Source organism: Gnatocerus cornutus, chromosome 7 (assembly GCF_029298725.1).
Source record: "Gnatocerus cornutus isolate USDA-ARS CGAHR chromosome 7, icGnaCorn1.1, whole genome shotgun sequence".
NCBI classification, from domain to species: Eukaryota; Metazoa; Arthropoda; class Insecta; order Coleoptera; family Tenebrionidae; genus Gnatocerus; species Gnatocerus cornutus.
The window spans coordinates 14,601,221-14,662,168 of NC_142239.1; the positions used below are offsets into that span (position 1 = coordinate 14,601,221).

Genomic DNA, 60,948 nt, shown 5'->3' on the forward strand with positions numbered 1-60,948 from the left:
ATTTTAATGCTTCTTCATAAACAATTCTCAATTAGAACAGTTATTTTCGTATCACTTTTTCTACCATTCAGTTATGTAAATGCAGTTAGTGACAATTCATTAGTGCAAATATTTCCACATCAATGTGCAAATTATGTACAAAACCCATTTCTCATAACTGTAAATGACTGAAAGCTGCCAAAGCAAATTATTAGACCGCAAAATCTGTAATTATATTCATGACACTGACGAAAACTAATGTCCTGTCATTAGATGAACAAAGTTCCTTGTCTTTATAATTACTTATTGTTAAATCATTATCATCATCGTTGCTTGAAACTTATATAAAAAGAGTCCAAGTAATTTGCATCGTGCGGGATTGAACCCAGGTCAAGTTTCGCACCGGTTCATTAAAAACTTGAATTAGTTTTATCGGAAAATTGTCACACCGTAGTACGCTTTAGTTCCCGGAATAATTTCTAATGGTTTTAATGAGAACTTGTATTAACAATTTGATTGAAAAAAAAAATCGATAACGGCGAATCTCCCTGGAGACGGTGCCCGCGGAGCTTTCTAAGCGCTCCCAAAAACAAAACGTCCAACAAAAGCCGACATTAAAACCGGAGTCGTTTGCATTCAGATCGCTTTAAAGTGGATTTCGTAACATAAAATTGAATGCCGTTCCTGGAAGCGATTTAATTCCGTTTGGCATTTGAAATCTTCCAAGAAAACAAATTACATGTCATTTCATACTCGTACGTAGAGTTTATGTATATGCACAGCCTCAAGAACGTCATTTCTTATTTTAATGCGTTTTAAATAGCCAGAGTCTCCTTTAAAAGACGAGGTCAACGAATACGGTCCTGCATCAATCACGTGGCACTTTTGTACCCATTCCACTATATGAGAAAAAATTTGACCGCCACCCGTGGAGCCGTCGATACGATTCGTGGAACCATTTCGATCTGATTAATTTCGACATTGTTTGAGAATTCATACAATCGTTACTTGCGAAAATATTCTAAACAGGCGATGATTAAATCGGTTTAAATTTAGTCGGAAAAAAGGCTTCTTGGAATTTGTATCAATCGACTTAAATGATTTATGGAAACAAAATGTTTGGGTGCCTTGAACTTGAAACAGTGTGATTACAAAATGGGTATCGTAGGTCATGAAGATAGGCCCCAGAACGACGAAGGCGACATCTACCCGGAAGCACCTGACGTTCCTGTAGAACTCTTCGCCGGAAAAACTCGGAAAAGCGTTTAGGTCTTTTGGTAATTTCCAATGTTAAAACACCCCTCTGTGATTCCACCAAAAGATATAATAAAAATTCGTCAAAGAAAAAGTGGACTTTTCCTTTTGTTTTCCACCCCTGCAATAAATATCGATCGCAATCAGCTGATATTGTCCGCAGAGATTACAGCGACGTATCTTAACTTAAGTTTCCATGGAAAATGTGATAAAAACATTGTTCCATTAACAATGAAGAGTGGTAAGAAGGCCCATGGACTGCTCCAGTCGGGCCATGGCTTGCATATAATCGCTTATAAAGGTAATTTCACTTCTTCATTGTTATCTTTGCAGTGCTAACAAGCCGTTTTTAGCTTCTCTATAAGTTTTTGAAATGGACACACCATTAAGTAGAGGCTGCTCCTACAGCCCCCGGGAGTCTTTTGAATATACAGCTTTGCAATTTGCAGCTCGCCGGGGTTCCATGGAACAAGTCCGGTCCGTTCATTCAACAATTCCATTTCTTGTTTTCTTCATTTTCATTTTTTAGGTACTTGATCGAAAGCGGTACTGATTTAGATACAGGACCGGACCCAGCCTTGCATTTAGCCTTGCGGAAACAAAATACAGCAATAGCTCATGTTCTTCTCCATGCTGGTGCTGACTTTGAAATCAAAGATTCGGTAAGAATTCGGATTGAGCGACAATCAGAAATCTGATGACGCAGGTTTAATGACGTCTTTACGTTTGATTATTAAAATTCTTATCAATCGGTAAACTTTGGCATTGACGTTTCATTGTTAATCATAAAATTATGCGATTTTTATAACTATGAAATGGTCGAAATTTTTGGTTCGATCTTTAAATGAAAATTTTTAACAATTAATAAACGAAAGTCTTTCGATTTTGATTTTCTTGGCGTTGAAACTACCAAAGTTACGAAATTTTTGTCAAAAATGGTTTAAAATTTTGGTTCGTTTCCAAATAAAAAATTTCTAAAACTGCATTTTTTTTGTCTTAAAATTTTGAAATTTGATAGGGTAAAAATTATGTTGACAAATTTTATTGTTTTAGCGTTTAAATTGACAAAGTTACATAATTTTATAGAAAATTGTGGCATTTTTTTTATTTTTTCTTAGAATGAAAATTTTTAAAATGGCTCTTTTTTGCTCTAATATTTTGGCATTGGGCACAGTTAATAAACGTGTAAACCGTAATAACTACCCCAATTTTGATGGTATTGGAGTTAAAACTACCAAAGTTACGAATTTTTATAGAAAATGGTGGAAAATTATGGTTCATTCTCAAAATAAAAAATTCTAAAATTCGTCTTTTTTTGCTAAAAATTTTGAAATTTGGCGTAGTTGATGGGCGTGGAGTAAATAATAACATAAACAAATTTCACTGTTGTAGCGTTTAAATTGGCAAAGTTACGCAATATTATGGAAATTGGTGTCATTTTTTTTATTGTTCATAAGAGTGAAAATTTCTAAAATTGCTCTTTTTTGCTCTAATATTTGGGCATTTGGCACAGTTAATAAACGTGTGAAGAGTAATAACTTCTCCAATCTTGATCGTCGTGGCGTTGAAACTACCAAAGTTACGGATTTTTATAAAAAATTTCTAAAACTGCTCTTTTTTGTTCTAAAAATTTGAAATTTCGTAGAGTTGATAAGTGTATTGTAAGTAATAACATCGACAAATTTCATTCTATTAGCGTTTAAATTGCTAAAGTTACGCAATTTTATGAAAAATGGTGTCATTTTTTTATTACTCATAAAGATGAAAATTTTTAAAATGTCTTTTTTGTGCTCAAAAATTTTGGCATTTAGCACAATTAATAAACGTGTAAAAAGTAATAACTAGGTACTCCAAGTTTGATCGTCTTATCGTTAAAACTTTCAGAGTTACGGATTTTTATAGAAGACGGTAGAAAATTCTAGTTCGTCCTGAAAATAATTTTTTCTAAAATCTAAAAAAATTTTTTTCTCGAAAATTTTTAAACGTTGACAACCGTGGCGTAAATAATAACATAAACAAATTTCAATATTGAAACGTTTAAATTGTCAAAATTACGCAGTTTTACGGAAAATGATGTTTTTTTTTATTATTCATTAGAGTGAAAACTGCTTTTTCGTGCTCTAATGTTTTGGCTTTTGGCACAGTTAATTGACGTGTGAAGAGTAGAAAATTCTCCAATTTTCATCGTCTTGGCGTCAAAACTACCAAAGTTACGTATTTTTATAGAAAATGATAGAAAATTCTGGCTCGTTCTCAGATTGAGAATTTCTAAAATTGCTCATTTTTGTTCTAAAAATTTGAAATTTCGTAGAGTTGATAAGTGCATCGTAAGTACTAAAAAACATCGAGAAATTTCATTCTTTAATTAGCGTTTAAATTGCTAAAGTTACGCAATGTTATAGAAAATGGTGAAAAATTTAGATGCGTCCTCAAAATGAACATTTCTAAAATTGCTCTTTTTGGTTATAAAATTGTAATTTTTTCCAGCATGGAGATTATCCTATACACATAGCTTGTACTTTAGGGCTTTTGGATGTCGTTCACGCTTTATGTGCCCTAGGGTGCAGTGTCGAAGTCCTAACAGTAAAAGGACTCTCTCCTCTTCATTTAGCCGCAAAAAACGGACACATTCATGTCGTCAGGTAGACCCAAAGCTTTTTTTTTCAAAGTTACTACTTTTTTTCCCAGGTGTTTATGCGCTGCTGGTTGCAATATCGACATCCGCAATTCTGATAACATCCGCGCTGACATAACTGCTTTAAAATATGGTCATAACAACATAGCCGAATTGTTAGACAGGTTGCGAGTTACCGGACAAAGAGACACTCTTGCTCGGCAGTTAGTACCAACTTCTAAACCAGCTCTGAGACTGTCTTTGAGGCTTTTGGGACATTGCGGAGTTGGCAAAACGTCGTTAACTAAGTCTTTAAGTGCTGGCTTGTTTAGCTCTTTGTTCCGACGATCCAGTTCTCTCCAGAGTAACAAATGTGAGTCTTGTGATTTTTGGCTTGAGATGAAAGAGGTTTTACAGCGAGACCATCCTCTCCTATCAACACCCAAATTGAGATGGATGTTACCTCAAGACAGAACTCTTTAAGCTTTGAGAGCAGCGCAAATTACCAGTCGACCAATGGAATTCACGTACAAAACGTATCGAACTGAAGTCTCTTCCTTCCTCTTTCTTCATTATTTTCTTTGTAGTTGGACATATCAAGCGTCGGCGAAACGACAGTATGGGAATTCTCAGGACAAGAAAACTACTTTTCTCTTTACCACCACTTTTTGTGGCCTTCTCCCCATTCTCTGACTTTAGTTTTGTTCAGTTTGGAAGATTCGCCGTCCATCCAAGTCCAACAAGTTTGTTTCTGGCTCAATTTTCTCTTGGCGCGGCAACCTGCAGACTTACCTTCTTGTAAGCTCGCGCGGACTTTTCACACAACTTCAAATGTTGTTTTTAGCTGAGTATGGTCAGATTCTTTTGGTGGCAACCCACGTGGACTTGACTCGCGCCGTTAAGACTCAAAACGGCGAATGGATTTGTCCGGATGCTCAAAAAACCCTCGAAACTGTGAGAAAAATGCTACCCCATGTACCTAACTTGATGTCAAGTGTGATTATAATGGATACCAATGTACCTGCTTCTTATGCTTTTAAACAGCTCAAAACCACCATGGCGGAATTGAAGCAAGATTGTCTCCAGGTACTTTAGCAGAGTTGTTTTCTTAGTTTTAGTGTTTTCAGTAACGATTTTTCGCAGGAATGTTTAACTGTTAAAAAAGGATCTTACTATTTAGTAACGAGACGAACTTTTAAGGTACTTCGTGTTCGTTTCAATGTCCACAGAGTTGTAGCCGGCACTGTTAGAATTAGCTTGCTTCTTCCGTTTCTTCAAACCCGCGATAATCTTTTAATATTTTATAGCAAACTGTGGGAAGTTGGACCGGACTTTTGGAGGCAACTCTGTCTTGGTTCTCGTTGCTGCAAAGAGACTACGAGCAATTTCCCGTACTGTCGCGTTCCACGTTTTCCGAGCTTCTAAGGAATCAAGTGAATGTTTTGGCTTCTGATCTGCACATCAGCGAGTTGCTGCAACAACTGCATTACATGGGAGAGGTTTTTTGTATTCAGGACTTGGTTGTGATATCTGTGTCTTGGCTAGGCATGCAGCTTTTAGGAGAGCTTTTTTCCGTGGACTTTTTTGTCCACGCTAGAGTTACTGGGGTGTATACCACTGATGATTTTCAAGCCAGTTTTAACCAGTGTGACGCTCTTGGGGCCTTAGATTTACTCGAAGCTTTGGATGTTTGTGTTCAGGTGAGGGAGTTTTACCACCAGTTCCATCACAACTCTTTTTCTTGTAGTGTGACATTGATGGTGAGATTGAGTACGAGTTTCCTATTTACAACCACACAGAGACTTTAGAGGGGTTGTGGGACTCTGCAGATCCCAGATATGCGACCAAAGAAGCACAATACGGCGGTGTAAGACTGTATACACCCCCAGGGACGTACCACCAATTCAAATCGCTCTTTTCGCACATCCAAGTGGAGCTGCGCCGAGCAACTCTTGCAAATTACAGTAATAATGATAGTGATACTGATCTCTATCAGTGGCACTTAGGCTCAAAGTTGTGCAATTCCGAGCTAGAGAGTCTTATAACTCTCGAAGAAGACGAAGTGGCTTTACAGTATATCGAAATTAAAACAAGGGGACCAAACAATTCGTCGCAATACTGTTTTTACTTCTTGGAACAGATCATGCAAACTGTTAACCAAGCGCTGGTTCGAGTTTGTCCAGGTTTGTTGGTGGAGAAACACGTTTTGAGTCCGTTTGATCTGAAGAGTCACTCAAGAGAACCGTTTTGTTATCAACCTGACATCATCACCACTGCAATGTTAGAATCAGAGTCTACTCTTGATATAGCGTTGTACAACTCGAATTTAGACTCCCAGGAGACGCTAGTTCAAATCATTATGTTCAGTAAGTCGTTTTTTATCATGATTAATAACTAGACGTTCCGTTGAAGATGACGTGGAGCTGGCGAGTAACATCTATTGGGGTTGTGCTCTGAAGATCCAAGACTTGTCGCCTCCAAGCAAACTCAAACTGTGTGGTCTTTTGGATCCTCCAGAACCTCATGGAAGAGACTGGTGTTTGTTAGCTCTGCGCTTGGGGTTGTGTCAGGATAAGATCGCAGCTCTTGACTCTCAACATTCCAGCCACACCATGCGCTTGTTAACAACAGCTGATTGTTCAATAGGTAAAAGTAGTACACCTTCTAGATGTAGATGGTCATGGTACTCTTTCACAGGTGCTCTTATAACCAGTTTGCATGAACTAGATCGACTCGATGCTGCAGAAGTCGTCCTGCGTTCTGCACCCATATTTAAAATTATAGAGCATGTCAGTGTTTAGACATTAGACACTTTTTAGAACGCTCAAGTCCCAGTTCTTTGATACTTCAATTTTAAAAGAGTCCAATCAAACATTTTCTATTAGTTAGATGCTTCTACCGTCCTTTTTCTAACCACGTTATCCTTTCTTAGTTGGAACAACGAAATTATTTACCGGTACTACTTAAACGTCCCTGGAGGAAACAATCATTTTACCAGTACGATAAAGTGGTACTTTGCGGCCGCAATCAACTTTGTCTTACCCGGGGATATTTAACTAGTTCAGCTATTACAGGGTTTATTTCAGTATTAAGGAGGAAATTGTGATATTTATGCTCAGTTGTGAAAATATTTTAAATAAATGTCAAAGTTATCTGTTTTTTTTTCTTTACACCTCATTGTCCACAACGCGGAAGTGGTTTTGTCGGTACAAATACTCTTGAGAAGTCGTGTACACATCAAACATCTCTCTACTTTTTGTAAGAGTTTCGTCTTTCGGTACCCACTTCTTGGCGGGTTGGACGAAGTTCATCTGCTTTCTGGAAATTCGTACCAGTGCGTACAACAATGCGTAAATTAGAATGAAAGACAGTCCAAACCAAAGAGCACAGTTTTGTAGTTTGTAAATCCACGCCTCTTTCGTCTTTCTGTGGTAAAACTCGTAAACGTTGTTGATGAAGACGAGGCTCAAAAGCATCGGACTCAGGACGTACAAAACGTTTAACAAGAACGACGGTTTTATCCCCAACATGAAGAAGAGGTCGTTTCTGAATCTTCGTATTCCATAGAGGAAAACAACTCCGACCAAGTTGAGCATGTTAAGAACAACCAAACTGAACTCATTGGTCATTTTTTCAACAACTTTGAGCACTTTGTAACCAGTTCTTGTGGAATAAAATATCCCAAAACTGAACATAAAGACACAAAGAGAGAAAATGTAGAAGTTGTGTCGCTTTCTTTCTCCTGGTACAGTGTCGTAGATCACCTCAGCATTGATAGTCATCATCACGACCAAACTCCGAAGTCCTGCAAAATTTATTAACTTAGTTCAAACAACTTCTTGTTTACCTAAGAAGTAAGAACTTGATAACCACATCGTTGTCCAAAAACGCGAACTTTCGTCAAGGAAAAACGCAGCTTCGGGTAAGGCCAGTTCTTGTTCGAAACTGAAGAGGTCTTGCATGAACATCTTGCTTTGAAAGCACAAAGACATGAGAAAGTTCTGTAAGACGATAGTGTACAGAAGGGTGAAGAAGACGCTGGTTAAACTTATTCCAATAGCTCTGATATGTAAGCTGCTTCGGAACGAGAAATGAGTGCCGAATGTTGTAAACACACCGAAACCTAATCCTGAGGTGCTTAAAGACATTTCCAGAAGTTTTGTCCACGTTTTTGAGTCTTTCAACGGTGTTTTATCAAAATGGGTGAAGAGATGATGTAAAAGTAAAGAGGCGTGTGGTTTTACGAGTGGATGGAAAAATAAAATTAGTATTTGTAGAGACGGTACTATTGCTAGAAGCATTAAGATCTTTTCGGTGGTTTTGGGCCCTCCGTAGTTTGAACAGAAAACTAAGACCATCGTAATGAGGGCGTAGACTAGTAGTTCTTGTTGAGGAATCCCTGAAATTTTTATTATTAAATTTAGTTGGATAAAAGCAGGTACCTCCAGAGTCGCTCATATTTAAGATTCTGTTGAGATAGAACTGTTCCACACTCGACTGCCACGTCATTTCTTCGCATTTTTCTACTGAAAATTTCTCGTTGCATTGAAATCTCCGTGTGAAGTTGTCGTGCAACGTGAAGCAGTTAATTTTATTCCAAGTTTTATTGCACGATTTCCACACTGGTTCCTCCGAGAACGTAAAAAGAGCAAAACAAAGAGAACAGTTGCAGAGAAACGTGTAGTACGTCTGGTACACCAAGAAAATAAGAAAACTGCAGTAACCGACACCTCGCAAAGCAGGACACAAATCCCAAACTCTAATTGTTGCTTTGTTTGAGTATTGCCCTAGAGCTAGTTCCATGAAGATGTAAGGTGTACAGACAAGAAGCGTAACCAGAAGCACGACTGGAATCAGAAGAGGAACTCCGATTTGGGTTCTTAGTAACCAAGGGCTTGCTCGAGGGATGGTAAGTCCAATAGAGTAGCTTAACATTGCGAGGTTTAGGTTTAGATTGGAGCTCCATGTCGAGCTGGATGGAATTAGCGGCATTGATTTGGGGCGAAAAGTCAGAGAATGTCATGTCATGACAGGTTTAATTTTACTATGACAAAATTAATGAACCGTGGAAACGTATTGTTACTTTACAGCACTAGTGTGGTAATGTGTTTCGGTAAAAGGCATTTTATACATTTCTTTATCGGCAACCAGTAATACAATATCGATTTTATGCCAACCGAACTCGTGATCTCGAGTTGGTGCAACGCTCGATGAAATACCGTATCCGTTAAAGTAGTGTTCCCCTAGCAACAAATTTAACGTGACGCTATGGTTATAAGGCTCTCGTAATCTTGTAAATTAAGTTGTATTGTTCAAAATGGCAAATAATGGCTTTAAAAAAGCAACACGAATGCGTTTTACAGTAATGGACGACCTAGTTTTACTCAAATTAGTGGTTGGGAAAAACCCTTTTGATAATCTGGAGCAGTGGAACGTGGTGTTGGAGAATCTGAATGCTTCCACGGGTAGAAAATTTTCTTCACGAACGATGAAAGATCATTTGGAACACTTATTAAAGTTGTTTATTCATGATCGGTCTAAAATACGAAAGTAAGTAAAGTGATTTTAAATTAGCGATTTTAATACTTTGGTGATGATAGATCAGGAACTCAGGAACAATATTTTGAAAAAGAACGACTGCTACAGGAGGCAGTTAATCTGAAGAAAAAGTCGCAAAATAAAAAAATTGAAGAAACTTCTATACAAAAACCAGCGCCAGTTGTGCCAAGTCCGGTTCTTAAAGAAGAAGATTCTGATACCATCTCAATCTATGATAATAAATACGACATCGAATTTAAAAGCGTAGATGAAGAACTATCAGATGAGGAGGTATCTTTAACAATACCGACGCCTCCTTCAGTTATCGACGAGCCCATCGCAACTTCTTCGTTATCAGCGGCTCCGGAAAAAACTCTTGGTCCGATTCGGACACGAAAAACGCGGATGGGTTTAAAAAACAGTTGTTTAAATTATTTGCGAGAAAAAGGGAAAGAAAAATTGAGAATGAGGGAACGAGAGCTGGAGTTAGAAGAAAGAAAAATTGAATTGGAGGAACGAAAACTTCGATTGGCGGAAGAGAAATTTAAATTGGAGAAAGAGGAACGTGAGAAGAGGTTGCATATGGAAATGCAAGAAAGGGAGAATAACGCGCTTTTACTTAAACAACAGTTGAATATGGTAGATTGTTTGTTTAAGAAATTTAATTCCTGAAAATAATGTGCAGTTTTATTTGCGCTAATTGGAAAAAACTACAAGATTTTTGATTCTAGGCTTTAAATTTAGTTTTGTGCCAGTTCCTCGTTATTTCTCGGATTTTCTGAGATCATTTAAAAAAGAAAAAAGAAAAATCTCGAATTGAATTTCAATGCTGCTAAGCTAAGACATACTCTCACATGTATAGTTGGTTACATACTTTTAGTTTGTACTTTTTTTTATTCAAGATTTAATCTTAATTATATTTTTTGGTACAAATTGTTAAACGTTCCATTAATTTTTGACGAAGCTAAAAACAGCTCAGCTCTACTGTTTCACACAGTTTTTTTTATATTTTTTTGCATGCGCAGACATTTGACAGATTTGACATTTGGGAATTTGACGTTGCGATCGCATTGTGTCAAAATCCGTGACTCGTCGTTTGTGTTGTGAGCTGCAAGTTTAAAAATCTTCCGAAGATGCCGATTGAAAACCTGGAAGACCAAGGCCTGGAGAAGAATCCCGACTTAGAGCTCGCCCATTTCAAATTTCTGTTGACTCTGCCCGAATACAGAAATGACCGGTTTGTCCATCAAAAAATCACCGATGCCATCAAGAAAGACGGTAAACAATAACGAAAATAACTGAATTGGCTTTTTTGAGAGAGAAAAACAGTAAATTCGTAACAATTGAACAAAAACGCTGTGTAATAACTTTGACCTTAACCTCACTTTTTGTCTCAGATATGGCCCCTTGGTACGAGCTCATTATCAAAGACGCCGGATGGAAAAAAGACGCCAACTTCCTCAAGCAGTTACAGACTAAAAACGCCGAAGAAATAAAGAAGCTCGATGCTGCTATAGAAGACGCTGAGAAAAATCTAGGAGAAATGGAAGTTCGTGAAGCTTACTTAAAAAAAGCGGAGTATTATAGTCGGATCGGGGACAAAGAAAACGCAGTCTCGACCTTCAGACAAACGTACGATAAAACCGTGTCTTTGGGTCATCGCCTTGATATAATTTTTCATTTAATTCGCATTGGTCTGTTTTTCATGGATCATGATCTAATTACTAGGAATATAGACAAGGCGAAAAGGTAGTGTGGTCATGCTGTATCAACTCGTATTAATGAGAATGAATTTACAGTTTAATTGAAGAAGGGGGCGATTGGGACAGGCGCAATCGCTTGAAAGTTTATCAGGGGGCTTACTGTATGGCGGTGCGCGATTTTAAGACCGCTGCCACCTTGTTTTTGGACACTGTTAGCACATTCACTTCTTATGAATTGATGGATTATAAGGCCTTTGTTAGGTACACTGTCTACACGTCTATTATTAGTTTGCCCAGGAACCAACTCAGGGATAAGGTAAAAATTTTAATCTCTTACTTTATATTCTATTGAGGTTTTTTCCAGGTTGTAAAAGGCTCAGAAATTTTGGAAGTTCTCCATTCTGAGGCGTTCGTGAAAGACTACTTGTTTTCCCTCTACAACTGCCAATATTCAGAATTCTTCAATAATTTGGGTAAGATTCTGATATTACTATTGTATTATCCGTGAGACTTATAACATTTTTTTTTAGCTGAAGTTGAGACGATTCTCCGTAAAGACTACTTCCTGAACCCCCATTATCGATACTACATTCGCGAAATGAAAATTCTCGCTTATACCCAACTCCTGGAATCGTACAGATCTCTAACTCTTCAATACATGGCAGAAGCTTTTGGTGTAACCATTGAATTTATTGATTCGTGAGTTTAAATCTTGGGGAAGATTCACAATGCAATTATATTTTTTTAGGGAATTGTCTACTTTTATAGCTGCTGGAAGATTACACTGCAAAATTGATCGTGTTGGCGGAATTGTGGAAACAAATCGTCCAGATTTGAAAAATGCACAATTTAATTCGGTTGTGAAGCAAGGAGATTTATTGCTGACACGTGTTCAAAAACTCTCTAGAGTTATAAACATATAAGTTTTTTTTTTGTAATAGAATAAAGTAATTAATATTATAAACTACTAAAAGTTAATCTAAGTATGTATTTAGTTTTGTTTAAATAAAATGTTTGATTTTTTAACTTTATTGCTTGTCTTTTTTTGTCTATTCCAATGTTTGCGATTTGCTGAAACTTCAATCGCTTCTTATTTAGTTATTTGTGGACGAATAAGAAATTTGAGTATTTTTTTAAATTCAACGTTAAAAACTGCGTAAAATGAGCAAAATCAGTTTTGTCCACAAATCGTTGGATTTATTTTTGAAACGCAAGACTCGACCTTCTGGAAACAAAAGCAACAGCTTCAACTGATAATTTTTTTGTCAGATCAAGAAAAAGGTGTTACGTAGTTAGGCAATTTATTTATCTCTCTATTGAGTTTTGGATGCGTGGAAAAAATTGTGTATTTATAATAATAACCTTTCAATTAATTAGTTGAAGCGTAAACAAGTTGGGCGGAGTCACACCACCGACAAACAATTAGTTTTTTTGGAACAAAAAGAGTTGGATAATCGGTAATCTAATCTGTATTCTGCTAGTTTGAATATAAGTTTTCAGTTAGTGAAATCCAAGCCATTTTTTACAGAAGACGATGTTTTACAGATGATCTTCGCTAAAAGGTCAAGAAAATCGATTGTTTGTAACAAATTCAAGATGTAGTAACTAGTTATAATATTTTTTCTTATCTGAACTTTTTCAAACCTCTGTTTCTGTCCAAGATACTATTTTTTTGCAGTAGAATCCGAAGTTGTAGACCAAAGTTCCACTAAAACTCCTTACAGCACCAGCAACATTTTACGTCGTTCACTAACTTTAAAGAGGATCGGCTTTCTTTCAGAATTACATGAAGTTGAAACTGACAGTCTTAAAGCGTCTAGACATTTTTATATTTACTTCTTGTGTTAAAACGATTAGCAGCTTTACTTCTTCTCCAACTTTGAAGTTTTTGGATGTATTAAAACTTGAAAATATCTGTCAATTATGTTACTTTATTTCATGAGTAAATACATCTGGTACAAATATCGTTGCAATATCATCAATCTTAATTAGGTCTGACAGTTAAAAACGGGCTAGTAAATTTTAGGATACATTAACACTAATGTAATATTGTTCCCTCTATCATGCAATTAATGAAAACAGTTCAAAAACTCCAGCAAATTTTTTTACAAAACGCCAGAGTTTCTAAATTTACAACTAAATTCTAACTAAATATGTACAATAATAATTGAGCAATTGTTCTCAAGCGGAACTAGGAAAGTAAAGTTTTATAGATACTAAACAGCTAGCGATAAATTAGATGCAATAAGAACTGTTTAGGCCGTTTTTAGCTCGGTTTTAGAGATTAATATTAAGTTACAAGAAATTCATGTTTTTGGTCGAAACGTGACAAGAGTGGTAATCCGTTCTGTTGGCAGTATTCGCAACATCAGGTACATCATCAATGAATTTCTTGTAGTCATATTTAGCTTTGATGCAAGTTAAATTGGATGGAAAAAGCTTCTTGAAATTCCGGTCCCGCAGTTTCGGGACGACTTTCCCGTTTAACTCGCATCTTGTACATTGATATTTTATCATACTTTTTACATTTGTCTTTGTTAAACTCTCTTTTATATCATTTAGTGTCTTTATACGAAATCAGTCTTAATACAAGCTTATTTACAGGATATCGTGTTATTACTTAACATTAAGTGCTCGTTTCATAAAAATTACAAGATTTTTAAGAGCAACACTAACCACAGTTTACAGCACACTAACTTGTAACTTGTAAGTGTTATGAAATGGGCTTTAGTCACACCTCAAATAAAACAAGAAAGATGATTAGGCCTTTTCTCAGAAGCGCAAACACGCCAAGTTTTTACAATTTTTGATATATTACAGAAATGCCGAAAAGTTACAAATTGCTGTCGTTTTTCATCAATCCTAGACACTCTCCCGGCTCCTCTTGACTTTAAATCAGTTATCGGATTGCTATTAATGTCGGAAAAGTGATAAAAAGCGCCTAGGAGAACCAAACTCGGTAGCATTCCAGCTATTTTCGGATTTAACAAAAGTTGAGCGTGCCCCGTTTTCCACAACGCAAGTTTCACATTTCAGGAAAATTGACACCTATGTACACGTTTCGCACCTTTACGTCTCCATAAAATTGTAGTGACGCTGCTGAAAACTTGTAATAAAATATTTTATTGATGGAAATGTGAGCTTCGATACTTGGGGAAAAAGGGGCGATGTGGAAATTTGCGTATTTTTAAGGAGGGCTGTCGAGTAGAGGCACAGCACAGAAAGGCAGGCTGATATGATGGGTCCTACGTTTTGTAGACTTCTACGACATCTAAGATTTTTGCGAAGATTAAGCTGTGTATTGTGTAGATCAAGCAAACTATATCTACACTCAGTACAAAATCGAAGGCTGCTTGATCTAAGCAAAACGAGTGTACATACTAAAACATTTATCTCCCAATTTTGCTAGCTATTAATTGACGATTGCAGTATAGTGTACTTTGAGTACGTACCTTCCAATTTAGACCTTTCGTAAACATTTAATTTTTACATAGTTACAGTCGGGGTTAGGGTTCGATTTCGAAAATAATACAGAGCGTTCAAGTATAATAATCATAGTTACAAATCCGTTTTGGCAATTGCAGTCTTGAAATTTGAAACCATTACTACAACACGGTAGTTTAATTGGAAGCAGTTCAATTATAAAATCAGGCAAGCACTAGAGTAGCAAAATAAGATGAACGCGCATTTTTACAATCTGTACAATTTTGAGTGAATTACACTCACTTTTTCAAAAAAGACGTAGAAAAAGCTGGTTTTTGTCCACTTGGCAAAAAAGGAGTACAAAAAAATTTTGCTAGACAAATGGGAATTTTCAGCAACACGTTTGAAAAATGTGCATAAAATTAGGAATAATCATTATGATGAAGTTGGGTCGTAAAGTTTGCAGAACGATGCAATTTGACACGTCTGTTTTTATAAAGAGATAATAAAAGTTGGTTATCGTCGAGATCTACATAAATTTTTCCATAAATTCTGATTTATTATGTTTCAGAATATAATGTAGATTTTAGGTGATTTGTTTTATTGTTCATGGCGATTCAGTGGTATCAATTATGAGTAAATGGCGAAAAATATAAAATAAAATTTAGAAAAATAACTCAATATTAGGTCAAAATAAAAAACGAAATATTTTGTATTTTCGCTAAGTTTAGGAATACCAGAGGTATTACCCCCTTTAACATTCTAATTAACTCTGCCAAATCTAAAACTTTAGAACTTTAGAACTAGAAACAAATTTTGCTTTTTAGGACGAACAAAAAATTGCCTATATTCTGGATAAAATTTTGTATTTTCTTTAATTTTACGAATACAAGAATGAAATTTAGAGGCATTACTATCTTTAGCACGTTTATTAACTCTGTCAAATCTTAAAATTTTAGAACCAAAAACAGATTTTTAAGTTTTTTTTTTATTTTAGAGCGAACTACAAATTGCCCATGCTTTGGATCAAATTTAGTATTTTCGCCATTTTTAAGAATACATGAATAAAATTACTACTTTTAACACGCTTATTAACTCTGCTTAATTAAGAAAATTTAGAATCTGAAACATATTTGTTGTAAATTTTTTATTGTGGGCCGGACTAAAAATTTCTCATATTCCAGTTAAAAATTTTGTATTTTTCTTAATTTTAGGAATTCAAGAATGAAATTTGGAGGCATTACTACTTTTGACATGCTTATTAACTCTGCCAATTCTCAAAATTTTAGAATCAGAAACAGCTTTTTTAGAAATTTTTTATTGTAGGACGAACTAAAAACTGTTCATTTTTCTGACCAAATTTCGTATTTTCGTTAATTTAAAAAATACAAGAATTATATTTGGAGGCAGTACTATTTTTGACACGCTTATTAACTCTGCTAAATCTCAAAATCTTAGAACCACAAAGAGATTTTTAGAATTTTTTTATTTTAGCACGAACAAAATATTTTCAATTTTTTTATTAAACTCGGTATTTCCGTTAGTTTTAAGAATAAAACATGGAATATGGAAAAATTACTACTTCTAACACGCTTATTGACTCTGCCAAATACCAAGTTTTAGTTTAAATTAGACTTAAAATAACATTTAAAAACCCGGCGCATCCACCATTTTCGCCCACAATTTATTACCGTTTTGTTTCGAAACCTTTAGAACCCTCCATGAACTTATTAATTAATCCTAAATCATTCCCCGAAATTTGTACGAAATGATAAATGGACCAACCAATTTACTGCATTTCAAGCTTGATCGCATGCGACAACTTATAAAAAAGAATAATTTTTTTAATCAAAGAATTTCATCATCCGTTCTAATGAGAATTTATCGTACGCGGTGATTAATGAAATGCTAAAGTTTTTCTAAAATGCAAATTAGGCACGCGCTTTATTGTACGAATTGTTTATGTATTTGAGGACAATAAAGAGTTTGCCCAGAGCAATGGAAATATTAATTACAATTTCCGATCATTTCATTACTGTACGGTTCACGCGTTATAAACAATGAGTTTAGTAAATTACGTTGGAACCAGACGGAGGAAAAAAGATAATATTTCATACATTTTTTGCTCGTATTTTCTCTTAATTTTTATTCCAGGCGAACTTTTCACTTTTCATTAAAATAAAATCCATTTGTTGGGTTGTTGAGCTTTTGTTAATTGTGGTGGGTTTGACCTACAAAGCCTCAGCTTTCTCAACTGACGGAGATAAATAATAAACTGATTTCAAAGAAATTACATTTCTTAGTGTTGTAATTACCGCTTCTGTTTTTTTAAGGACACAGTCATTTACGTGCTTTTTGCTGGAGGCGTTCAAAAATGGCATCATTAGAGAGGTGCGAAGTTTTTGTACTCTCATTATTTGTTGAGGGAACGCATCCATTTAATTGAAGTTTCTCAGTTTAAATAAATAAATAAGTGTGGACAAAAACCAGTACAATTGTGTTATTATCTTCGTTATATAATTTTGACAGCGTGGTGTGTTTTATGTAAAATTATTCGTTTTCTGACCCTTGGCCTCAGAGTTGTAGAATAATCGTAAAGGTCTCAGTATTAAAAGAAACAGGCCTAAGTCTAAAAGGCACCTTTTTACTTAACACGGGGTGAAAGATTTAGAAGAACATCACTAGACTTGGGACCCCTAATTGACAAATTGACATAGGAATAGATAATTTTACATAAAACACCCTCCAGCAGATGGGAGTATCAAAGTATGCGATCCTCCACCACGTGCTCGTCACGTCTAGTTCTTTCAGCTCATCACCATTACCCAATTATTGTGCGTCAAAGCATTCTCGTCCTCGGCGATTTGGCACACGAAACCGTTTTCCATTTTGTATACTTCACTTCTGTCGTTTTCCTTTTTATCGCAAAGAATGTGGTGTCAGAGATTGATCGAATCTCCATCGGATGGCTCGACCAGAGGCCAATCGCTTTCGGGACTCGAGGGTCTGGAAGTCGTCGACGATGACACGCTGACTATGCTGATGGGGATGTCTGGACTCAGGGGAGGCTTCGGTGTTGGTCAGGCCACGGTCACGACGTGGCCTTCTGGGTCGGGGGACCAGCAGTTGTCCGACAACCAGCAGCCGATCACCACTGTCACTAGACCGATTAACAGGGCCAGCATTATGTAGACTTCCGCGTTGCCTGCGAGGAAGCGATAAATTACAACTTTGGATGATAAATCCGCGGGAAACTGTAGCTAATAATAAGAACAAGGAAACTTCGAGACGGATGTATGCACTTCCAACTGCGAAGTTTTTCTTGTAAGAGCAGAATATTTTATTTAAATTAAAACGAGAGCCAATTTTGTTGCTTTGGGCTGTTTTTATTGAAGGAAAATTCGCCTAAATTGCATTAATGCCGTGCTTTGAGCCGAATTAAATTGAAAACCTCTCGAATTAACGTAATTTTCCCATGGATTCGAATCGATTCAAAAGACGCGACTTTCCTGGTGGGACTTACTAAATAATAAAAATAAGCGCGCCAAAACACAGTCTCAGTTATTTATAAAAGAGAAACTGAAGAAATGGAAAAGCTCCAACTAATGGGGTCGCCACAATGGAGATGTTTTTACAATCATTTGATTACACAAAGCGTAACGAATACAAAGACATCTTGAGGAATTTATGTGGAAAATGGTCCCTAATGATATCATAAATTTGCGGCGATGCTTTAGAATTTACTCTTTGAATGCGTCATTAGCAGTCGAAAAATCCGATCAATCAACCCACCTAGTTGTTTCCTGATCCCGTTGCCCATCCTGCTCCTCCAGAGACTGTTGATAAGAGTTGGATCTGCACGTCTCCACTCCCGCCACCCTGATAGTGTTCTTCGGATGCCCCCCACGCCGCCCCCTCCTCCTGGGAACACCATTCCCGGACTGGGAGTGCTTTGGGAGCCTGCTTGGGGTTGCACGTGGGCACTCCCTTGCGGGGATGGCAGTCCGGTTGCTGAAAACACATAAAAATTATGTCGATAATATCGTGGTTAGTTGGAACACAGGAGCAGTTTTTTTTGAAATTTTTAATTTTAAGATGAGCTTGATTTCTTAATTTCCATTTTTTTACATAAATTCATTATGTATTTGCCAATTTTAGGAATTCAAAAATGAAATTTGGAGACATTATTACACTTGACGCGTTTATTAATTTTGCCAAATTTCAAAATTTTAGAACTAGAAACAGTTTTTTTTACAATTTTTTAGTTTTAGGATGAACAAAAAAATTTTAATTTTTTATATTAAATTCCGTATTTTTGCTAATTTGAGGAATTGAATAATGAAATTTGGAAGCATTAAGACCGTTGACACGCTTATTAACCCCAATTTTCAAAATTTTAGAACTGGATTTTTGTTTTTAGAATGAACTAAAAATTTTTTATAATAGAGCTCTCGTATATTCGTTAATGTTATGAATATAAAAATGAAATTTAGAGAAATAACTACTTTTAATACGCTTATTAACTCTGTCAAGTTTCAAAGTTTTAGAACTAGAAACAATTTTTTTAGAAATTTTTAATTTTAGAATGAACAACAAATTTCCTATATTTTAGCTCAAATTTCGTATTTTTGTTAATTTTATAAATATTAAAATAAACTTGGAAGAATTACTACCTTTAATATGCTTATTAACTCTCCTAAGTTGCAAAGATTGAAAACCAGAATTTTTTTTTAGATTTTTCTATTTTATAACAAACAAAAAAAAACACAATTTTTTATATTAAATTCCGTATTTTTGACAATTTAAGGAATTCAAAAATGAAATTTGGAGACATTAAGCCCGTTGACACGCTTATTAACTACCAATTTTCAAAATTTTAGATATAGAAACAATTTTTTTATAAATTTTTATTTTTAGTATAACTTAAAATTTCCTATATATTCTAGCTCATATTTTGTATTTTCGTTAATGTTACGAATATAAAAATGAAATTTAGAGAAATTATTACCTTTAATATGCTTATTGACACTGTCAAGTTTCAAAATTTTAGAATCATAAACACATTTTTTAGAATTTTTTTCTTTTAAGATGAACTAAAAAATTTCAATTTTCTATGTTTTTTTTTAGAATTTTTTATTATTGTTGAACAATTTTAATTTTAGTGTGCATAGCCCCCTACGTAACAAAGAACTGGCTGTACACATTGGATAAATTTCATTTTTATCTCTTTTATAAATTTGCATAAGGGTTCCCAAATTCAAAATTCAAATTTTATGAGGATATATGCATTTAAATACCTTATACACATTAAGTATCCATTAAGTACCAAATTAACTTTTTTATTATTATTATTCGCGAAACAATACTTCAATAGCTTTTCCATTATTTAAGAATGATACGCCACTGCTACTTCGAGCGTTTGTAGCGAACGCAAAAAACAGCGCAAAGTAGCCTTGGCTGATATTTTTTGTTTGCTCCAGAAAAAGGTAGTTTTAAGCAATTAGGGAGTTACATATTAATCTCTTTATTGAAATCAGTTGTGTTTCGACTTTTGATAAAGACTGTCGTTTCGGAGATTTGTGCTAAACAGTGTTGCTGTGAGAAAATATCTTCTAAGGTAAAGAACTAGCCTATATTCATTTATACATAGACGTTTTTAAAAAGTTTTCAATTCAGAGAAACGTTAGGTGCATTTGATTGTCCATTTTTTCGGTTCGTTAGCGCTAACAAAAGCAGTTTAATATACAGAGTGTTTATGCGTAGTAATAATCGGATTTTAAAGGAAGTTAGATACATTTAAACTTTTTTGGTTTCTACAAATGTTTATCTAGAATCTACTATTGACAACAAAATGATGAACAAAATTTGAAGGTTGGTCTTAGAATTATGGGATCGGTCCACTTTCCGGTTCAGAACCAAGTTGGCCAATGTTAGTCAATTACGATCCCCAGGCTCGGATTGTGTCGGATTTTGTCGCTAACAGAGTTTTTGAACTGCAGCACTCAAAGTTTTATCTTCTCTTTCCGCAAATTTTCGTTTCTGCCACCTGCCTTTAAACGTTACTATATCAGACATCCTAGCAATTAACAAACACAAATGTAATCTGGAAATGTAATTTGTAGGTTATGTTGACAGCTCGCAGCGTTGCCAATCTTACAACTGTCACGAAAGGTCTGAAGTTAGCAACATTCAAAAAGTGTCCGCAATAAACTTCAGTACAATTTGTTTCGACCTAACTACTTTAAACCACGATGGACCTCGCATCCCATTGCCGAAGTGATTTTTAGTGCGCGAGATAATTTAGTGTCTTGAAAATAAAAATGTAATCGTTTCTGAAACAAAGTGAGTGAGTTGTTCCTGGTTCCCGGTTCCTAGAGGGGGATGCAGTGGTAGGAGCTTGCCGATACAGCTTCGGGATCAGGATTAAAGGGTAAGTTAACAGTCTTTTTCAAAATGTGGTACAATTTTCTAATAAAAAATTTCTATTGCAGTAGATCCGTGTACGAAGACGAAGGCGACGTTGGATCTCACAAGGTAGGATTTTCTTCTTTTTGGTGTTGGGATGCTGCGTTTCCGGATTTTCGCGGAGTGTTAGTGTACCCGTTTTCTTACGCAGTAGTAGTATTAGTGCTATTGTGTTATTGTGTGTTAACATGCTAGTAAGAGATTATCAGTCGCCTAAATGTAAGACCTCACATCTGCATCATCAGCGTTTTCTGTTGCTCTGAAAATTAGCGTTGAATGCAGATGTCGGATTTTGCATTTAAGCGACTCGTATAAGTAACTGTCGTTTTCATTTCTTGAAAACAAAATGGTATGTAAAAGAAAATTATATCCAGGTAAGCACAACGATTTTTCTATTTTTTAACACTTATACTTTTTAACTCCGTCTGCAGCGTCCTGGGGCCTGATTTATAAAACTTGTTAATTTTCTTTTTGTTCACTAAACCTAAGACTAGTTACTTTAGTACTTTACCACAGTAAATGTCATAAAACAAGCCCCCTGGGGTACATTAAGTACCACTAAGGACGCTGTTGCCGGTCCCAAGCCCGGCTAATTTAGGAAGAAACCAGCCATTGGAAAAATCTTTTGAAGATTATTTCGCGGTTGCAAAACAGACTGATGGTGTGATTGTTAGTAAGTTTGTTTGTGTAACATTTGATCGATTTTTAAATTCTAATTTGTTTCAGAGAGCTGAGTGAGGAATGAAGATGTTAGTCAGTGAGAAAAAAATAAAATGCTAATTGTTGCTAATCTGATTGTTTCATGTTCTACATTTTAATGGTTTACGCTCTTCCACTTGCTTACAATGGTGCAAAAGTTATCTCTGGTCAAGTTAAACTTAAAAATGTCATTCAAGTGTCAACTTGTGTGCAATATAAAAACACACAGTTGTTGGCCAATCAGAGATCTCAAATTTTTCATTGCACACGGGTATACGCTTCGTTCGTCTTCGCGCTGAAATGGTTTGCAATTTTAAATTTTCACTACGAGAAAACTGTATGAAATGTGGCATATTTTATAGTGGTCGTCGGGAAAAAGTTTTTCTACACTACACCACCACAAATAACACTAGTTTACAAATTAATTTTTTTTTATATTCCGAGATAAAATTATAATTTTCTGGGGTCCACTGTGATCACAAAAATCCATTGAGCATAATTTTATCACGTCTGGATTTTTTACAGGATTTTTTGTTTATGGGTAGGAAAGCATTCGTTTGTGGGTAAAATGATTTTTTAAATTTAAAATTTAAATTTCCTGAAATTTCATAGTTATGGCACTTAAATTTGCCAAAATTATGAATTTTTGGGAAGGATTCCTTATTTTTCGGTTTTGCCTTCTAAATAAATATTTCTAAAATTTGTATCTTTCTATCTACAATTTTGCAATTTAGCAGAGTTAACATACAATCAAAAACTAGTAATTTGAATATCAAAATAAAATTTAAAGGAATTTCTACTTTTGATAAGCTTTTTAACTCTGCCAAGTTTTAAAATTTTAGAACCACAAACAAATTTTAGCAATTTTTTCTATGAAATTCGGTATTTTTATTAATTTTAGGAATTCAAAAATGAAATTTGGAGGAATTACCTACTATTTTTAAGGTTTGTTTAAATCTGATTTACTATATCGTAAAAAAAACCCGGCGCATCCACCATTTCGACGATGATTAATAATTACCGTTTTTATTTTACAACGAATTAAAAAAATTTTGACATTACGGAACGGCAGTCCTATTGCTCAAAACACATCAAAAATGACCATAATTTCCTGCGGTTTGCAAAAAACTTGCAGAATGAATCAATGTGTTTCGGCGGCGAATGGAATATTCACGAGTGTAAAATGCCAACATCCTGGCATATTCATGAGTGTAAATGTGAATATTTCACGGGTTCGCTGAGTGAAATTTCGGAGTAATGCACGATTGGTATCTCTATTTTTGCTGTATTTTTATTATCACGCTGTAACATTGTTGGCTACTTCGACTCTGGACGACAGCCAAGTTGTAAAATTAAAAGTGCGCCAGTGCGGAGCAAAAAAACTCACTTAACGGGAAAAAAGTATTACAATGAATTTAACCGTATTATTTATTGGCAGCGAACGCTATAAGAATCACAATAAAAGACAGTTTCAAAAACGTGGCTCTTAAATATTGAAACGAATCGAAAGGTCAAACACAGGAACTCAAAACGTATTGTTTTAGAGGGTATAAAACGATACAAAAACGTAATTGAACGCGGGCTGCAGATAGCTGGAGTTTTATTTTGCGTGTGTAATTCCAATTCTAACAAACGATTTGTTTTAAAAAATTCATATACTTGTGTTTGTTGCGCGTTTTTTGTGCGATTTTGTAAAAAATGCCTTCAGAATATGAATTCCATCGTGTCTACTTTTGTTTTCTTGCTTATTACACAAGAACCGCAGAAAAAGCGATGATGTAAAATTCACGTAGACTCGTCTACCTACAAGGACCTCTTTTCGTTCTATTTGAAGAGCGCGGGTCCTTGTTAAGTTAGATCTTTATTAAGGATTCAACACAAGTTCAAGGTGGAAGAATTTAAGACACCAAATTGTGAGAAAATCAGTTGTATTTACACAACTTAAACAGAGGCGAAATTAGATAATCGAAATCTGCTACTGTACAATTATTTGCACTGTTCAATAATAATAAATATGTATGAATAAATAAATCGAGCGGAAATTGGACCGAAATAACTAATTTACGTAAATCTGAATATTGGAATAAACAATCTGAAGTTTCAGAAAATGTCAAAAAATAGTTTGATGTCGGTTGATCTCGAAAACCTTTTAAAGAAATCGAATATTTTCAATTTAGTATTCCTCGGCTTTTTTTAGTTTCTTAGCGGTCAAAGGGAGCAGAAAACTCGTCGTGAAGATGGGACGAAATGATATGTAAAATAATGTAAATAAATACAAAAGCGCAACTGCAGTAACAGATTTTGTTAAACTTAAAAAGTTAAAAAGTTAAACTTAAAAAGGGCTGCTAGGCGAAAAAAAATAATTATAAATTGTAAAACTGTAGTCGGAATTTTATAACTTTGGTTTAACTCCGCCCACATGAACAAATGACGATTTGAATTTGTCGAATCAAGAAATGGCTAGCCTCCTTTACTCAACATAATCAAAAATTTGACGGCTCAAGTGTCAACACATGTCAAGAAGATTTGCGGTTTTGCCAGAATTCAATTAATCGTGAAAGTTTCGTCGACTTCCAGCTAAAATTTAATTGGCCCAAAAGGTAGGCGGAGTTAAACCAAAGTTACAAAATTCTGACTATAGTAAGATTGGAAGCCAAACACCCGAATTTTGCACTTTAAGTTATTGATGTGTTTTTAAGTTTAGAGAAATTATAAGCCTAAAAAAACTCAAATATTAGATTAGTTAGCTTGTTTGAATAACCTGAGAATTGAAGTATTTAAAATGTAATTGTAAAAAAAAATCCAAAAATTCTGTTTCTTGCTCCCAAATTTTGGAACTTAGTACAGTTGATAAATGTTTCAAAAATAGTTAAACCTTGAAATTTTACTATTTTAGGAATTAAACTGCCAAAATTACGGAATTTAATTGAAAGTGGCGTTTTTTGGTTCGTCTTCAAAATCAAAAATTTGTAAAAAATATGTCATATCTAAAAATTTCACGGTTTTAGAATAAAAAGTGCCGAGTTTTTAATTTATTAATTTAATAGAAAGTGGTAAAAAATTTTGATTCATTCTCAAAGTAAAAATATCTAAAAATTCTGTTTCTTGGTCTAAAATATTGGAATTGGAATATCGATAATCATGTTTAAAATAGTAAAACCTGCAAATTTCATTGCTGTAGGATTAAAACTATCAAAATACATAAATTTGTAGAACATTTTGAAAAGTTTTGGTACCTTTTTGACCGAAATGTTCTAAAAATTTTGTTTTTTGCTTTATAATTTTGGAATTTTTTACAATCAATGTCGAAAGTTTTATTGTTTAGAATAAAAATTGGCAATTTGTTCGGAATTTTTGGTGCGTCTTCAAAATAAAAATCCGAAAAAAATAGGTATCTTGGCTTTAAAATTTTGGAATTTAATTCAGTTGATAAACAAGCCATAAGTAAAACCTCCAAAGTTCAGAGTTTTGAGATTAAAACTGTTAAATTTACGGAATTTAATAAGAAGTGGTAGGTACAAATTTTTGCTTCGACTACAAATTAAAAATTCTGTTTTTGCTGTAAAATTTACGATTTGTTCCACATTTTGTAGCTACATTAGTTCGTAATCAACAAATTTTTAAATAAAATAGAAAACAATTTGGAGCGATAGGAAAAACCGGCTGCATATTTGCATTCAGCACTGCATTAATTCCTATTCAAAAATTTAATATATATATAAAAATTTTATAAAACTCAAATATTTGCTCTAAAATTTAATTACCATTAAAGTGGAGCCCATATTTTATTGTTGAATTGCACCACTTACTTTTGCACTCTTTTAAATGTGTTAATTTCCAGCTTTTATCTTCATAATAGTTCACTCGCAGCCATGATTCGTTCATAATTTAATATTCATGTATTCATAGAGTTTTAATGAAATGAACAAAAAAGCAAGTGCTCGTCTTTCACGAAGTCACTTTAATGAAAAAAGGCTTGTAAATAGCTAAAGTGACAGCGTTGTCAACTTGTTTATTGTTTCAATTTTCCCGTCTAATATAAATTAAAACGTGATAAAAAGAAAAGCTTTCTTTTTCAACAAGCTGTTGCACTTAGAAACGAGGGAACGGAGACAATGGCAAAATCCAGAAAAATTAAATTTGATAGATTGCGAGTTTGGTAAATTAATCACAGTTAAAGCTCGACGTTTTCGCTGTATGAATAGCTTGACTCAATAACAGGAGATTTTCGAATCGGTGGGGGAAAAAACCTTATGAAAATGAAATTGTAGCTACGAGAATATTAGATTTGTCTCTGATTTTTTTCTCGCCGGTTTGTGTACTTTTGGAAATTAATCTGTCACTTAAATAAGAAATGAGCATGCATCATTTAAAAAGACGTTCAAAGCGAGCAACAATTTGAAATAACAGGCTAATGTAAAAGATACCGCCGCCCCCGAGTTACTAAAGCGAGGGCGACATTTTTCGATATTTCACATCTCCACGTTACTTTGTAAGATTAAAACACAACAAAAACCGGCGTAGGTGAATTCAGGTGTAAAGTGCTGCAAACAGTGGGAACTCTAATGGATGCGCTTTTGATCAGTGTCAACAGCGATGAAAAATGAGCCGACAGAAACGTCAAAATATAAATACGTACCCATTAGTGTGATAAGGGCTAGCAGAAGGACAAGGGTTAAAAGCCAGCCCATACTTAGAGGTCACCAGCTTCGAGGCGCGATGGAAACACATGCAATCCGCATTCCACCCACGCTTAGTCCAAACTTTTAATTCCTCCGACGGATGTGCGCCCAATCTGAAAGCAAAAACGATGGAAATTTGAGGAATATTATGCGGGCGTAAAGCGAGAAAATTAAAACGTTCTCGGGTTTTATAGTGCTGGAAGGTACCATAAATTGTACAGGTTCGAAACTTTATGCACAATGCATGTGTCCGGGCTCTTGGAGCTTGAAAGAGAGGACGAAACATAAAAGTACAATTGCAAATTGCTTGCCACTCCATGTCGGCTACATCGAATTGAATATTGTAGTTTAGGGTCGGGCAGACGTTATTTTACAAAGAATTTCGCTGCTTCTGCCTACTGCTGTATTGTTATTTTATGGAAATCTGCAATTTGGTGTTCGGAATGAGAAAGAAAATTAATTCTTTCCGACGAAAATTTCCAACAAATGCCGTGTTTATGGTTATGGAGATTGGAGGGTTTACCATTGGAAAAAAATTCTGGATAGCGTCATTTGTATTATTACAACTCACGGGAGAAGGAAAAAAATTCGTGTGGGATTATTTTCCAGCGCAAATTGTCAATTTTAAACACAAAATTTCTTTTAATTTTAAACTTTGTGTAGCCGTATGCTTAAATTACCCGAGCTAAAATAAAAATTTAATAAAATTTAACAAAATGATACAACGTGTTTATAAATGTTTTTAGCATCAAGGGTGGCTATGAAATGTCAAAGAAATGCGCCGCTCATTACAAATGTGGGTTTCGATTTGTCAACTGACATTTGCAGTTAACCTCAAACATGAAGCAAAGTAAGTTTTGAGAAATAAACTGTTCGAGTTGTGGTTTAAAACCTGAAAATCAAAAACTTGGGCACAAAACCGTAACTAAAACGTCATTGCAGTAAGTAACATTATGAATAATTTTCAAGATAGTTATATTCACCATGAACATAAAGCGGCAAAATAGTGTACGACAGGAATTCCAAAACCACGCTTGATGCTAGAAATATTTATAAACACCTTGTATTTAAGATACAAAAATTGGTGGATGCGCCGGGATATTTTCAATTATAATCACATTACGCCAATTTTTAGGAACTCAAATTTTAGATTTTTAATTTTATACTTCAGTTTTTTAAATAGACTGACGCCGTTGCCAGATTTTTTAGATTCTTTATTCTTTACAAATTATTTTCGATTTTATTTGATTTTTTTTAGATATTTTATATTTACATAATTTATATATTTTTTAATTATTTGGGATATTTAAGTTTAAAAGGATAAATTTAAATTTAGTTTACATTTTATTGTTTATCGTTTTATCTGTGTTTTACAATAAAAAGTGCTATACTTACGAAATTTAATAAAAAGTGCTGAAAATTTTTGGTTTGTTTTCTAAAATTAATTATTTTTATTTTAAATTTTGGAAATTTAACACGGTTAATAATCAAGTTAAAAATAGTAAAACCTGTAAATTTCAATGTTGAATAAAACTGCAAAAATTTAATAAAAAGTATTGTATATTTTTGGTACACCTTCAGAATAAAAATTTGTAAAAAAATACGTTTTTTAATCTAAAACTTTGGAATTTAACACAGTTTATAAAGAGGTCATAACCTGCAAATTTTACTGTTTTGGGATTAGAATTGAAAAATTTACAAAAATTCGTAGATAATTATGAAAAGTTTTGTTTCGTTTCGATGTAAAATGTTCAAAAAAATCTGTTTTTTTGTCGAAAATTTTGGTATTTAGCACAGTTTATAAATAGGCAGAAAATAGTTATATCTAAAATGTAAACTCTTTTAGTCTACACAGTGTCAACGTTACGTTACGTTACGAAATTTAATAGAAAGTGGTGAAAAATGTTGATACGTTGTCAAATAAAAAGTCTAAGAATTCTGTTGGTTGTTCTAAAGTTTTGGTGTTTAACACAATTAATAAACAAGTTAAAAATAGTAAAACCTGCCAATTTCACACTTTTGGGATTAAAACTGTAAAAATGATAGAAATTTTTGGATAATCTTGAAAAGTTTTGTTTCATTTCAAAGTAAAATGTAAAATAAAATGTCGAAAATTTTGAAATATAACACACACGACCTGCTGTATATTTACGACCTGTGCATTCGTGTAGTTCCACTGTTTCTTCGCATATGCTTTGGAAAGCGCCGCTGCTCGGGCACTTTTGGGAACATTTTACCATATTGGGTTTATTACCAACATTGTTTTTGACATTTCAAATTTTAAGTTTGAATTTTCAAATTATTATACGTTGTTTGTTGCTTTTTCAAGTTTTCGATGTGTGCGTTGTTTACGATCGTTACTTTGTTCTACGTTTGTGTTTTTTGTAGCTTTCAAAAGTCAAAAATCTTACTAACCCCAAAATTCAATTTGTCAACAATGTCAAAAGCGTCCGAGCAGCAGCGCCCTCCTCGGCAAAAAAATGCGTTTTCTTGGAAATATTCTTGATACGGGGAAATGAGATTTTGCACAGGCCGTAGATATACAGCAGGTCGTGATAACACAATTTATAAATAAGTAGAATATAATTGTATCTAAAAATTTCATTGCTTTAGGTTAAAATAAAACTGATAAAGTTACAGAATTTAACAGAAAAGTGGTGGAAAATTTTGATACGTTGTCAAAATTAAAAAGTCTAAAAAATTTATTGCTTGTTTTAAAACTTTTAGATTTAGCATTTATTTATTTCTTATCAATTGATAAGAAAGTCTAAAATAGTAAAACCTGCAAATTTCACTGTTTTGGGAATAAAATTGTAAAAATCACAGAAATTTGTAGATTATGTTGATAAGTTTTATGTCGTTTGAAATGCAATGTTCTAAAAATTATATTTTTTGATCTAAAATTTTAGAATTTAGTACAGTTGATGAACTGATGAAGATAGTCAAACCTCCAAATTGTACTGTTTTAGGATATAAAGTGTCAAAGTTACGGAATTTAGAATAAAAAGTGATGTAAATTTTTGGTTCTTTTCACAATAAAAATTTATAAAAATTGTGTTTTTTATTCTAAACTTTTGGAATTTAATCCAGTTAATAATAAGTTGAAAGTAGTAAAACCAGAAAATTTCGCAGTTTTCGGATAAAAATTTAACGTTTAGCTTAGTTAACGAATTTAATAAATTTTTGGTTTGTCTTCAGAATGAAAATTGGGGAGAGAACTTTTTACAACTTTACTGCAGATTAGAAAACGACTCCCGAAAGTAAATATTTTCTTTTAAAAATGCTAATTTTCGTGAACTAACTCTCACAAGTAAACCATCTAAATTAGAACTTTTTAGCTTTGAAATCTGTAGAAAAGAAAACAATAATTAAGTAAACGACAAATTTCTGAGACAATTTGCTGCTCCGCCAAAAAATTTCGTGGTGAACCTTTTTTGCCTCAACGAAAACAATTATTTATCTTCCTCCCAATTATTCATAGTCCAAAGTTCCTCGTTTGTACTTATGTATTTACAGTGGTGCAAGCGCCAGTTTAGCCCTCCCTTCGCTTTAATCCGCTTTCTCCCGGAACAGGAATTGTTTCCGGTTTATTCCTGTGCTGTTTGAAGTTTTATGAAAAGTCGGAACACCGGAATATGTTGTACCTCGAAAAATAAAACAATAACAGATTTAGAAGCTCCAGAGAGCACGGCCAGTGAAATGCATTAAATATAAGAAAGTTGCTTTGCGGACTGTTGACCAACGTTTCCTCTGGTAAAGAATTAACTTCTTATTCAGTAATAAGCCGAGTTAATTAAAATGTAATCGTTTCGTGTTTTATTTAATTAAAGTAATTACCGCAGAGTCGGACTGTTTTTTTAATTGTTACAAGTTGGAATTAACTTCTTGGTAACTTTTCTGCGTCAAAGTTATGAAATATGGGCTCATTCTAATTTACGGAGAAAAGTTTTAATTGCGCCAATAAAAAGGTGAGGACGAGATGTGTGACATTTTATTCCTGGCAAACTTCACGTTTGTCTCAAACGTCTTTTACAATTCTGCTCAGCAAAAGTGAGACGTGTTGTGATAACGCCTCATTTATTCAATATTTTCGCATTGAAGGGGAATCAATATAGGCCATGCAGGTGTTATCAGTAAACCGAGAAAGAAGCCTGAAATTGTTACTTCCAAGTTCATTTATCATTTACGGAGCAAAATATCGGAGATGGAGGAAAGAGCAAAATGTTCGCCATTAATTAAAACAAACCCAGAGCGCGTAGGATTTACCCTCGATGTTATTCAAATTTTATTTCAATATTTTTTACAGTAGAATGTTATATAAATCACGTTATGCCCACGACAAAATCCCAATTATAATGAAACTCTAATTTGAGTTAATCCTTGCACTAACACAATTTCCTTATCTCCGGAATTTAGTGCAATAAAAAGCAGATTTATATTTGTACAGATACCCTTTGGTGATTTGTTATTCGTCATTTTGCGCCTTCAGACTTCAGGAGATATCGAGGAGAGGCATAAAGTCGAAGATAAAAATCGAGCTTTTATTCGCGGCAGTAAAAAGAACACTGCATGTTGTAGTAACCTTTTGAATCTTAGTGGCCGCAAAATCGTAGATTTAAAAATACATCCTGAGATATCGAATTCAGGGGCAGACCGGAGCAATTTGCTTGAATTCTTAACGACTATCCCGACCGATAAGTTGAATTTTAATGTAGAGTATAAATCTTTGGCGATTGTGCGTTAAATAACACGTTTCACATCCAAAAGTTAGTATTAAAGCGATTGAGGTGATATGCGATGAAGTCGTAGAATTCGTAAAAAGTTCCCTGGCGGCGGAAATGCTGCTTGCTATTAAAGGCAATTCTTTCAGAAAATGTGCACGTCAGATCTTTAGATTAATTAAGATAAGTGAGATGGATCTGACGTTATGAACTTAATTAATCCCATATTGCTGAAGATGAGAGAAGAAATTGCAGGAGGTTGTCGTGGCAATTTGCTGGAAATATTGGAAAATGCGCTCTGTTCAGTGTCGCAAGAACGAACCGTTCTAAAATTCTAAAATTTAAATGATTCTACTACAGAAATATCTATAAAATTTTGAAAAGTTTCGAAAAAATGTTCTAAAAATCTTGTCTTTAGCTCTATAATTTTGGAATTTACCACAGTTAATAATCAAGTCAAAAGTAGTAAAACTGTTTAAGGATTCTGTTTTTTTGATGTTTTATTTATGAAAGTATGAGCTGCTTCCAACGTATAAATAATAAAAAAGCAGTTAAAACCTATCCACGAATACTGCCAAAATCCCCGACGATATGGATCCTATCATCAACTTTATCAATAATTCCTTTTCTTAACCAACTCAGCCGCTTTTTAATATTTTTCTTCGAAGCGAAAACAACTTATAATACTTTTGAGTTATACATCAATCGAAAGAGCAGCTCAAAATCCATCAACTGGTAAAATCTCAGAAGGGTAGGTTAAATAGTTTACAAGTGGCGGCCGAGGTCAAAAAACAAAAAAAAAATAAAAAAATTGATTGAGTCGGAATTTTTTTTTGCGAAAAATTTACTGGCAAATTTTGAGTATTTGAGAGCATTTTCTAAAGAAAAAAGCGCGAGAAAAACAATGGCGTAAACCATTTCGTTTTATCTGTTGTAGTTTCGAAGATATCAAGCATTAAAAATTTTGAAACTAAAAATTAATTTTCCGAAACTTTGAGCGCCCATAACTCAGACATTTGTTGCCGTACGTTGATTTTGAGCCCAGATTTGGAATTTGCGTAAAATTCTGCATAAAATGGACTGTAATAACACAAGTGTGTTCTAAAAATAAGCAAGATATAGACCGCTGAAATTTAACATTTTCACGGATCTTGCCAAAATTTCTGACGATATGGATCCATCACCAACTTTATCTATTATTCCTTTGCTTAACCAACTCAACCGCTTTGATTTATTACCTCACCTTCAAGATGATTTGTTGACTAATTAACTAAGTAACCACAAGTGCAAACTCCCTAACTTTATTATCATTATTACCAACATTATCCTTCTGATTTTACAACTTGAAATTTGATCCTCGCTTTTCGTAGTTGGGATAACACAAGTTGATTTCCTTTATAACGGCTGTAAACTCCCCCGCAAGTAATCAATAAGCATAATAACTATAAAATAAACAAGAACACATTGCAACTAACCCTTTAATGGAATACTCAGGGAACCACCCCAACGCATACGAAACTATCATCGTTCGATAGCCCTGTGGATAAGTTATACGAGTAAGAGGAAAATGGATCTCGAGGGATTTCCGTAATAATTCCTCCTTGTCTTCTTAGACGTAAACAAATCTTCCATACGTTCTCTACACGCTAACCATATTCGCATAGAAGTAAACCTCGCATCGTAAATCCTGACGCGATGTTATTTTTTGGCTGGGGGAAAACGTGAAAAGTTTTTAAGATGAAAGTTTGGTAATTATGAAAATGCCTTATTAAATTTGTATTGGGGAGGAGCGAGAGTTTTGGACGATTAAAGACCCTAATGGTTTTAGCTGAAGGGACGAGATAAAAATATTAGAGTTAAACTTATAGTTCGATCTTTCATAAACAGCTTTATTTAGCTGGAGGTTCGTCATCAAATTTAACATTTATTTTTTATGGGCTATAACTAGTTTCCTTTTTCCGACTAGGCACATTTGAAACAGGTACTACTAAATACGGCAAAAAATTCTATATTTCATTTCCCCCACGGATCATAAACCGTGATGGATTGATGGATTATAGGTGGTAGAAATGCATTTTTGCGTCACAGATAAAAGTACTTTAATCCTGTTAACGCTACATTAATTTTTGCCCGATCTAATGCTTTCAAAATGTGTCACCGCCAGTCTGCCAGCCTAATATCGAGTTCACTAGAATTCAATTTATTTATTATTGATGAAAAAATTCAGGCGGGTAATTGTAATAAAAATTGACGGATAAATACCAGAGGGTTTACTTTGTCAGTGACGGTGGATAAATTTCCTGATAAATTTATGAGAATAATGGAAATTGATTACTCTCTATTATTTTCAACTCGTAACTAAAGAAACGAACAGGAATTGGTTTTGTTTAGATTTTTTTTTTGAACTTTGTTTGAGTGCAAATCTTTTAAATCTCAACACATTTATGTTGTTTAGTTTTTTCTGAGAAGCTAAAGGTCTTTTTAATTTGCAAATTATAATTTTAAATGATTTAAAAATTTTCTAGGAGTTTTTACATTTCGCGCCTAGAAAATCTAACAGAAAGAAGAAAAAATGGAAAATTAAAGCAATAATGTACTTGGTCTGTTTACCAAAAATAATTTTCCCAATCAATGTTTAGTTATCAGCGCGCATTGGTTTGCTAAGCACCTGTAAATTTCTCTAATTGATAACCGTAAATGAAATTATATCACAATTTCACAGCTGTTTATCCACCAATTAAAACTGCTATGACTGAAAACAGTAATTATTTACATTGGAAAATACATTTCCACAGAAATGATTTTGCAGTTTCTCAAATATTAATCAATTTTCTCGAACAAACCGGCTACAAGTGTTTGCCTTGTAATACTAAAGTGTGTGTTAAACTTATCGTTCGAAAAAATTCTGTTGCCCTCCAGTCCTGTAGTTCTAATAATTTATAAAACTCCATCGAAACTTCAGCAGTTTGTTTCGGTTTTTCGAACGCGTATTTCTTCTTGTTTCTGCATTTTCGTCGTAAAAGTTTCTTAATTATGAACACGCCATTAATAGATTTGCGTCTGGTCAACCTCAGCGAATAGTGTCGCGGAGAGAAGTCATAAATAAGAAGTTTTCCAATCCACGCCAAATACTGTCTACCGATTTTCGCTAAGCAGAAAAAATATAAAATAACAGCGAGAAGAGAAATTATGGCCTGCGGGTCTCATATACAATCGTCCAAATGACTTTTATATAGTCCCATATAAGTTATTCTTTTATTTAGGGTCGCCCTTCCTGTCTAATAATTCGCGCTTTGGATAAAGCACATCTGTGTTATGGCCATGGAGAAACAGACATCAGACTAAAGTCAGTAATTGACTTCTACTGTACATGTCAGGAATATCGAGCAAACGTCAACTTTAAATCAGTTCATTTCCCACTTAAAGGCGTCAAACTTTCCAATTTTCATTTAAAACCTGTAACGTATTGTTTGTTAGAATCTATAATTTTAAACAGATGTCCCAACTGCAGTGGCTTTAATAGAATTTGGCTCAAAGCCAAATGCACACGTCACAAATCAATGTGGAAGAAAATGACCTTATTTTAGAACATTATTTGTCTTATTCACCATGGTGTCTCAGACAACTTTTCTATCTATGAAATGTCGGATTCCTGTCAGTGATAAAACATTGCTTTGGTTATTGTTCTTTTTATTTTTCCAATTTTCGATAGAACTCGTTCACGGCAACAATGCCAACGAAGTACAAACAATGACGGCGCGCTTTTCCGCGGCTTTTTCACCAGAGAATCAAGACGGAAAATTAACTTTATATAACATGTTATTTGATCGAATTAGTTCACGAGCTGCACGCCGGTATTTGTGAAAAGGAACAGGAAGCTCGTAAAGTTATAAAATTGAGAATATTGTGGCTGGGAGATTTTTTTTTAAATATGTATTATAAATTAATGGAGAAGGTTATTATTCTTAAAAATTGTATTTTTCGTTTTCGTAGTGCTACAGCGATGAAATTTGGCGAGGCTGATGCTCTTAACGTATTTATTAGGTGTACCAAATTTCAAAATTTTAAAGCCACAAAATCAGATTTTTGAAATTTTTATTTTTAAGACGAGCTCTAAAGTTTCAAAATTTTATAAAAAAATCGTATTTTTGGTTTTCGCAGTGCTACAGCGATGAAATTTGGCGAGGTTGCTACTCTTAACTCATTTATTAACTGTAGCAAGTTTCAAAAATATGAAACAACAGACTCAGATTTTAGAAATTTTAATTTTTATAACGAACGAAAAGTTTTAATATTTTATAAAAAAAACGTTGTATTTTTGGTTTTCTTAGCGCTACTGCGATGAAATTTGGTGAAGTTGCTACTGTTAACCCATTTATTAACTGTATAAAATTTCAAAATTCTAGAGCAACATAATCAAATTTTAGAAATTTTTATTTTTAGAACGCACCCAAAAGTGTCAAGATTTTATGAAAAAACAAGTATTTTTGGTTAGTCCTACAGCGATGAAATTTGGGGAAATTGGCACTTTTAACACATTTATTAATTGTATCAAGTTTCAAAATTCTGACACAACAGATTCAAATTTTAGAAGTTTTTATTTATAGAACAAATTCAATAAAACGAAAGTCAGAAATTTTTATCAGTTTTTCTCAAATATTTTGACTAAACAACTCTTTCGATGACTTCTATAGTTTGTTGGAAAGTTTATTTAATTACCTTTTTAACGATGTTATATAAAATTTTAGAATATTGCATAATATTAAACAAAACTAAGAAAAACAAAAATTAACTCTTATTTTACAAATATCTCCGAGTTCTGACCTAATGTAGTAAATCGAACTTTGAATTCAAAGAATTTTTGTTGAATTTGTTGACTATTGTTATTAGAATAAATTACAATGTTGTTTAAAACAATTACCTTGAATTGAATTATTAGCCGGATTTATTTTCCATTAATTCTATTTTGTAATCCAAAAGCTGCGTGCTCGTAGATTAACGAAAATTATTTGAATTAACGATCTCTATTTATGGAATTTTTATTTTTAATTTCCTTTATCATAATGGGCACTAAATCACCATTTTATTATCAAATTCGATCACTTTTATTAAATTTTGAACCAATGAGAGTGCGTTCTAATAAACACAGTCTCACGACGATCGTAAATTTAAATGATTGATGTAATCATAAATAATTTAATTTGAACGAAATTGTTATTAATTAATTATCAATACGAAATTTAATTATCCGACTGTCATTTCCACAACGACGAGAAGTGATGATAAACACAAATTTTTGTTTCATGTCGGTAGTTTATAATTTTCACAATTATGTAATCTCAGTTTTAATCTGGGTAACAGCATGCGAAAACTTAATTAAGCGACAAGCCCTAATCAACAGAATTAGTTGCAAAAAATCAATGAAACTACAGACAATTCTGAGTATTTTCCCGGCGCATCCACCATTTCGCATCGAAAATTATAAATTTTGTTCCGCAGTGTCTGCAATGCTATTATGTTGGTATTAAAACAAAGAAACCACCTCTTTAAACAGCTCCCGAATTTTACGTGTTCTTTACAGTTGGTTAAGTTTTGTGGGCTCTAAAACCGGTTTTATCCGAATTAAATGGAAAATCAAAACGGAAAACAAACCGATATCGCATCTGCCTCCTCCAATCACAAGTTTGTAAGGATTAAATAAACACTTACAAGTTGAGATTTCCCACAAAAGCTTATTTTCGTAGCAGCAAATTTCACGTCAAGTCTAAGCAGTGCAGGAAACTCAAGACACCTCGTAATTTCTCTCATCCAACAAGCTAATTTCTACCATCCGTATCAATTACAAGCAAAGGAACAACTTCCCACACCAATAAATTACCATCTATTTCTCTTAGCACTCTGGAAGTGTCAGTTTCCACCTAAACTCACAAATGCATCGAATTCTCAGCATCGTGAAATTATGCAAACTCTTGAACACTGTTCCGAAGATTTGTCCTCTGTTCGGGAGAATTCGGGTAAAGGTCCAACAAAGGGAAAAGGTCCCGACCAGGGTTTACCTGGGTTCTTCCCGAACAGAGTTATTCATTTCCCTCTGAATCATCTAACAAGGGCAGATGTTTTAAGTACTTAGTCGACGGTGTAAATAGTTAGTAATAAACTATATAGTTGAAATAAATCTCAATTCATATGGTCCTTCGAGCTTACCTTAATCGAACCGGGTTTGGCAAACGCTTCAAACCCGCGATTACAAATCCCCAAAACATTTTGGTCAACTTCGAGCCGGATACCAGATCCAGCAATTCAGTGCATTAGTGAAGTGAAAAATCGAGAAAAAACACGAGATCAACAGAAGCATCTCCGAGAAGATCATCACCTCGCAAGTGTCGCGAAAGCCAAAATCCAAGAGTCCGTCGCCAAGTCCATAGTTCTAGCAGTCGAACATCTAGAAGGTCTAAGGTCAGTCCCTTACTTTCCCTTATATGTACAAAAATCAAACAAGCAGCGTTGTGTCAAATAATTCACTATCACCCTGAGCAAATTGCTCATCATTGCCTAAATCGCAACAATAACCTCCGAAATGACGGAAATAGCCGACTTGAAAACACAACGCAAAGTCATCAAAGGCCAAATCACAAGGTGCCAAACCGCAGTCAAAAACTTTAAACAAGGGAATGATCCCTTAGAATTTGATTCGCGTCTTACGGAGGTAACGGAGCTGTTCAAAAGCTATAAGTCCGTACAAACTCAAATTGAAATCGCGGAGTATCAAACGGCCGAGGATGAAGCCGCTTTGGAGGAAGAACATAGCACGGAGCGCGAACTGGTGGAAACCAAATTCCACCAAATAGTTAGCGGTATTAAAACCATTTTGAACGTAAGTCAAGCCAATAATCTAAATCAAAATACCGGTACGGTAATAAACATTACCAAAAGTGGGCCAGAAATCCCTGAGTCAGTGCTAAAACCTTTAGAACTTCCAACATTTTCAGGCAAACATAGCGAATGGACGGCGTTTTTCGAACTTTACAAGGCACTTGTCCACGAAAACATTCATATGACGGATATTAGGAAGTTCTACTATTTACGGGATTGCTTAAAGGACGAAGCACTTCGTTCTATAGAATCTTTGACGGTAACGGCAGCGAATTACGAAAGCGCAATAGAATTATTAAAAAACCGGTATGACAACAAACGCTTGATAATTCAAGAGCACGTGTCTAACATTTTAAATATCGATGCTATTCTAAAACCGTCGGCACCAGAACTCCGGGATTTGATGGATACCCTAAACAATAATCTTGCGGCGCTAAAGGTGCTAAAACAACCCGTCGACCACTGGGATACTCTCCTAGTTGGCATTTTGATAGAAAAATTAGATTATGCGACAAGGCGGGAATGGCAGATCGCGTTAGGCAAGGAACCGCCAACATTCCAAGAATTCAAAAACTTCTTAGTCAAGCGCCATCAAATATTGCAGGAAGTAGAACGACTTAATCAGCGAGGTAAAGAAAATCTGCCCAAAACCAATCCAAAACCAGTTCCAGCGGCCCCAAATAGGCAGTCCCGCGGAAATAAGCAACTCGGTCGAATCGCAAACGCGGTTACCAAAATCACTTGCATAATTTGTAAAGAGGGGCACAACATAAGTCAATGCCCAAGGTTCTTAGCAATGTCGACAAATGAAAGATTAAACACATCACGCGACAGTTTAAACCTTTGCCTCAATTGCCTCAGAGCAAATCACTTCGTTAAAGATTGCCGAATCACCGCAACCTGTAGAATATGTAATAAGCGCCATCACACACTATTACACCAAGACGAAGCCGGCCCCTCCGCAAACACAGTTCAATCAAAAAATCAAATTCTTTTGTCTACAGCTAGTATTTTCGTTTACGGTTCAAACGGAAAAATCGAACAATGTCGCGCATTATTAGATATGGGTTCACAAGTCAATCTAATAACTGCAAATCTATGCAAAAGACTTGGCATCGCAGCAGAAGGGAACGCGGAGTTTATCAATGGGATTAGCGATGCAAGAAAGGCCACACTTGGAAAAACCTTGATCACAATTAAATCTCGAGTAAGCGATTTCGCAGCAAACCTCTCTTGTTTGATATTAGAAAAAATTACATCTCCCCTGCCGTCAAAAACAATAAACCAGGGCGAAATTAGTTTTCCCCACAACATAACACTTGCAGACCCAGAATTCAACATCTCCCGCGAAGTCGACATGTTAATCGGAGCCCAGTTGTACTGGCAGTTATTAATCGGAAACCCAATTCAAATAGACGGAAATCAACCACATTTTCAAAATACAGAGTTAGGTTACATCGTAGGCGGTCAAGTGGTTTCCAGTAATCATCAACGTTCAAACCTTCATGTGCATGTATCTTGTCATGTAAATTCATTAGAACCCAGTATAGAAAATAACTTCGCTAAACTCACAAACCAAGAAATCGTCACAATCAGCGATAAGGAATTTACAGAGGAAGCAGTAAATTGCGAGAAAATTACACTTAGAACCCCATCCGGTCGGTTCCAAGTAAAGGAATATCGGACCCCTGACCAAAGGGACGGCGGCGCATTTAGTTTGAAGGGAAACTGCAATAAAAACCCTAAACGTAAAACCGCTTACGAAGAATGCATAAAGGAATATCGGACCCTCGGCCACATGGTGTCGATTTCCAAAAGGAACCTGGTTTTTCCCAACAGCCTTTACCTGCCACACCACGCGGTGTTTAAACAAACGCCGGAAGGCCCCAAAATTCGGGTGGTGTTTAACGCCTCATTTAAATCTTCAAATGGGATTAGTCTAAATGACGACTTAATGACCGGCCTCACAATACAGCAAGACCTCTTGCAAGGACTTTGGAACTTAAAATTAAACTGGGATGAACCGGTACCAATCGAGATACAAAACGCGTACGTTGAATTTGTAAATACTCTAAATCACTTAAAGGACTATGGCATACCGCGTAAGGTAATACCAACAACAACAGTAACCGCAATCGAACTTCACTCTTTTGCAGATGCCTCGTCAAAGGCATACGGTGCGGCTATTTATTTAAGAGTCATCCATAAGGATGGAACCGTTTCAGTGACTCTCCTTAGCGCCAAATCACGGGTAGCACCCATAAAATTGATAACATTGCCAAGATTAGAACTAAACGCGGCGGTACTGTCCGTCCAACTCGCCACTAAAATAATCGGCATTCTAAACGTGCATATATCAAAACGATACTTTTGGACTGACTCGACAATCGTATTATCATGGCTGAATAGTAAACCAGAAACCTTAAAACAATACATAGCAAATCGGGTGGCCCAAATTCAAAACAAAAGTGAATCTAACGAGTGGCGCCATGTCAGATCTGCGGACAACCCAGCGGACATTGTATCTCGCGGTAGCACGCCGCAAAAATTGCGCCAGCTCGACCTATGGTGGCATGGACCACATTGGCTTAACCAAACCTCTGATCAATGGCCCACATTAGTTGAAACATCCAACTCAGTCGGGGACGATATTTGGCAAGAACAAAGAGCCACTTCGGTCGTAAATGTAGTACAGGTCCAACCGGAGGAACTGCCGGTAATCTCTAAATTCTCATCGTTTCGCAAATTGCAAAGGGTAGTTGCATATTGCTTAAGATTTATACAAGCCACGCGAAACAAAATCCGCGCCAATTCAAGTAGCCTCACTGTGGACGAACTAGAGTCTGCAACGGCAAAGATCATAAAACATGTCCAACAACGGGCATTCTGCAACGAAATTCAGGCTATCGGTAAAAATAACAAACGGACAAAATTCGCGGCTCTGGACCCATTCTTCGACGACAGCGGACTCCTCCGAGTGGGTGGTCGCTTAAAAAACGCGCCGATTTCGTATAATCAGAAATTCCCAATTCTGCTACCAGCCAATCATCACATCTCCAAGGCGATAATACGAGAAACGCATGAAACTCAGTTACATGCAGGAAACGACGCAACTTTGGCTGCCGTTCGCCAAAAATATTGGCCGCTCTCAGGTAGAAACACGGTACGCTCCATAATTCACAAATGCATAAAATGCGTACGAGCGAGCCCGGTGCGGCTGAATCAAAAAATGGGTAATCTTCCGGAAAATCGGGTTCAACCATTGCGCCCTTTTTACGTATCCGGAGTCGATTACGCCGGACCGTTCTTAATTCGCGACGGTAAAACCAGAAGGCCAAAAAGGGTCAAAGCCTACATCGCGCTATTTGTTTGCTTTTCAACTAAAGCGGTTCATCTCGAGCTAGTAGGAGATCTAACAACCGAAAGTTTTTTAGCAGCTTTGAAAAGATTTTCCTCGCGCAGAGGTCATATTCGAGACCTATACTCAGATAATGGCACAAATTTTGTCGGAGCCGAGCGCGAATTGTTGATGTCGGCACAGTTCCAGGACGAAATAAATAACCATTGTAAAATAACCGCGACCAAATGTCACTTTATTCCAGCGCGATCCCCTCATTTTGGCGGGTTATGGGAGCGTGCAGTTCGCAGTGTAAAGCAGCACATGCGCAGGGTGATAGGCGATGCATCATTAACGTATGAAGAATTTTATACGCTTTTAACGCGCATTGAGGCTTGTTTGAATTCGCGTCCTATCCATCCTTTATCCCAAGACCCAAATGACTTGCAAGCTCTGACGCCTGGCCACTTTTTAATTGGCGAAGCCTTGATGAACCCCATCGAACCAAACCTTCAGGAAATCAAGATAAATCGACTCTCTCGCTGGCAGAGAATTCTGCAACTCCAGCAGCATTTCTGGTCCAGATGGCATCGAGAGTATCTGCAGCAATTGCAACAGCGTCCCAAGGGTCAGCAGACTACTCAGAACAACGTCGCCATCGGGCAGCTGGTCGTTCTGGTCGAAGAGAACCTACCGCCACTTCAATGGAGACTCGGACGCATTACCAACGTTTACCCAGGAAGTGACAGTGTTGTGCGAGTTGTGTCTGTCAAAACTTCAAGTGGGATCGTCAAGAGATCCGTAAAGAAAGTGTGCGTTTTACCCACCGAACCCTAGTGCAGAGATAAAAAAAACTTTGCGATTCATATTTTTCATATTTTTTTTTGCCTTTTGAATCATGATTTTATAGTGTAGACTAAGTGGTTTATACCTTGTATATATTTTATCGTTCAGTTTCCATCTTTTATCTTTACTTGGATATTATTTGTAATTATGGTCTCCTATTTGTTTAGTCGGTAGTTTTATTAATCGTACACTTGTAAGCCAACCCATAAGGTTGAAGTATCAGTTATACTTCAAGGGGGCGGCATGTTCCGAAGATTTGTCCTCTGTTCGGGAGAATTCGGGTAAAGGTCCAACAAAGGGAAAAGGTCCCGACCAGGGTTTACCTGGGTTCTTCCCGAACAGAGTTATTCATTTCCCTCTGAATCATCTAACAAGGGCAGATGTTTTAAGTACTTAGTCGACGGTGTAAATAGTTAGTAATAAACTATATAGTTGAAATAAATCTCAATTCATATGGTCCTTCGAGCTTACCTTAATCGAACCGGGTTTGGCAAACGCTTCAAACCCGCGATTACAAATCCCCAAAACAAACACTCAACAGGTTTCAACGCGTATATTGATGTATCATATGTTGCTGTTCAGTCAAAGCTGCTAAATTTGCGCCTGAGAGCTTTTCAAAATTCGCGGAACAAAGGAAATGAGGCTTACTTTGACCCAGACCGTGAATTTTTGATCTCTTGTCAAGTAAATAAGTAAAATTTAATTTCCTGCCATGTTGAAAACTCGCGTAGAAAGATAAACAATGATAAGAGAGAAATGACATAAAGTAAGTATTTTTTTATCGAGGAAAGTCAATTTTCGAACCAAACACATGAGCTTGTGTAAAGCTTTAAAAGGGGAAAATCAGATCAACGGGGTCGAGCTTATGCAAATGGAGGAAAAAATCGGTTAGGCTTGTTAGCGGAAATGAGAGTGAAATATTCTGCTTTTGGTGTGTTGTGGGTGGTGTAAGCTGATAAAGAGGACGCAGTAAATGGTTTTTAATTTTTTAATTTCACGTTTTACGGAAAATATGGTTTTACGTGTTTTTTTTTAGTAATGACATTAGGAAAGTGGGCAGAAAAGCTTCTTTCGCTGCGTGCGATTCCAGTTTTGTTTTATCGGGTTTGGACTACTTAAAAACTCAAAGTTTTTGAGTGGGAGGAAAATATAAGGGAAATTTAAAGCGAGTCTGAAAAGAATCTGCATAAAAATGAGGGGGATTTATAGACAACTTAAGAAAATCCTAGAAGAATCTAAATAGAATCCAACGGTAATAATCTGCCGAAAACCTATCAATAATTTAGAGATTATACAGAATATTTGAAAGAATCTCGAGAAGAAAATCTGGAATATAAAAAGAATTAATAAATTTAGAGAAAATTTAGACACTTTAAATAAAATCTAATGGTATGTAAGAAATAGATATTATAATAAAAAATAAAATCAGACTTTAAATTCAAAACATTTTTGATTCGTTCCCAACATAAAATGTCTAAAAAGTCTGTTTTTTGTTTTAACATTTTGGAATTTAGCACAACTGATAAGAATTAAGTCGAAAGTAGATAAATCTCGAAATTGTTTTAATATAAAATGGAGGAAATGACTGAAATAGCGTCGACAGCTAAGGAATATTTTTTTCTATTAAATCCAGAAGTGTTGATAATAGTTATTTACAGTCGCGTGTGGTAACTTACATTTTACAGCGCGAAATCAGTTTGAAGCACGACGGCGTAGCCGGAGTGCTTTAATGATTGAGCGCTGTAAAATGGTTAACGCACAAGAGTTGTATTAAACTTTTTGGCCGAAAAATTTTAATTTAAATAATCGGATTTTTCAAAATTTATGAGAACTGTCACATCTGACATTTGTAAATTTCATCATCTGTCAATTCTGTCAATTTTGTAGTTGGTGCACAAAAAGTACACAAGATGGCGCTGTATAAAAAACGTTTTAATATTACTTTAAAAATAGAAATATTGTCTTAATTGAGATAATAATTTAGGTAGATTCCACTTTGATGATCAATCTTCATTATGGTAAAGTGATTTTAATTTATAAACGCATGTGAAGAGCAGACGATTTGGGCAATTTTTACAGCACGGCGTGTGTAAACGTCCAGGGCGCTTGTAAATCTAGTGTTTCCGAAGCTGTCAATTGAATGTTAATTTGACGTTTACAATTCATGAGGCCAAAAAGAAACTTACAACACATACCGAAGGTGAAATTGTATTTTAACATTTATTTATTAAAATTATTTGACACTGACAAGCGGTCGTTTAATTATATAATTACGGACGCCGTCTTTAAGGAGCGACTTTATGAACGCTAAATGATATCGTAAAATATAGATTATTATACAATCGGACAGATCAGCTATTTATGTAATAAGTACATAATTTAAGTCTTTGTGGACAAGCGGTATAATTTATGACAGAGCGAGTTTGGAAGCGGCACCAATAATCAGGGCAAGTCTACAAAGTCGAATTGTGTACGAATTACATACAAGACTTCATTTTCGGTCGTAGTGAAGACACTTTTTTTTTCAAAAGAATAATATTTGGCATATAAACTTGTTATGGTTATAAACTTTGTTTACATTTAAAGTGCAAGTGAAAAAAACTTAAATCGTGCACAAAATGGAAGAAATAGCTGGAATAGTGTCGAAATCTTTTTTCTCCCAAGTCCAGGAGTGTAGGAAAGAAACTTACAACTCATTGTCTTTCAACATTTATTTATTAAAATTAAAATTATTTTTGGCCTCATGAATTGTAAACGTCAAATTAACATTCAATTGACATCTTCGGAAACACTAGATTTACAAGCGCCTTGGACGTTTACACACGCCGTGCTGTAAAAATTACCCAAATCGTATGCCTAATTTTGTATTTGGCATATAAATTGCTGACGGTTTTAAAGTGAGAAGTTTTTAGTGTTATGGTTTGTTTTAATGTTTAGATTTAAAGCGCAAGTGAAGAAAACTTAAATTGTCTATAAAATGGAAGATACAGCTGGAATAGCGTCGAAATCTTTTTTTTCTTAAGTCAAGAAAATGGTTTAAAGAACTTACAAGGCGCACAGAAAGTAAAATTGTATTTGAATATTTTTATTTAAATTATTCGACACTGACAAGCAGTTGTTTTATTGTATTATTACGGACGGCGTCCATAAAGAGCCACTTTATGAGCCCTAAAGGATATCGTAAAACAGATTATTATACAATCGGACATAAAAAAATGTATAGACAATTTACAGAGTATTATTTAGAAAATCTAAATAAAATCGATACAGAATTTCAGGAAAGCTCAAAGATGAAAAATAAAAGTCTAAAGAATTTAAAAAAATCTAAGAAAATTCAATTAGTGGGTATCTATTTCTATGTTTTTTTCAGCAGGGGCTTTTCTCATGTGTCCAGGATCTAAAGCGACCTTAATCCATCTCTATATATTAGATCTAATAAATACTAAATAGATTAATAAGAATCAGATTATTTATTAGATTTTTCAGATACATTTGATCCATGGGATTACAATTCTTATTAAATTGTTTTCATTTTCAACCAATTCTACTGTGGATTCTATTAACTTCAACAGATTTCGTTGCACTTACCTTACTAAATAAATAATAAATAAATAAAATAGAATATAAAATATAGAATATTTCATCAGGTTTAAATAATGAAAATCTGAAGTAAAATATTGTGGAAATTGAGACCGCGGCGTTAAAAGAATTCACTCTTTCATAGGTGTGCACGTAAATTCCATTTTATCGATACCAGTTGGATATTTATTTGACCCAACGCCAGCAGTTCAAATTTATTTTCCTCTCCCGTGCAATGTAAAATGTACGTGTCACTATTATTGTCCGTTTGGCCTTTTCCAGCAACTAGCTCATTCAAATTCATATTCTTTTAGTCTCACAATGAAAAAAATGTCCCCTAAACTCGCGTTTAAAACTGGAAATTCCCTCAATCCCCGAAGCCGCTTTCTTTTGACCAATTAGTTTCAAAGCTAGGAAACTTCAGCACCATATGAACGTATCCCCTAAGTAAGTCGAATCCTCCAGGGTGCAAAATCGAACCCGTCGATCCGAAAAGACTCAATTGTGGTGGAGTTGGATGACCTAGTAGAACAAAATCGTCACCAATTTAGAGAAACCGACATTTAGGAATATTTAATTTCGTAGATGACATACTTGGGGTTAGTTATGGTGCGAATCCTTTTACGTCCACGCTGGGGAAGTTTCGCTTTTTCTGTGTCTGTGCCGAGATTAAAAGAAATCCTTTAATTACGTTTGGAGGACGGACTGGTGTAATATGATACCCTGCTCGGAAATGATAGAACAAATTGTTTCAAACGGTGGGTACAAACCGTTAATTTCAACTAAAGAAAGGAAACTTGTTGTCCATAAATCGATTAGTTCAATGCGACCTCGTTTGATTAATTTTATACTCAGGGATTTTCCTGGAGATGGAAAGCAGATAATGTAAAGAAAACATAACAATGAAGCAAACCCTGCCTCGTGGCTGCTTTTAGTAGCAACAGAATTTTAGGCTGTGGACAAGAAACTACTTCAAACTGCTCATTTGAGACAACAGGGAAAGCTTTGAAGTGGGAAGAGTCGTAAACTTAGATAAACAAACAGGGCAGATATCATGCCCAACTCAACCCTTAAATAAACGTTGCATTTGCAGCTGAGGCCTCAGAAATTTTATTCTTTTCTGTTCAACTTAATTAGAGTCATTTGCAGCTGAAGCCTCTGAATTTTTATTCTATTCTGTTCAAGTTAATTAGAGTTTATTAGCACGGAAGCTCGACTGACTTGTCTATTTTTGTTTAAACTTCTTTTCAATACACCACACGGGGGCAGCCAGCATCACAAACTAAAGTTCAGAATGAAATTAGAGCACCAAGAATTTTTAAGAAGTACAAAGTTTACCATCTTACTCCATTAAAAGTTTATGCTTGATATTCTGTCTTAATGCGATGGATAATAATGATACGGCAACAATATTGGAGTTTGGACTAGTTTCAAATTGCTTTAACAAAAAACTGGTTGAATTTCAATTAAGCCATTCCGATTCTGAAGTCCGTTTGGAGCCATCAGGTCCGTATTCAAAGATATTCTTCAAAAAAAATATTGTTTTATTTTCTTCACTTTTTCTTGAAATTTTAGACACTTATTTAATTGCTCGACAGTCTTTTGGAAAGCCAATTTAATAAGCTTTTCAACGATCTATAAAACTTATTTCTAGGATTAGTACTTTTCATGATATTTTTGAAAAACTGATCTCATGTCCCAAAAAAATGTTTTTTTTTAGTGATTTTTATGTAATTTTTAAATCAAACTTTTAAATGATAAGAGATAATAACGTATTTAACATGTCGTTAGAAAGCAGAGATTTCAATCTTTATTATGAAGTTTTACATTAAAAAATTAAAGTACCAATTCAACAAAATATCAAAAAGTATAAAAAATCGTTCGTTTTTCGAATTTTTTATCAGTTTTTCTCCAATATCTTGGCAAAAACTAAATCTTTCAGAGACTTCTATGGTTCGTTGGGAAGCTTTAATTACCTTTGCAATAATGTATTTTAAAGTTTCATGATTGTGCGTGCAAGTTGTTAAGCAAAAGTGAAAAGCATAAAACTTAACACAGTGTACTCAAAAAAAAACTATTTTTGAAATATCTCTGAGTCCTGACCTGATGGAGCAAAACGGGTTTTGGACTGAGAATTAGAGACGATACCACAGTACAAATTCATAATATCTGAATTGGTTGCACGTTTATTGGATCATTTCTTGAGCAGTTAATATTCATCCACAAAGCCAAGACTTTTGCTCAAAGCAGTTTAAATACATTCCGCCTCCGCAATCAGAATTTCTTTCACATTTGCTCCTCCATTCTCACTCTCCATTAACCAGCACTTCGATATGTCTGAGCATCCGCTCGTTTAATTCTTGAGTTTGGAGGCGGCTCAAATGTAAAATAAGTGTAAAATAACGTTTATCTGAGGAACATATTGGCGCCTGTAACTTCATCTCTTATCGCGTGTGAGATGAGCCAGGAAAAGTTTTTTGCCTTAACCCGTGGTGACCGATAAATCATCAAACTTCGAACGTCTGAAGAGTCTTTACGCATGGAAACCACGTTCTATTACGAGCGTGAAGAGGGCATCAAAATATTATTTCTTCTTTAAGAAATGTTGGCAGCGCTGCTGTTATCTTGGAATTAGTCTAGATTAGTTTACCCATCAGAGGCCGGAAACTAATCATTCAAATTTAACGATTTGTCCTGGATGTGGTTAATTTCCATTAATGGAGTTTTCTAGTGAACCGTTTCGCTTCATGCATGGTAACTAGAGCGGCAGCATCAATCCATTTTAAAAAGTAAAAAGTTTATTTTGGCCTGGCGGTCTTTGGAAATTTCAGAAGAAAAACAGGACTGAATCAACAACTCACCACGATTTACTGGTTTATTTACAAGTTGTGAAGTTCGCGTCTTGAAATCGAAATCGGCGGGATGATGCAGACGGGGAATTTTTGATAGTTTTTATTGGAGAACGATAATTCGTTGAACTTTACCTGTAAATACCGATCGCTCCTCGAACTTCTCGGTTATTTTAAAGGCGGAGTTCATCAGCTTGAACTTCTCCAAGGATTTACAAAGTTGCGAAGCTCATTTTGTATAAATCAGAAAAAACTAACTTTGTCTTAATTTCATTTAAAAATAAAAACTTTATCGAGATAAAATCGGGGGTAAACAGTTTAATCCAAACTGACTTCACTATGATTAACGCGTTTAATTAAACTCTGAAACATTCATAACAACTACTTGTTCTTGAAATTAATATTTCATGCAATACATCTCAGGTGCAGGTACATCTCATTTTCCGCTGTATACACAAAAATTTTAAATTTTAATTTATGTGTAATATAGCAGGAAATTCCTCGGCACTGGAGGCGCTTAAGTAGAGGAACGTCTGTCGACCACTTTGCTTGGCGGCCACTGACTCCATTAGCGTTTAAAGTGCTTTGGTAATCTCACACTTTTAACGGAAACCTTGGCGTTATAAGCTAGAAAATTGCAGCGAAATTGATAGATTTATAAATCAGAGTTTTGCTCAAAAATGCGTCAAAAATGACTATGATTTTAGATATGTAGAAAATTGCGGGTTTTGCCATTGTTTTTCTCGCATTTTGGTTGCTAAGAATCCGCTCTAATATTTTTCGGAATTTGAAAATTTAATTTAAAAAAAATTAGAAGCGTTTGAAGTTTTGGATTGTAGCCAAGGGGCAAAATTTTGAAGCTCCGGAATATTTAGTGCTCGATATCTCCGAAACTAGGACAAATAAAAAAACGCGGTTTTCGCCATTGATTTTCTCGTTTATAATTCACTCTAAATTATCTAAAATTTAATAATTGATAAAAAAAATTGACTCAAACAGAACAAATTTTTGATTTTTTGACCGCCACTCGTAAACTATTTGATTTATCGATCTGAAATTTGGACAGATGATAAATTTTGAGCTGCTCTTTTAATTTAAACTCAAAAATATTAAACAAAAATTCAAAACTGTTCAAATGTTTAATGCACGACAAAAAATAACTGAATTAGAAGCGTTTGCAGTTTTGGGTTGTAGTTAAAGGGTAAAAATTTTGAGGTTTCGGAAAATTTAGGGCTCGATATATCCGGAACTAAGACAGATAGAAAGATGTGGTTTTTGTCATCAATTTTTTTCGTTTAAAATCTCTAAAATATCCAATTTTTGGAAAAAAAAATCCGACTCAAACAATAAAAATTTTTGGTTTTGATGATTTCTGTTTTTTTTGACCGCCACTATTTGACCTACTGATCTGAAATTTTATCAAATAATGGATCCCGAGCTGTTCTTTTGATTTAAGTATAACTCAAAGTTATTAAACGTTGTTTTCGCACCAAAAAACCTACCCCAAAATAAACCGTCTGAAAACCTATTTAATTTGTAATTTTTATTTAACCCTTATCTCTTAAACAGAATTTTTTTAAAAATTGTTTACTTAAAAACACGTTGTTAACAAAAAAAGCAAAACTGTGGAAAATGAAAAATATAAAAAATTAAGCACCGGAGCTTGAAAATCTTTGAACCCAAAAACTGCAACTTGAGGACTTAACTTTAGTGCTTTACTAGCAAATCGTTTTTCCTATATTTTAGTAATAATTTTCATCACTTTCCAGAACATTAGTATTCGTGCAGAGGTTTCATAGCCCGGCGCATCCACCAATTTTATCACCTCAGTTCAACTCTGACCATTATTTCCACCATGTTATAATGCAATGCCGAATTTGTAAAGAAATGCCATTTACGAATGTAGTTAAGGCAAAAATCAATAACCACGCTGTGAGTACAATTTAAAAATCATCAATTTTTCCAAGAACGCACTCACCGCCCTCATTTTTAGTCAAGCCATGTCTACATTTTTTACTAAATTTCCTTACAAAGTAACGGAAGTTTTACCGAACAGGATAAGCTTCGACGTCATCGCCCTAAGCAATGGCCGTGTTTTTGCGTCCTGTCGCTTTCCAAAGTTTGTTTGTTCTGAAAATTGACAGTTTAATTCGACCGTTTTACACCACACTGCTACTTCTCCTCTGAATAATTACTTTATGTTACATTTGCATACAACACAATGGCCGGAATTATAGCGCACGCCGTCATAGTCCTCAAAGTAACAATAACTGTTGTGATTACAAATAGAAATTAGTTTGAGGTAGGTGCGTTTTGTCAGATCTGTCTAAATCTCAATCCGATGAAGTGTACTTAATTCAACAGCCGCGTGAAATATAATAATATTCAACAGAATTTGGTCGAAACAGATGACAATAAAAACTTTTATTAACTGTGCAGTCTCCGAAACAAATTTTAATTTAAAAACTCGCAAATAAATTCGAAACTTGTTAACTCATCACCTTCACGAACAGACGGGATCTAGAAATGATACCTCTAAATTAGATTAAAATATGAGATCTGCAACTTTGTTTTGCTTTCTTTGAAGTAAACACGCCAATTATCGAGCTCAATTTTCGCCGAAATATAATAAAAGCGGCTTAAAATTACGAGGCATTACACCAGACTGATTAATTACACGATAATAGATCCAAACCTCTTATCCGACCATCATCAATCAAATTTCTGGAATTAACAGAAATCCAATTGGAGGAAGAAATTGCAACAGCGCAGCGGCGTCTATGCGTAAAACTACATTCTGGGACGTGATAGCACTCGGAGGAATCGGCGAGGAAATTTCTTGTAAATCTCTGGACATTACAGTTGAATACGTTTCAAGTATAACAGTTTGAAGCGACAATCTCGTCTTAAGTAAACCGGCAGCTGTGTACAAAACTACAAAATGAAATTCTAGGATCTCCAGTTTTTATATTCAATCATACTTCATTTCTGCGATAACAGTTTACGACGAATGTCTCATCTTGGCATTTACGTAAAACCGTTTAAATTACTGCTCTAGTTTATGAACGTGAAATCTAATAATTGTGGTTCCAAAGTGTAAGTCGTTGGAACAGTAAAGTCAGACAGTTAGGACATTCTAAGGACGTAAACATCAGCTTTACTAAGAAAACTCGTAGCTTTAATATAAAGTTAAATTAGGAGAGATGAGACCACTGGTTGTGTCGTATATTATTAAAGTGAAAATCACACTTCAGTTGTGGGCGTTGAAAAAATGCAATTCTCGTACAATCTGAGGATGTTCTTTCAAAATTAAATTAGATATTGTTTTTGTTCTGGTTAATTTAGAGTTTCAGTTGCGTCAGACTGTATACGTTTTGTTACAATAAGTTTATGTTGGAAAAGTAGAGACATATTAAACTGAAGTTTACAAAATCTGAAATTTTGTGTACAGTAAACCAGTTTATGAAACGGCTGCAAAACTTTTCATTGTGGTTTAATGCAAATAATTTTGAGTATCTGCTAAATTAAGATTAAAGAAAAATGATACTTATCTTAAATTTTGAGTTATAAAAAGCGGTTAAACTTCATTAACTTTACTTTTGAGACTACATTGTAAAATTGACTGTATAATATTCTCTATCATTTATTAATAATAAATTAACTAAAAAAAAGTCCTAAGTACACAGAAAAAATTTTTAAAACATGTGAATCACAAATTTAAAGAAAAAAAAAATGCGAAAAACAAATAAATTTATGGAATTGTAAGATTTTTTTAGGCTATCAAACTGTTAACTTTTTGGTTCATCAACTTAAAAATTGTAAATATGAAATTTTCTGGCATTTTAATAGACTTTCCCTTTTGTATAAATTTACCTGAGACTGCAACTAGCAAATTTGATGTGAAATGCGAAAACCTAAATATCTTAGAAATTCTGAGAATATTAGCAACTTTGGGTTTACAATTTTTAATTTTTGCTCACTTTGTAATCGGAACAAGTTTTTAGTATTGCCTAACTAAAGGATCAACAGAAAAAATTAATAATAATTTGGGGTCTAAAAGCTTCAACATCCAAATATTTTTTCCTAATAACGAGAGAAGGATTCAAATTTAATAACGACAGATTCTATTGCATATTTTGCTACTATTTGAATATCTTGCAATAATCTGATATACCTATAAATATGATCATATTTCCGTAACATTGTCACGTATTTCCGGTCGTTACTAACACACTTTATCTTCCACTTGTAGGAGCACATAGAAATAGTTCACATGAAAATGTGGTGCATCGTAAAATCAAACTGTAGCTATTTCTCTCGATCTCTCATTTAAAGAAGTATTTTTTGTTGTTTTTATATTTTGGTTAACCGAGCTAGAATTTTCTCGACCCACATTATCTCGCCATAGCCGCATTCCCTTTTCATAGATATTTATCGCTTCCGAGAAAAACAAAAAGACCTGTTTACCCAAGCCTTCGCTAATTGGATAACTAATCTGATAAAAAATCAATAATTACAAGTTTCCGAAGCGGCAGCTGTATCCTTAGGTGAAAATTTTAATTTCCACTAAAGTTATCAGTAGAGTTTGATTAAAAACAAACTCATTACCCCGCCTCAGTGGTACGAAACCGGAAATACTAATAACTCATGCGAAGTTTCGAAGATTACACTTTCCATGTTCATGAAAATCTGCTTTAAATGCAACAAGTTTCGAAGCTTAGTTCGGTAACACGAGTTTTAGACAAAAAAAAAGCTCACCGATTCTTGTCGAGATTTCTTGCCTCAAGATTAGTTCGCCGGTTCTGAAACGAAATAAAATGTTATTGAACCAGACACAAGTGAGTTTTAGTTTTATTCAAAAACCCAGAGCTTCCTCTTTATTTTACGTTCCGTTTTATAGCCGCTTACAAAGTCACATTTTTCCGCGAAGAGAAATAAACTCAGACTCCACCGTTTCCATAATTAAGACAAATTCCACAAATTGGAAAATTAGTTTATGAAAACTCGGATTTAAGTTTGATCGCAGCACTTTTTTTACAAATCATTTTCTCGTAAGCGATGCGGGACGTGTTAGGAATACAAATCCCCAATCCTTGCAATTTCAGCAAAATGTCTCTTTTAGGCAAAATGTTGTTTGTGCTAAAAGCTAAAAAGTGCAAAAGCTTTTTTATGCTTTGTTCGTAAGTTGACTGTTTTCTGAAAGAACACTTGCACCTGAAAATCTTTTATTAAGGACGTTGGCACAGATAAGTCGCAAGTGGAAAAGCTCTTGGAAAGAGCCGAGGAGCTTCTAGGTGCAGTAATTATGAACAAACTCATTTAGTGAATCTCACGTTTCTCCAGTTGGTGGAATTTAGCGTCTGCTAGGGTAATGATAATTTGTCAAGCAACAAACAGGATATATCGGCAAAAATTTAAATTTATTCTAGATAGAAAAGTAGAAACTTGATTGCATTGTACTCTTGCAAATTTTAATAAAAATAGATAAAACTGTAATGCTTGCTGTAAATTTTATGGGATATCCACTAAGTCCCACTAAAATTTTTAATAGAATGTCTTAAAACGAGAAGATGGTATTTTACCTTAAAGTAGAATAAAATGTTATAAAACGCAGCCGCTAAAATATGAGTCATCTTTAATTTTAAAGTAAAAGAGAATAGAAACAAAGGGGACATTTATGTGTGTGACAAACTCGATTATTACGTTTAACATCACGTTGTCAAAATCAACATCTAATTGTGAATGATGTCCATTCTAGTTGTCGTAACTTCAATGTCGAATTGAACTAAACAATCCCATGAAAATTAGTTTGCTAATCAACAATACACACCCCATTCGGAGCCTTAAAACTCCCACAAAAGGATATTAATTGCGCGCGTACTAAACAACCCGCTATAACAATCCACTACAAAATATAATGAAGCTCTCCCATGGTTTTAAACCAGTCAATAAATCTAATTTCATGATATTAACTTAAATGTTGTTTATTACGAATTCCCGAGCATTCAAACTTGTCCGTCATGAGACACTCTCTTAGCTACGTCCGGCCTTTGTATTTAAAAGGGTTACAGGTGGATTTTGCTTGTCTTGAAAATGATCGATCTTGACATTTTCACACGGTAAAGGTAATCACCGGTGGAGGACAACTGACCCAGTTCAAACCATTCATCGAATATACATGACCATCATGAATTGTCAGGCTAATGGTAGCATTGCCACAAACAATGACAAGCATTAGGTGTGGTGGACCTTTAATTAGACGTGTTGTGGAAACTGTTTTAACAAGACAAAGGAGTTGCGGTGCGTGGATTTGATTTATGGTGGGGTGGCTGCAATTGGCGTTTTCAGGGCGATGATGATGCGTTTGATAGTGTAATTAGGGGGAATTAATTTTATCGACAAATAAATAATATTTAAATAGATACAATTATTTAAAAAAATTTAACTGCAAACCTCGGCTGCGCCTCGGTTTGTATTTATTCTATTTTATTCATAATCGTATAATGGGCCTTTTTTTAATTTATCAGATCAAATAATAATTATGATCTGTGTTTTGCCATTTTAGAGTTTAATTGTACGATCAAAATATTTCAAAAAACTCACAGAAAAATAAAATGTATTTACTATTAGGAGAAAACTTATATTAGCTCAATTTTTAAATTTTGAAAATCTATAATTAAAAAAAAGCAATGCAATGTAATTTCGGCTATTTTAAGTTTTAATCTTTTAGAGTACTATTTTTGAATTATTTATAAACTATGTTAAATTTCAAAATTATAGAGCGAAAAACAGAGTTTTTAGAACATTTCACTTTGAAAGGAATCAAAACCTTTCAAAATTGTCTACAAATTTTTGTAATTTTGATAGTTTTCAGCCGTGAAATTTTTATTTTTTACTTCTTTTGACGTGATTTTTAAGTGTGGCAACTTTAAAAATTAAAGAGCAAGAAACAGAATTTACAGACATTTTTATTTTGCGATCGGATAAAAAAATGTCACCACTTTTTATTAAATTCCGTAACTTTGACACTTTTTATCTTCTGCTTAAAGAGTGAAAATTAGGGGTTTGACTATTTTTTGACGAATTTATCAACTGTGCTAAATTCTAAAATTATAGAGCTAAAAACAAAATTTTTAAACCACATTAATTTGAAGGGAATCGAAATCAAAATGCACAATTTTCTACACCTTTTTGTAATTTTGATAGTTTTAATGCCAAAACTTTGAAATTTGGATTATTTATTACTTTTGACTTAATTATTATTGAATGCGGCAAATTCCAAAATTAAAGAACAAGAAACAGAATTTCTAGACATTTTTAGGTATTTTGCGAATGAATTAAAAAATTTTACTACTTTCTAATTAATTCCGTAACTTACTTTGTCACTTTTTATTCTAAAACAGTGAAAATTTGGGGTTTAACTATTTTAACGTATTTATCAACTGTGCTAAATTCCATAATTATAGAGCAAAAACTGTTTTAGAATTCTGTAATTTTTAGACGTTTTTAGTTTGCTAACGAATTAAAACGTTTCACTACTTTCTATTAAGTTTGTAACTTTAACACTTTTTATTCAGAAAAAACAAAAATTTGTGGTTTGACTATTCTTGACATATTTATCAACTATGCTAAATTACAAATTTATAGAGCCAAAAACAGAATTTTTCAGAATTTTTAGAACACTTTACTTTCACAGGTATAAAAATTATTCAAAATTTTCTACAAATATCTGTAATTTTGAGTTTTCATCCCAAAACCGTGAAATTTTTATTTTTTACTACTTTCAACTTACTATCAAATGTCCCAAATAAAAAATTCAAGAACAAGAAACAGAATTTCTAGACATTTTTATTTTTTGAACGAATAAAAAATTTTCACTCTTTCTATTAAATTTCGTAACTTTGGCACTTTTTACCCTAAAATACTAAAAAATTTGGTGTTTTAATATTTATATTGCTAAATTCCAAAATTATAGAGTAGAGTCAAAAACATAATTTTAAGAAAACTTATTTTTGAAAGAAATCAAAACTTTCCAAAATGTTTTAGAAATTCCAGTAATTTTGATAGTTTTCTACCAAAAACCGTGAAATTTTTCATTTTGAAAGTATTTATTATTTATTTTTACAACTCGGTTACGTCTCGGTTTGTATTCTATTTTATTATTGTGACCAAAACTTATAATGGCTCACTCTCCAATTTCCGTTTTTGCATCTCTAAAATTACAAAGACACTCAAGTTCCTCTCATTTGGAAGTCGTGCTTTAAATTTTTAAAGCCTTGTTTACACAGGCCGAACGCAAATTTAATGATTAACTGAAGGACCCTAACTTCGCGACTATTTAACATTAATGTTGTTCACTGCGGCCTTTAAAGTCGAATAGGTTACACTCCGTGTAGAGATGAAATGATTATCGATCCGTTACCTGTCTGGTGTGGCATTCTGCAAAACGGGTAAAAGCTTTGCAGAAACCGTGAATTCAAACAATTAAATAAACACCAAATGTGTTAATTAGAGGAGATAAATAATTCGTTTGTACGTATTTTTCCAAACCTGAAATAAAACTCCGGTCTGATGACAGTTCGTGTAGGTTGGCAGCGCTTGAGGTCTTGTCTGGGGACTTCAAAGAAACGTTGTTTAATATGATTTTTAGTGCGCTCTGGAAATATCCCCAGAATCAAATGCAATTTTATAACAATCCTCTGAGTTATACGTCGATCATATTGCCAACCTCATAAACTTAGACAGTTATTACATTTCACGTGTAATATCGCGCATTGAACTGCCACGTCCATGTCTTGAATGAACTATAATTGCAGAACATGCTTGTCGAGCTGATTAAATCTGCGGTTAATGTCGCACAATGTTGCCTTAACAACTTGTCATAAAGACCTCTCATTTCGGGGCCTCCGAACTTGCGGAATCATCCAATAAAAGCGAGTAACAATCTGTGTACACGCTGGAAACATCCGAAGTTTTCTTCGAGGCGTGGAAGTTTTTATCAAGGTAAAAAATGTGACCATGTGTTGCAGTTTCGTGGGTCAAGACTATTCCCCTCGCATTTTAAAATATTCAAAGTGTTTTTGAGACCGGCGGACTCATAAAACATTGCACAGAACGCTTTTACCCAAATTAGTTACCTGCTTTCTCGGTGTTCTTTCTGAATTTTCTACGAGAATGTCCAATATGGAAACACGAGTGTGACTGTTGTAAAATAAATAAGTTGCTATTTTGAATGCAGCTAAAATGTTAAAAGCGGAGGATAAGCCAGGGTTTTATGCAGCAACCTTCTCGGGATATTGGTGCCAGGAGACCGCAGGTTTATTGGAAACTTTGAACTTTAAATTCAAGATTGATGACTAATAAAATTTTTCTGTGCGCTCGAATTTGTCCACAAAATAATAACGGAGTTGAGATTTAATTGTGGAACTTTGAAGAAAGGAGCTTCGAGATAAGCAGGAGATAATATGCTAACGGGAAAGGTTGTTTCATTTGATGGGAGGAGTCAGTGGTTAGGAAATATGTATCGATTTAGGAATCACTCCCAAAATAAACATAAATCTAAAGTTTACTACAGAGGGCAATAATTTATACGATATGCGGAGTGAATTATCCGAATTGGGCCACATCGCTGATTGGTATTCAACAAAAATCGCTTTTAGATTGTTCCCAAAATTTGGATCTTTGAAGGTATTAAACTGCGTAGATTAAAATTATAAATTATTAAAAGATAATAATAAAGAACTTAAACGATTAAAACATTCGTGCAATTGCAAGTATTTTACGGCCTTCGAAAGCGGCATTTGCTGGAGTGACGCATCTGACACATGTGGCGCCACAATGTAATATAATAATAATTTTATTTAATCGGTCGTAACTTAGTTATTTGTTGCCTTATGTGGATTTTGACTAGTTTTGGATTTTGCGTAAAATTGTGCTACGCAAATAAGCGAAATATCGACTGGAATAGATTTGTAAAATTTTTAAAAACATTAAATGCAAAATGCAAAAATTCCAAACCTTTTGGAATTCCAGCCCAAAAAAACTCAAAGAATTCCAAACATTTTAAATCCCAAAAATAACAATATACTGAAAATACTCGGCACACCCAAATCTAAAAAATATAATCCAAACAAAACAAGAACTTCAAGAATCTAACAAATTAATGCCGCATATACTTTTTTTGAAAATAAAAACTTAAAAAAATCAACAAAACCTGCCAAACAAAATCTCAAAGAACCGAGCAAATTGCAAAAACTTTAAATTTAAAGTTTTTTTGATTCTGGACCAAAAAACTCAAAAAATTCTAAAAAATTTTTGCAAATCCAGAAAATAACAAATAAAACCAAAATGACTTCTTTTCACTTTAAAAACATTCTGGGAAAACCAAAATAAAATTGAAACATATGAAAGAGATTCAAAATCCCAGATTCTCAAAAAAATTTGAATCGCCAAAACATCCAAATCATAAGAATTTCATCCAAACAAAACAAAAATTTAAAAAAATGTAACAAATTAAATTTAAAAAGAAAACCTTCAGAATACAAAAATGCATTAAAACTTTAATCTAAAATTAAGATCTTTGGTTCAAAAAATGTTAGTTTTTTCATTTTTTGAATTTGAGTTGAGACTATATTTTTATGTGAAAAAAACGCTAAAAAACAATAGCGCAAACCTTTTCTTTTTATCTGTTATAAGGTAGTTTAGAAAATATCAAGCATTAAAGATTGGAAAAATTAAAAATCAATTTTCCAAAATTTTAAACGGCCATAACGTTGTTATTTGTTGCCATATGTGGATTTCGAGACCAGTTTTGGATTCTGGGTTGAATTAATAATATTTTGGCGTATAATTTTAGTTGTGGTAAAGTTTGCATTCCTTTTAATTGTCCCAGAGCCGGTGCAATCTGACATTTTGCCGCACTGTGAAAATGAGCTTTACAATTCAAGAGGCCAAAACAGCTTTACGAGCCCTCATCTCTGCTAATAGTTGACAAATAAACTTTATTATCAATTTTTGTGCCCGTCGTTAACTTCACAATGGAGATTCGTATCAATCTTACCACGCAGCGAACATAAATTCTCAAGATTACATTCAAGCGAATATTAATTATTTAATTTAAACCACAGAAAATTTAATATACCCTCCGTGTGGTCTGCCGTAGTTATGTTTGCCGAAGCGTATGTTATAAAGCTAGAGGGCCGGCAATTAAAATTACTTCTGTAGTGTAAAAAATGGACTCAACATCGCCAGGGGTGAAAATTTGAATTTTATGTCACAAGTCTTTTATTGGGGACAATCAAAAGTTATTTTTAGAGTAAATTCAATTTCCCGAAAAGGTGAGCACGGGAATTAAAATCTCGGGAGGAAAATTTAAGTTATAATTAAATTCGTACATTGAGTGGTGGTTTAGTCTAAGTTAGATATTCATAGTGACGATGAAGCACTTTTTACTAATTTTGTTAAGTCTGAAGTTAGCGTTATTGTCCTCTTTATTAGATGGAGTGATAAAGCAGAAACTTCATGTGTTACAAACACTCTGAAGCCATTTATTTTTTTAATTTTCCGCTGTAATCTGCTTTATGGCTTTGATAACGATCTTGGGCTCATATTTTCTTTGTTTTAAATATACTTTATAGTATGAGCTAAATATACACATGCCTGTGCGGAGATAACATAATTGATATGGACAAAGCATATTAGATAGCTTTATGGCGTACGAACCCCTCGCCCATGACGATTTTAGATTAAAAAATAAATTGATTCTTCTTTATTGCAAAATTATTGCAAACTTTACCTCGCCCCCATCTAGATCAAATTCTCATTTCACGTTTAATTAAACGACTCACACCAACACGTGTAATTAAGTTACAAAATTTCCTTTTTCAATGCAAAGTTTTTCACATCGAAGTTCGATATAATTTGATTAGCTCATACGTAAAACAAAGTTGTACAGTTAACTGTGAGACAGACTTTAAATTGTTTTTAACATATTTTGCAACCAAAAACTTATTTATGTGCTCGTGCAATAAAATAGCTTCAATTCATGAGAAACGTTTCTCTGAATGCCAAGTTATCACGAAGAAATTTGGCGTGAAAAATTGTAGCTTTTCTAGTTGATTACACTGAAATTCTACACATGTTCGTATCTCATGTATCTCGTTAAAACCTAAGAAAGTTTCTCTAAAGCACCAAACTAATCAAGCTCTTGTATCATGAAGTGCGAGCAAGATTAATGTGATATGTGAAATGTACTCAATTTTACCAAATTAATTACTAACTGTGAATTCAATTATCAGATCAGTAGCCTCGCCGTTCATAAATAGCTTTAAAATTAATTGCGGGCTCGAACGGATTTAATTTTTAGTTAATTCGAGGGAGGATTTAGT

General features: G+C 34.3%; 5 protein-coding genes across 7 annotated transcripts; 3 read left to right on the top strand and 2 right to left on the bottom strand.

Moving 5' to 3' along the window:
• Positions 1 to 1,442: 1,442 nt before the first annotated feature.
• On the top strand, positions 1,443 to 6,999 carry LOC148171402 (death-associated protein kinase dapk-1-like). Of its 3 annotated transcripts, none has more exons than XM_088041727.1 (13): positions 1,443 to 1,534; positions 1,587 to 1,710; positions 1,763 to 1,895; positions 3,721 to 3,875; positions 3,922 to 4,220; positions 4,265 to 4,383; positions 4,435 to 4,645; positions 4,692 to 4,933; positions 4,991 to 5,047; positions 5,155 to 5,547; positions 5,595 to 6,213; positions 6,260 to 6,493; positions 6,545 to 6,999. In XM_088041727.1, exons 2-13 carry the CDS (start codon positions 1,607 to 1,609, stop codon positions 6,646 to 6,648), a joined length of 2,670 nt encoding a protein of 889 aa, XP_087897853.1. In that variant the 5' UTR covers positions 1,443 to 1,534; positions 1,587 to 1,606; the 3' UTR covers positions 6,649 to 6,999. The 3 variants fall into 3 exon arrangements, with proteins under 3 accessions (XP_087897853.1, XP_087897855.1, XP_087897854.1); XM_088041729.1 differs by having other exon boundaries at positions 6,780 to 6,999; XM_088041728.1 differs by lacking the exon at positions 4,991 to 5,047.
• A 15-nt stretch (positions 7,000 to 7,014) lies between these two features.
• On the bottom strand, positions 7,015 to 8,839 carry LOC148171403 (sodium-dependent noradrenaline transporter-like). The gene is made up of 3 exons (XM_088042313.1): positions 8,290 to 8,839; positions 7,695 to 8,246; positions 7,015 to 7,652 (listed from the first exon to the last, which is right to left on the bottom strand). Exons 1-3 carry the CDS (start codon positions 8,837 to 8,839, stop codon positions 7,015 to 7,017), a joined length of 1,740 nt encoding a protein of 579 aa, XP_087898439.1.
• Positions 8,840 to 9,039: 200 nt separating this feature from the next.
• LOC148171404 (uncharacterized) lies at positions 9,040 to 10,072 on the top strand. The gene is made up of 2 exons (XM_088041620.1): positions 9,040 to 9,397; positions 9,448 to 10,072. The coding sequence occupies exons 1-2, from the start codon at positions 9,165 to 9,167 to the stop codon at positions 10,055 to 10,057; spliced, it is 843 nt and encodes a 280-aa protein (XP_087897746.1). The 5' UTR covers positions 9,040 to 9,164; the 3' UTR covers positions 10,058 to 10,072.
• A 350-nt stretch (positions 10,073 to 10,422) lies between these two features.
• On the top strand, positions 10,423 to 12,119 carry Rpn7 (regulatory particle non-ATPase 7). The gene is made up of 6 exons (XM_088040794.1): positions 10,423 to 10,663; positions 10,783 to 11,134; positions 11,185 to 11,404; positions 11,453 to 11,561; positions 11,619 to 11,787; positions 11,837 to 12,119. The coding sequence occupies exons 1-6, from the start codon at positions 10,519 to 10,521 to the stop codon at positions 12,009 to 12,011; spliced, it is 1,170 nt and encodes a 389-aa protein (XP_087896920.1). The 5' UTR covers positions 10,423 to 10,518; the 3' UTR covers positions 12,012 to 12,119.
• Positions 12,120 to 17,430: 5,311 nt separating this feature from the next.
• On the bottom strand, positions 17,431 to 53,358 carry LOC148171406 (uncharacterized). Its single transcript, XM_088041657.1, has 4 exons — positions 53,321 to 53,358; positions 26,315 to 26,470; positions 18,304 to 18,522; positions 17,431 to 17,716 (listed from the first exon to the last, which is right to left on the bottom strand). Exons 2-4 carry the CDS (start codon positions 26,404 to 26,406, stop codon positions 17,431 to 17,433), a joined length of 597 nt encoding a protein of 198 aa, XP_087897783.1. The 5' UTR covers positions 26,407 to 26,470; positions 53,321 to 53,358.
• Between the last annotated feature and the right edge of the window lie 7,590 nt (positions 53,359 to 60,948).

Bases quoted from the DNA above. Each gene is read 5' to 3' on its own strand.
- LOC148171402 (XM_088041727.1), top strand. From the start codon at position 1,607: ATGGACACACCATTAAGTAGAGGCTGCTCCTACAGCCCCCGGGAGTCT. The intron at 1,896-3,720 runs GTAAGAATTCGG...AATTTTTTCCAG, and splicing joins ACTTTGAAATCAAAGATTCG to CATGGAGATTATCCTATACA. The intron at 5,548-5,594 runs GTGAGGGAGTTT...TTTTTCTTGTAG, and splicing joins CTTTGGATGTTTGTGTTCAG to TGTGACATTGATGGTGAGAT.
- LOC148171403 (XM_088042313.1), bottom strand. From the start codon at position 8,839: ATGCCGCTAATTCCATCCAGCTCGACATGGAGCTCCAATCTAAACCTA. The intron at 8,247-8,289 runs GTACCTGCTTTT...TAAAAATTTCAG, and splicing joins AAATATGAGCGACTCTGGAG to GGATTCCTCAACAAGAACTA. The intron at 7,653-7,694 runs GTAAACAAGAAG...TAAATTTTGCAG, and splicing joins ATCAAGTTCTTACTTCTTAG to GACTTCGGAGTTTGGTCGTG.
- LOC148171404 (XM_088041620.1), top strand. From the start codon at position 9,165: ATGGCAAATAATGGCTTTAAAAAAGCAACACGAATGCGTTTTACAGTA. The intron at 9,398-9,447 runs GTAAGTAAAGTG...TGGTGATGATAG, and splicing joins GATCGGTCTAAAATACGAAA to ATCAGGAACTCAGGAACAAT.
- Rpn7 (XM_088040794.1), top strand. From the start codon at position 10,519: ATGCCGATTGAAAACCTGGAAGACCAAGGCCTGGAGAAGAATCCCGAC. The intron at 11,405-11,452 runs GTAAAAATTTTA...GGTTTTTTCCAG, and splicing joins GGAACCAACTCAGGGATAAG to GTTGTAAAAGGCTCAGAAAT. The intron at 11,562-11,618 runs GTAAGATTCTGA...ATTTTTTTTTAG, and splicing joins AGAATTCTTCAATAATTTGG to CTGAAGTTGAGACGATTCTC.
- LOC148171406 (XM_088041657.1), bottom strand. From the start codon at position 26,406: ATGTGTTTCCATCGCGCCTCGAAGCTGGTGACCTCTAAGTATGGGCTG. The intron at 18,523-26,314 runs GTACGTATTTAT...ATGTGTTTTCAG, and splicing joins AGCCCTTATCACACTAATGG to CAACCGGACTGCCATCCCCG. The intron at 17,717-18,303 runs GTGGGTTGATTG...GCTTCCTCGCAG, and splicing joins CGGGATCAGGAAACAACTAG to GCAACGCGGAAGTCTACATA.